The sequence below is a fragment of the Aptenodytes patagonicus genome, chromosome 3, assembly GCF_965638725.1.
Source record: "Aptenodytes patagonicus chromosome 3, bAptPat1.pri.cur, whole genome shotgun sequence".
NCBI classification, from domain to species: Eukaryota; Metazoa; Chordata; class Aves; order Sphenisciformes; family Spheniscidae; genus Aptenodytes; species Aptenodytes patagonicus.
This window is the reverse complement of record NC_134951.1, coordinates 91,391,129-91,461,554: the sequence shown is the minus strand read 5'-3', so window position 1 is coordinate 91,461,554 and position 70,426 is coordinate 91,391,129. Positions and strand designations below refer to the sequence as shown.

Below are 70,426 nucleotides of genomic sequence, written 5' to 3'. Positions count from 1 at the left end.
ATGCCATCCTTGACATTTTGGTAACTGAATCTCAAGTTTCTAGCTGCTAACCTGGTGAGTAGCCACCTTTGTGGGAGCTTCTGATTTGCCCAATAACTGAGTAGTAGCTGCTTCCCATTATTGTTATTTGTAGTAGAAAGTTTTGTTACTGGACAAACTTTGTGATTTAGTTCAAAGTGTTGACAGACTGCTTGGAGATCAGAATCAAACATAGCTTTAAGACTGAATTGTGTAACAACTTGGCGCTGTCTTTTCTGGACCATAATGATCCAGACATATAAGAGGTTTAGCACTCTTAAGGGCTTTTTATTACCTGTGTCTTACAAGGAAACTGTAACTTCAGATTCTGTTCTCATTTGTTGTTGTAAAAGTAACCTACACAGGTGGGTCTCTTCTGTGTGATTTTTATCTGGTTTTCATGCAGCAAATAAAAGTTAGAAGTACTAATGAGAAAACACTTGGATCACAAATATTGTAGTTGCAACTGCAGATGGCTTTATGTGAACAGAACAAGATCTCATGCATGAGAGTTACCAGTAATACAGGGAAGACTGCATTTTAGTGTACTTGGGCAGCGTGCAGATTTTATACCAGGGCAGAAGAACTCACTGCTTGCTAATTTTGCTCCTTTCTTGTAACTGTCAAATAGGTTTGGAGTTTCTTCAATGGATTCCTTGCTCTGGGGAATTCAAGTGCTATATCGTGCACCTCATGTTACTGTTTTGCATTGTCTTTTTGAAACCTACTAGAAGATTAATTTGAAACTTCCTGGTGCTGCAGCTATGAAGATGTCTGTAAAACAAAGGTTCCACTTAAGTTCTTAGTGATAGGTGAATTCATAGTGCAGATCGTGTTACTTAGGTGAAGTAAGTTCTCTTACCACATTCTGCGTGCTTAACCCATCTGCATTTGACTTAACTGACTTTATTTTAATTGGCTTAATCTAATTGGACTTGCTAAATGACTATATTAACCAAAGATGGTACTACTTTCAGTACTTAAACATACTTGTGTTTCTATTTACTTCTCAGCTGCCCTTAGGTTTGGGCACGAGGGGTAAGAAGACTTCAAAAAAGGTATCTAACAATAATGCAAAGAGCACGATGCATATATGCATCGATTGTTCTATATTGAGGGAAATACCTCAGGTAACTAACCAAAAAGGTTCAAATAGATGAGATGAAATTCAGGTTTTTAAGCAGATGGAAAAAACAGAGGCAATTTGGTGACAGAAGTGAAGACGGCACCTTGAAAATTATTCTTGTTAGCTAGCTTTTCGTAAGACTTTTGGCTGAGCTTCAGCCTGCAGCTCTATCTAGGCATGTGTTCAGTTGCTTTCCTGAAAGATGCTGAGCACTTACTGGCAGTTTGTCTTGAAAATCACCTTTGAAAGCTGAAATGACCTTGAATGCATAAAATTGGACAGCTGTACTTTATTTTGTAATAAGAGTAAACAGAATGATTTTTTTTATGTTAACAGATAACTGTGACCTGCATTTTAAAATCTCAAGAGACCGGTTTAGCGCTTCCTCTCTGACCATGGAAAGCTTTGCTTTCCTTTGGGCTGGAGGGAGAGCCTCCTATGGAGTTTCTAAAGGCAAAGTCTGCTTTGAGATGAAGGTGAGTTAAACTGATGTTTTATGGGAGACTGTTTTGCATGCTTAAATATAATGTTTATACTAGTCAGGTTTTTGTGCTTAGTTGAAACTAATTCAGGTGAACAGAACTTTCAGAAGGCCTTCTCTTAGGAGCCTGTGCAATGGTTCTTGATAAAAGATGGCTCAATTTGCAAAACTGCTTCCTCTTTTGTAAGAACTTCCATTTAACAAAAAAAAAGCAGCTTGCATTTGCCCTGAACGTGTAACTTCTGGTCTCATTTTTGAACCAAGAATTTTATTTGGCACTTAATGCATGAACACTTGAAGAATTTTGATACTCACTAGTCAGAAGTTTGCTTGTACTTTCTGAAGATTACAGAAAGCTTGGCTTTTTTTAAAAAGGGATATAAATTATTGCAGCAGCCCTTTTTTCTGTTCCTGCTTAGTCTTTGAGTTTGACCTGGTCTAAGCAGGGATTTGGCCTAGATGACCTCCAGAGGTCCCTTTCAACCTGAGTAATTCTGACTTGTGTATGCAGTGAATGTAAGTATTTAGTGTAGGTACTTGAATTTTGAGAGCAAGAGTTCTCCTAAAGGGTAAGAATGGCAAAGAGCAATCAGCCTTGTAATAAACAGATTTCTCCAACTTGTTGACGAAAGAATAACAGGAGGCACAAAGCTTGATTTTTTTTTTTTTTTTTTAACTTAGTGATGTTAAAGCCTTCTTTGCATATGATGTGCCTGTGTATATGAATGCTTACTCTGTTCTTTTCCTCTAGTACTTTCAAATCTAACCACTGCCACGAGGAGTGGGTAGTGATCTCATTCTCCATGCTCTTGCATTGAGTGATTTCTGTGTCTGTTGGTACCTATAACTTTGGTAGGCCAATGGAGTGAAATTGATGTCAGTATTTATTGCCCTGTTCACTTTCAAATCAGTTTCACCTTGGTCACCTGACTCGAATAGCTGTGGAAACTGGTAGGATACTGATCAGTTTTTCACTTTAGTTTGGTGAAATTTGTAAAGGCAGTTTCAAAATAGCTGGTTGCCTACAGATTCCAGTGCTTTTAGGTGGTTTTGGGTTTTTTTTTGAATCTGGTTATGTTGTTTGGAAGCTGGCAACTTGCCCAGGAAGTCTGCTTACTGTGGAAAGGGATGAGTGTAATATTTTCCCCAGTCTATGTAAAGCAATTTTTTTATCCATTACCACATTTTATTGGCAAAGTAATTTAATGTTAATCCCAACTTTATGGCAATTATTTTTTAAAAACACGTATACATCTTGTTTGTAACTTTAATACAGTATCAAAAGGATTAAGGCTTTTGGCCACTGAGAGGGACTGCTATGACTAAGTGCTTTGAAGGTATAGGGTATCTTGCATCTTCATTGCTCAGTCAGGAGGTGTAACTATTTAGTGATTGGCTTGTGATTTCACATACTTAAGCATGTTTCATTTTTGCAGAAGGTGATTACTCAGACTTAGCAAAGATTTGGATTGTAAAGTTTAAAGATTCCAGATGTTACTTTTGTGTTTCCATCTTGTTAGTGTCTAATAAATACTACATACCTTTTAATGAATAATTTAAAAATAGGTTACAGAAAAGATTCCTGTTAAACACCTGTATACAAAAGACATTGACATACATGAAGTGCGAGTTGGCTGGTCACTGAACACAAGTGGAATGTTGCTTGGTAAGACTTAAACATTTGATTACTTTTGTGTACGTGGTTGAAGTTTTAAGTCCTTTTTTCTTAAGCAGGTGGGAGAAGCTTAGTGATGGTAGTCCATGTGTTCTGAAAAGTGGTCTTAGCTTGAACCGTTCACCAGATATGGTGTAAAAAAGTTTATTGCTGGGACCAAATAAAGTAATTAAGTATTCATGCCTATAAGGATTACATGATTTGAGAGTTAATTCTTTCAGTGGTCAAGTATGGGTTGTGGAGAACATTCGTGAAGACCTGACAAGATTAAGGATTTCTCCTTTTCATGTAGTGTCATAAATAGGAAGAGGGTTGTTGTTTTGTTTTGTTTTTAAAGGGTGGGGCATGGTATAAGATTTAACCAGTGAAGAAAAATTCCTGGATAACTACATTATCATTCTTTTGGCTTGGGGGGAGAATCCTCATTTCTGAAAGTAGCTAGGAAGAAAGAAGTACAACTTCATTAGATACATGGGAACTAATCATAATGGTATTTATAACTAATACCTGCTGCTGAGACACATCTTTGTGGGAAATGTATTTGAATTGATATGTTTTGAGATCAGCAGCAGCTTTCTAGTTAAGTTCCACCTGAGGCCTTGTGTTTGATGCTTCCTGTTAGCTTGTTCCTTGCAGCTTCATTCTCAGCTGTTGCATAGGCTGAATGTCTGCTACACTCCCTTTAAAATGGGGAGGGGTAAGTGCTACTGGAGACTAAATTCAGAAAGCCTTTCTGACTAACTACGTTATAGGTATACTGGTGCATAATCAGGTCTTCAGAGTTTAAAAATACTTGGGCTTGTCTTTATCCTGCAGTTCAGCTTTATGTCAACATGAGTCTGGAACTAGCAGCATAAGGCTCTTAAAACTGGGATGGGGGAAATACTGCTCTTCCATCTCAAGCGAGTGTTGAGTTCTTGAATACAGGAACGAGCTGTAGCTGTTTGGGGGTCATAGCTTGTTTTGGCATTACTAAAAACATTCTGAACAGCAGCTTACTTAAGTAGCAGTAAAGTGATTGTATTTCTAACGGGTTAGGTGAAAATGCCTGGTTTTAGTAAGTTTAAATTATTTCTTCAGGTGAAGAAGAATTTTCTTATGGGTATTCTCTAAAAGGAATAAAGACATGCAATTGTGAGACTGAAGACTTTGGTGAGAAGTTTGATGAAAATGATGTGATTGGATGTTTTGCTGTAAGTTTTCACTTATATTTTCTCCTGAGGAAAAACATGCTTGAATTGTTAGACTGCTTTGATGTGAAAAGCAGTAAACCAAATACAGAAAAAACTTGGAGCAAGACAAGTTGTTTAACATAGGGAGGAGGCAGAAATAGCAGGTATTATCAACAGTGACTGCTGTGAACATGTTATGATTCCATATTCACAGACTAATATCTTTAAACCCTTTTAAAAAAAAGATCTTAAATGAGATTATCATTGACAGTAACTCATTTTAAGAGAAAGCTTTAAGTAGTGTCTTTATGATAAAAGTGTTACAGCAGTTGAGTGAATATAGCCAATATAGTGAAATTACTAATATAACTTTATAGAGCGAGGTGAGTAATTTTATCCAAACTAATGCTTTGTTTGAAAACCAGAATTTTGATGGTGATGAAGTGGAACTCTCATATTCCAAGAATGGACAAGAGCTTGGTGTTGCATTCAAAATAAGTAAGGAAGTTCTTGATGGGCGGCCACTCTTCCCACATGTTCTCTGCCATAACTGTGCAGTTGAGTTCAACTTTGGTCAGAAGGAGGAACCTTACTTTCCTGTACCTGAAGAGTATACCTTCATCCAGAAGGTCCCCCTGGAGGATAGGGTCCGAGGACCAAAGGGACCTGAGCAAAAGAAAGATTGTGAGGTAGGTTTCTTGTTGATAATCTCAAAGTTGTTGAGAATAGATGAACAGAAGTGGTGGAGTTTAAGCAGAGTGTTATACAACACTCTGACCTTTTTGTCTGGGGGCTTTAATACTTGGTATCCCATGATTCTTCACCCACCCCCCTGACACCCCCACGCCCCCCACTCAGTTTCCATTAGACTTGCTGGTCTAAGTTGCATGTTGAAGAAAATCGTTGAACTAGTATCTCAAGTATAGAACCTGTTGTCTTAGGTGGTGATGATGATTGGCTTGCCTGGAGCTGGCAAGACTACATGGGTTACCAAACATGCAGCAGCAAATCCTGGGAAATACAACATTCTTGGGACAAATACTATTATGGACAAAATGATGGTAAGTGATAATATGACATTTTATTTGTTGATATGTTAAAGACTTTCTGTGAATCCAGGTCTTTGGCTGCCATGGGGTTCTTTTGTATCAAAGAAATCTAAGAAACTGGCTACCGGTTAACTAGTGACCATTAAAGATTTTTATCTTGCTGAGCTGCTACTCATACATGGCACAGCAGGATTCTGAAGATGTTTGTGGTACTATATAAGAAATAGTTGACTGTTGTTGACTATTTAAGTATTTCTATTTCTTTTTATATCACTGTCCTCAGAATAGAACATTTAGCTTTGGATTAGTAATGTGATGAGTATACCTTAGATTCAGCTGTATTGATTCACCTAGATTCTTTGTTTATAAAGCCCTATGTTTTATGGAGGCTTCGGGAATTTCAGTTCTGAGTTTGTAGCCGTGGCCTTAACTTGAACAATCCTTGAAGTGAGGTGAAGAGCATTTAGCAAAGAAAAATGTCAGCCATGTGTTATCAGGGCTGCTTTAACTCTGGGAAGTGTCTCTGCAGGTTGCAGGTTTTAAGCGGCAGATGGCGGACACTGGAAAACTTAACACACTGTTGCAGAGAGCTCCACAGTGTCTTGGAAAGTTCATTGAGATTGCAGCTCGTAAGAAGCGGAATTTCATTTTGGATCAGGTAGAAGCTTCAGTGAAAAATGGTTAAAGAAATGTGTTTATAGGCTGTAGTGCAGTAATTAAATGGGATTAAAGTTACATTGTAATAGCAGTTGTTTCACTTACTGACTTACTACTCATTCAGGGGACGCAAAGTTGAGATATTACTACAAATGCTTGTCTGAACTTCTCTGGATTTATGGGATGTGGGAGGAATAGTGTTTTAACACATGGATATGAGCTCGTAACTTTGCATTATGCAGCATCTTTATGTCCAGTTATTTGTAAACTTCATTGCAAGCTCTTGTAGAGGTGAAGTCTATACACCATAAGTTGACTTCCTTAACTCTTACAATGACAGCTACGTGTAGTAAGTTACTGCATTTTTTTCAGACAAATGTGTCTGCAGCTGCGCAGAGGAGAAAAATGTGCCTGTTTGCAGGCTTCCAGCGCAAAGCAGTTGTTGTTTGCCCAAAAGATGAAGACTACAAGCAAAGAACACAAAAGAAGGCAGAGGTGGAGGGAAAAGATCTTCCAGAGCATGCAGTTCTCAAAATGAAAGGCATGGAACATAATCCTATACTGTGTTTTAGGATGCTGAGTATCTGTTTAAAGGATTAAGTAAACGTAAAGTCTAAAAAAATCACTTTATCTTAAACAGTTGTACTTAAACAAAACTGGAAGACTATTGTAACTTGTAGGACAACACTATATTGTGTTCCCTCTGCTGCAGTCCTTAACACTACTCAGTTATGCTGATATGCTTCATGCAGATGCACAAAGCTGTCTTGGCATAAAGTGCCCTATATAAGTGACGTATTTGGCAGAAACTGGTATTCTGAGTGGAGGCTTATAAAAGAAAAAAAAGATATAGGCAGAATGTTTTCAAGGTTTGGAACAGTACTGGCAACTCCATGAAGACCTGTTCATTTCTTTTGTCACTGTTACATTTCTTAAATGCTCAAATTACGTAATTTTGTCCCTATGCTGAGGGAATGCAGGGGGTGGGAGGAAGAATGGGAGAAAGGTGGTTAAATTACGGCTTTGATTGCAGCTGAATGTAGATGCTGAATACTCAGTGTTTTTGCAATTATAGGGAACTTCACACTGCCAGAGGTAGCAGAATGTTTTGATGAAATAATCTATGTAGAGTTGCAAAAAGAAGAAGCTCAGAAGCTTTTGGAACAATACAAAGAAGAAAGTAAGAAATCTCTTCCGCCGGAAAAGAAACAGAACACTGGCTCAAAGAAGAACAAGAAGAGCAATAAAAATCAATTTAATAGGGGTCAGAGAGGTCGTGGAGGATTCAACATGCGGGGCAACTTCAGAGGAGGAGGTGAGCCTAGAAATGAGCCTGGAGATTGTGGAGGTTGCTGCTGCAGGGGAAGAAGAAAAAAGTTTGTAGTACTTGCATCGCAATTATTATGTAGTGGGGAACCTTGATTTCAACTTAGTAAGTTTGATGTATTAGTGCAAAGTTAATTGACTTTAAAAGTGAGGCTTGCCAAGATCCTGGATTACACTGTTCATGCGGTTTGAGGCACAGCTTTGAGTTTTTATGTTGGGTTTGGTGTTCGCTTGTGTACCAGGCTGCATTGAGGGGGTAGTGTGCAGTTAAATTGCCGTTTTTCACTATGACTAGATGACTTAATCTTTGCATTGAAATTTTTGCACTGAATTTGGACATCTTACTTCTATACCATCATCATTTTGAACAATAATCTTCACGTAAGAATTACTTAAGACCTAACAATTACTTGATTGAAGTAACTCTCTTCCTGCAGTCCCTGGCAATCGAGGTGGATACAACAGGAGGGGAGGCAACATGCCTCAGCGAGGTGGTGGAGGTGGCGGTGGTGGCGGTGGCAGCAGCGGTGCAATTGGCTACCCATATCCTCGTGGCCCTGTCTTTCCAAGCAGAGGTGGCTACTCAAACAGAGGAAACTATAACAGAGGTGGAATGCCCAACAGGGGAAACTACAACCAGGTGATGCTTTGGGGGGATTTATTAGTTAAACTACAGTACTTTGGATGATGTCGTTTGAAAGGTTTGGTGGCCACAAATACCCACAAACTTGGTTGTGCTACCGCGCCTAATTCCACACTAAAAGGCCTAGCTTTCTAGTTTGGTGTATGTGCCCAGAGCTCTGAACGTTGCGCAAGTTCTGATGCTGACATGGGGGTTCCATGTGAAGACTGTACCTCTGTCCTGTTAAAGATGAAGATTTTTAGGACGTGTGTGAAGGCCTGTGTTTGATTTTTCTTTTTTAGGGTTTGTTTTTTTTTTTTTTCCCCCTCCAAATAGTAGTAACTGTTGTTTGGGCTTAGGGTCAAGGTGTATCTTTATCAAGTGTTTAGGGAACTTTCGGCAAATAGCTCTGGAGAGAGTCTTTGTTTTGGTGTCTGGTATCAAACACAACACATAAAGGCATACTAGCCTAGGTCTTACCTGGTGGACTATCAGTGGAAGTATTTGAAAACATAATTTGGATTACTGAAGAGCCAGCAGATGGAGCCCAAGCTAGTAAACATGGCTCAGGTTTGTCTCATACTGACAAACAGGGGAAATGCAATATTTTATCTACTAGTATCCATGTCCCTTTTCTTTCTACCATAACTTTTATTTGAAGTTTTGTGGACTAGCTCTTCTATTTTCAGTTGTATGACCCATATCCTTTTGTCTGATCAGATAACACATCCTTGTCGCAACTACAGCCTTTCCTAACTAAAAATAGGCAAGCTCTTGTATTTTTAGTTGTCCTGGTGCAGTTTAGCACCTGGAAATAGGGTGAGTCAAAACTGGATTATCCAGCTTTCCAGACCACTGGCAACAACAGTTTGAACTGGCTTATTGATTCTGAGGTTCTTGCCCCATTTTTAAGAAGCAGTTGCTCGGAGGGGGGGAGGCTTTTGGTATTCTAGTGTTTTTCAGGGAGGCTTTTTGGTTGGTTGGTTTTTAACCTAGGCTTGATACCTTGTATTTGAAAGATTCTATATGGCATGTGATGTTTTGGTGGCAATAGAAAGATTGGTATTAGTACACTTCTGAAAAATCCATATAGATGAAGTAGTTAAAAACTGTTGTCCTCTTGCAGAACTTCAGAGGAAGGGGAAATAATCGTGGCTACAAAAACCAATCTCAGGGCTACAACCAGTGGCAGCAGGGTGTAAGTAGTCATAACTTTTACCTTTGATTGTTAACTCAAATGTTTCAAAATGCTGTCTGAAATAATTAGATGTGTAATCAAAACTGGATAGCAAAATCTTTTAATGCCAGGTAATGCTACTATAAATAGTTTTCTGTGCAAAACTTAATCTGGCTTGATGGTCTTGATATATCAAGTATCAGCTATGGCTTACCGGTCTTAATGGTATGTAGTATTTGGCTTCACGTTACTACTGTGAAGTGAACTTGCTGCTATTTGAGAGGACTTTAATCTTCTCAAGTTCCAGGAGAACTAGATGTTTGTTAAACACCTTTTTTTTTTTTCCTGTAAGAAATGTAACCATTACATGATTACAGGTTAAAATTAACTGTTTATCCATTTATTGCAGCAATTCTGGGGTCAGAAGCCATGGAGTCAGCATTATCACCAAGGATATTATTGAATACCCAAATAAATGAACTGATACATATTTCTCCAAAACCTTCACAAGAAGTCGACTGTTTTCTTTAGTAGGCTAACTTTTTAAACATTCCACAAGAGGAAGTGCCTGCGGGTTCCTTTTTTAGAAGCTTTGTGGGTTGATTTTTTCTTTTCTTTTTTTTGTACATTTTTAATTGCAGTTTTAAAGTGATTCGTAAGAGAACCTCAGCATTGTGCACGATAAGAGAATGTGTCAGTATTTCAGGGTTCTACATTTTATCTGTAAAATGTGACTTTTTTTTTACCACAACAAAAGTAAAACGTTGCTTTGTACCTGGTGTCTTTTTATTAAAGAATTTTCTCCTTTTTCCCCATCCCCCAATTTCTAAGAAACAGTCGTGAGTCATGTCACAATACGATAGAAATGTTAGCAACCAGATTCGTACGGGGGCTCCTTAGCAGCCCTCGTGAATATCATGAGATCATGTAAAGCTCCATATTACACTCCATCCTCTCTACAAAGCTTCTGGGTGGGGAGGGGAGGAGGGGGAGGTAAAAGTTTCTGGCAATAACTAGGACTTTTTTGTAACATTTGGAACTCAATAAGATGTTGGGGGCAAAGAGGAAACCTGGGGCTAAATAGTGAAGGTGGAGTGTATGTAGAAGCTCTTAAAGTTGTAAAACTTGGTTGCATTATTTGTGGAGGCTCAAACTTGTGAAGGTACAACACCATAATTTCTTTTCCATCTGTTCTGCATTTTGATTCTGAAAAGAAGCTGGCTTTGCCCATTTCTTATTAAACAAAACTTGTTGTAAATCCAGTTGTCTAATGGGATCTATATGAAGTTAGCTGTGTGTCTGTATAACTCTTTCCCCACAAAATACTGTATACCTAGTGTGCTTGTAGTAGTTACTCCACCGTTTTGTAAGCTAATGAAACTGTGAGTCACCCATTTTATATCTAATTTTTAATCATGTCAATTCTCAAATGGGTGTATCTCCTTAGCCTGCTGATTCCTTTTCTCTTAAAGAAAGTGGGTGGAGAAATTTAACTCTAGACGTTTGTTTGCAATAAAATAAATTCATTTTACTCTTGTTTTGGGATTGTCGCCATCAAGGTCTAAAATCCCTTTAAGGCTATGAAGAGGAAGAGAATGTACGAAAGCGATGATGATGGACAGTTTTAAACTCATTACTGTGTACATGCTGAAATACTTGTGTTTCTTTAAAAATCTGAACTGGTGGTTGCTCTGTTAGAGATCTCTCACGTGTATAATCTCACAATTTAACATGGTTATATGTATAGGGCAAAAGCCTTTTGAGTTGCGCTTGCATCATGTAAATCCACTTAACCTATTTATTGTAAAATAGTCGTTAGGGAAGGAGCGGGGGAAGAAACTGGACAGGAGGGAATAGGACAGAAGGAGGGTTGTCGTAGAGAATGCATCCTGGAGTTAAACAGAGCGCTTCACTTTGTTTTAACCGCTATTTTGTTCAGATTTACGCTTCTGTAAAATTGTAGTGGCGATGTTAGCTAATAATTTCCTTGCATTTTAATGCCGTAAGACAGGGGAGAGACGTAACCGTCGTAAGTCGGACTCGTGATATGCGTGTGAAAACACATGCCACTGCCGGCACCTGGGCGTTGGGATTCGCCTGCCGAGCTCCTCGTGGCAGTGTACAGACTAGCAGAGGCTTCTTGCCAGCAGCACAGACCTGGAGCTGGTGTAGCGTGCTTGAAACTTTTCTCAAATGTTAGTCGATTTCTAATAGTCTTCAGAAGTAACGATGAAGTTGTGTTGCTCTTCTAGCCTTTATAGCAGATGACATTGCATATTGACATTAAACATTAACAGCACCACCTCCTTGTTAATATTGCTTTAAGTCATCCCTTTACTTTGAATGAGAAAAATGTAAATCGTCTTTAAAGAAACACTATTTAATGAACTAGAAATGTGGGGAACCTACACCCAAACCTGTTTTGCTGAAATGGAATTTTCTTTAGACTTGCAAAGAAAGTTTAGTGTAATTAAAGTCCATCTCCCTTCTACCCTCCTCACAAGAACTAACACTTTGTATGGAGTGCTGATCCTTTGCTTATTTTGGTACTCTATAAAATTATATAGTCTTAAACCGAAATATAAGAGCCTACACTTACTACATGGTTGTAAAGCTTGTATTTTAATTCAAAAGTCTGGGGTGTTTTGTTTTAAATTCTTCAATGTATGGTGTTTAAAAAAAAAAAAAGCCACACGAGAGGAAGTGCCTCAATTGTCTTACACTTGAAAGAGGAGTATCTGTTTCTACTAAAAATACTCCTATATGAAAAAAGCTGGTTTGATAAGTTCAGCACTACCTGCTGTCTGTGTTCTGAGGTACGGAATTCAAAAACGCTGCAGCACAAGTGCCCCTCAGGCATGTGTAGTTCAGAAAGGTGATACGGAAGTCTAAATACTGCCCCCCTCCAGAGACCACCGCTTGCATGAGGCTGTATGTTCATTCAGCCTGGGTCTACCCGCAAAGGAGAGACAATCCCTCGATTTATCTTGGCTCTGATAATTTGTGGAAAAGGGATTTATTTTCCCCATGTGAAAACGGCTTGTATAGAAAAGTTGTGACCTAGAAAATCACTAAAACACTTAAATTTGCAGTTTGTGTTTAAGAAAGGCAGGAGGAAACTTAGCTGATGGCTACAGAAAGGTGAGGAAAGCAGAGCTCTATGTTACCAAAATGGGAGGGCTGAGCCATCTGTCATGTTGAGTAACTTCTCGCAGACTTGTTTACATGAGGAGAAACGCCTGTACTACAGCAGCTGCGCTGCTGGCGGTGGTGGTGCAGATGCTAGTGACAACATGGGTTTTGGGTTCGTGTTTGGGTTTTTTTCCTAAGGCAGTACGAACTGGGTTTGTTTTCTTCCAACTGAGGTGCGTTTTGTGTTTGGTTTTTTTTTTCTAATGGGAGTGCAAAGCTGGACAGCCTTGGAGCTGGTTCGGTAGCAGCAGAAACGTGGCATGTGATGCCTGGGCAGCTATTGGCAGCAGTAGCAGTAACGTTGCTGCTGGTGGTACTCCTTGCAGCCCTGTTGTCTGAAGCTGCTTGCAGCTCGTCTTGCAACAGGTTGCAGCCTCCCTGCATTGCATGATGGTGCCATGTGTGCCTAGCTGCAGACTGAAGGCAGGTCTGTGCTGGATGTCTCGGGAGGAAGTTCCCACTTACAAACAAAACAAAAAAATGCTCCAGTTGTATTTCTGCCTTTGCTGGTAACAGTCGCTAGGATACACACAGCGTAAATGGAGGTGCTTCCCTGACGCACTGTGGTATCGGCAAGGGGCTGTGTCCTGGGCGCTCTGGGAGTAAATGGACTTTGTGAATAGACTCTTACCTCTGGGACATCAGGGCCTGGCTTTTGTTCTGGGGTGCCTTACGGGATCCCTGTCCCCAAACCCCGGCTCTGCTGTCACGAGCTGGCCCTTCTAGCGCACTGCACTGCTCCTGTGCTGCATGGGGAGTACTCAGCGGTGCTGTCGTGCGTGTGTAGGAGCTCGGTGTAAGTGGCACCTGTACACAAGTTCCTTTCAGTGCCTACTGCAGAATAATTCTTGATCGGTAAAGACATTTTTAGAAATTCTGCCCAATTTTTCTGATAGCGGAATAAATTAAACCCGTGTTCCAGCAATGCCATGTGCAGTCCATGCCACTTGCATAAAAAAAATTTCTTCTTCATGGTGTAAGCCACTAGGTTTTTTTTTTAAATCTCTTGCAACGCTCTTGACCAATGTTTTTAATAAAAATAGGTGATGAAGTCATCTTTTAAGATTCAGAGGTTTCCTTGTTCATGACCTTTTGGAAAACTAGGCCAGTGCTTTCTAAAAGTGCAACCTCAGACTAAGCCACAAGAAATCAAACTGAGTTACAGAGAGACGTGAGGTACTTCACTGCTTCTGCAGATGTTTTAACTGCCAGAGGTTGGACTCTCCCAAGCAAAGAAGTGTGCATGTGCTGTAGTTGTGAACTAGTAAGGCAGGAGTAAGTATGGCTGGAGCCGTCTCAGCCTGAAGCGCTGTGGAGGATGGGGAGAGCTCCAGGATGTCAGAAAAAGCCGCTGAGAGGAAAGCGGAAATTCAGAAGAGCAGCTCTGTAACTCCGGTGTTAACAAGCCGGCTGTGGTGGAGGTCGAGCAGCGCCTCTCTCTGTCATGCACAGTTCACCTCATCCTAGACAAAGCCACCCCATGTAGGTGGAGGGGGCAAGGAGGCCTCTCTTTATTTTAATAGCAGATTAGCGATTTGTTTCGTGCAGCTTTTCTCCTTCGCTCGGTGACTGAGGCACGAGCTGTCTCCTCCAGTGCAGCGGGCCTCTCTAGAGCTAGCTGTTGCAGGGAATCGGCTGAAGTCGGGACTTGGCCAGTAATTGGTCTGGATGTGGCTATTGCCTGAAGTTTTGTCTTTCTGCCAGTACTGGGAGCGGCAGGAAGATTCGGCAATGGATCAGTTGCTTCGTACACTCAGCTGTAGCTTAAAAGAGATGCTAAATGCTTAACACATTGTCAACGTCAGAAGAGAAAAAACAAAGGCAAATGTAAAAAACCTTGTAATATAATTACTCATGTGGGTGACGATATGCAAGTGTTATTTTATGGCAAGTTTTTTTCTTCTCTTTTCTGGTTTAGTAGACAATCTCTGATCTGCAGAGTAATTTTGGTCCTAAAAGTTACTGAAATCGAAAGTACGGGTAAGACAGCTCAGCCAATTTTTCCCTCAAACTTTTTCATGCTCAAAAAATTTTTATGACTTGGTAGTCAAGGGCAGATGCAATTTACACTAAATAGTGATTCAGGGATCTGCTGCCTGGTTAGCGCACAAGGATTGAGAGGGCCCTCGTTTTTCTCAGTGTTACTTCTCCCTTAGGTAGGATCAGACGGCTGCTTACTAGGACACCTCTGATAACTAATGTGGCATAAAAATGCAGGTATGTGTTTTCTGGTCTGAGTGTGGCCCTCGTTTATGTCACATCAGCCTAGGTTAACTCTTCTGCCACTCTGTGCTCTGGAGGTTTCCCCCCAGGTTCTAACAAGAACTGGTTTGCCTTAGGCATGGGGAGGTCTGTGCTGGCGAGGAGCACTGATGGACCACAAGTTCTGAAATGGTGCTGATGCCCAAGAGAGTTGTAAAATAAAAAGGCCCAGAATAGTGCTGAAGATCTCCCTGGACGTAAATGCATGCTTAAAATACCAGTGATTGATTGTTTACAAGGTGAGAGACACACGAAAGGCTCGATTCTCTTCTTTAGTCTCCATGTAACCTATTCAGACACAGAGCTAGAGCTACGTTGGGGCTCTGCTGAACTTTCAGCTTTGTGGGGCTGTTGAGCAAGTAGATAAGATTAGCCCTTGCATTATAAAAGGACTTTTGTCTTTTATAATGAGGGAGATTAAGAGATGGGGAAGAGGAAATGAGTAAGCCTCGTTGGAGGGATTTAGTGTAATATTTTTTTCTGAAAGAAATTTCACTTGGGGTTTGCTCGCATCATGCTGAGAAACAAGATTCGGAAATAGTTGAGCTAGCAGAGGCGGGTCCACATGCAGCATCACATGCAGGTTGCGAGCAGCCCAAAGCCTGGCAGCTCTGCGTTATGCACACTTTGTCTTCTCTGCTTTGTGCTCCCTGCTGCTGTCAGAGCACCTGGGGTGCTGTGGGGCCTCCAGCCCAGCCTGGGAGCACTGCATCGGAGGGAATGAATTCCTGAAAGCAAAATGGGACGCTACTGTGTGGGTGGTCCTCTGCACCACACTGGGCTTTTTCTGCCACAGGTTTTGCAGATTCTCCATCTCTCAGTATGTCGCAGAATCGCAGAAATGTTTTCACAAGGCCCTCTGGAGATGCAGTCCAGCCTCCCGCTTGCAGCAGGACTGGCACCAGCACTCAGGTCAGCCGGGGCTTGTCTAGCTGAAGCTCAAAAACCTGCAAGGGTGGAAATTACACAACCTCTCTGGGCAACCTATTCCAGTGCTGCACTGCCCTCATAGTAAAACAGTTTGTCCTGCTGCCTGGTCAGAAGCTCCCAAACTCGAGTTTGTGGCCATTGCCCCTGCCACATCATCTGCAACTATCAAGAGGCATTTGGCTCCATCTTTGTAACTGCCCTGCAGATAATATTAGGCGTTTATTAGGTCACCCACAGCCTGTTCCTCCTCAGACTAAGTCCAACTCCTTCCACTGTTTTTCCAGAGGACATGCGCTTGAGCTCCCTGAACACCTTGGGAGCCCTTCACTGGAGCCTCTGCGGTTTTTCGACATCCTTGTTGACCGAGAGGCCCAAAGCTGGACAGCAATATTGGACGCACTGCCTGAGCAGTGTCACGTATCAAGGGAAAAGTGCGTCCCTCGATTTGTTGGCCACACACTTCCTGATGGAGCCCAGACTGTGGTTCGCCTTATTTGCAATGAGAACACTCTCTTGGCCCACGTTCAACTTGGCATCCACTGTAAGTCCTATCCTTTTCAGCAGGACGGCTATTCAGATAGCTGCTTCCCAGCCTCTAGTGTACACTCTATTATGCAAGCAGCTGCCCTGTAATAATAATAATAATAATAATTTAAAAAAAATACTGTTTATTAAATTGTTAAATAGTAAGCCAAGCATCTCAAAAAGAAATATTAGACATAAATTACTTGTGCAAGTTAAATGTCTTGTGTATTCCCTCTGTTTGCTCTGAGAGACCTCGGAGAAAGCATCTGTGATAGCACAGTAAGAACTATTTCAGTACTTACATATCAGAGAATGCAACACGTAAATGTCACAAAGCGCATTCGGTTTCCAGACCTAAGACATTCCTTCAGTCATAGCTTTTGTATGAACTTGCCTGCCCCTTTTTACAAAGAGAAGGGAAGTATCTCCTGCGTGGAGCAGGGGCCACTGAGCGCCACGTCGGCTGCCGGCGCTCGAGCCGACTGGCTGGCTCCCATACGTGGCTGCGGTAGGAGCTGCTTGCTCCACAAGAAAGGAGGAGGTGGAAGGAATCGCTGTGATCCAGCGCGCCGGTCCACAGGGCAGTGCGCTGAGCCAAGCTCTGCCTAGCGTTGAGGAAACTCCACGGTCTGCTCAGCAGCGGCGAAGAAGGTGGAGGCCAGGAGATGCTTCCAAAAAAACAAGTGTCTCCCCAGCTGCTGCCGGACATTCTCGGGAAGGGGCTGCTGCTACTGCTTTGGCAACCGCGTTGGCACAGCCCCAGGATATTTATGTGCCTCCATGACTTGGCAGCTGGCCAGTCCTTTTTTATTTTTTTTCCTTTAAGGAAACACCCACGGAAGGGAAACGAGAGACTCCAACGGTTTATTTCAGCAGATCCTAGCGTAGAAAACGAAGAGGAGAGAAGTTTTCAGGAATGAGCTTGCTTTTATAGATACTTTCTGCCTTGAAAGGTGTATTATCCAGCAAGTACCAAGTATAGGTATCCTTCTCTAGTTCCAGAACAAACCAGTGAAAATTACACTGCTGAAAGCAACCGGAAGGCTGGTGGGGGAAGGGAGGGAGTGCATGGTTCCTCCTTGAACAGTGGCTGAACCTGAAGCGTTCCAATTAGTGTGGATCCCACTGGAGGTCACCAGCAGATGGACGGTGTTGCTGATGTATCAGTAACTGAACTCTGAATTTTGTCAGGTTTGCCGCCATACCAGGAGTATGCAATTTAACACAGGGCTGTGGTTTGTGGCATCGCACAGCCTTGCGGTTCTCAGAGCATTCCTGAAGTGCGAGGAGTGTGGCTGCATGCGTGTGTTCACGTACGTGTGTGCACACGGGGTCATCCTTCACTCTGCTTGAACCGAACGTTATTCTGAGGGAGCAGCTTGCTGGCCGTGTGGTAGGTGGTCACTCTGCGACCCACTTTTAGATGTTCTCAAGATGCGTGTCAGATGATCTCGCGAGCGCACATGTGGATGATCGAGGTGTACAAACCAAGGTATGGCATCTCCAATAGAAGGATGAATGGAGATATAGAAAATGGTGAGTAGAAATGGTGAATGGTGACTGGCTTTTGGGATGGGGAGGATCATCGTGCTCATTAGCGGGGCTAAGAAGCCCTCTGCAGCAGTGGTTCAAGGGGACTTTGTGAGGCTTAGGAAGAAAGGGCTGAGCTCTTTTTATCCATCTGGGAGTCTGAGTAGCCTGAGTTACTGAAGAACATGGCACTTCGATACTATCAGAGCTAAGAAACCGAGTCAAACAAGTTCTGTCACAGCCTCCCAATGCTGCCTCAGCGTGACCCTCAAGAGCTTTAACTGTTGGATGAATGCATTATAAGCACAGCATGTGATAATCACTGGTAGTTCCAGATTTCTTTGTGGGGCCTGCAGAGAGTATCATCCCCTCTATTTTGAGGAACAGGCTGTTGAAAATTTTTTTTCCTCTATGTTTGCTCTGTGAAGGACTCCTGCAACAGCCATTTGTGATAACGTATCTGCCCAATAATAAATCAGTTACTGGCTTTACATCCTCAGTGATGTTGCTACTATCTCATCCAGAGCCTGAATGTTTCCTGACAGGGAAGGGGATGTTAGCTTCCCTTGAATCGCTTAAGTAACATATCCTAAATGTTCCGTTGGTAGGAATCGTGGGCACCCTGGCTGCGAATTTGCTCAGAAGCAGCGGCCACGGGCAAATGGGCTGGATGGATCTCTCATCCCATTTGCGCAGCATCTGTGCAAAGTGTCACAGTGAGGAGGTGGTGGAGAAAGCTCTCACTGGGTTTGGCCACCCGGCAAAGGTAAAGGTGGTAAGAACTCTTGTCCTGGATGGTGGAAAGCATGAGTATCAGCCAGAGTTGTAAAGCTTGCAGGTGAACTCTGAAAACCTGTCATGCATGTATACGCGGGCTTGAAGGCCAAGTCGTCTCATAGATAAATGCGCCCCGAGACCACCAGAACTGATCACAAGCCATTTGCCATCAATAGGCGAGATGAGGATCTGTTGTTTGGGGAGAGCAGCCACGCTGGCTGAGAGTGCATCTGCTGCTCTCCGTCACAGCATTTGACAAAATAAACAAGGAGTTTAAAAAATAAGCAAAGCACATGTTTCATTCTCTTCAGAGCATGAAGGCAGAGAGGGGGAATCTTTGGTTCTGTTAAATAGATCACCACAGTGTACAGGCTGGGTAGTTTTGGAGCTGTGGCCAGTCTGAAGAGAAAGAGCCCCGCAGTGGTAATCGTCTGCTCCCATGGTACATTTTACGTACTGCCGGTGGGCTCCTGGTGCGTTCAGGAAAGTTGAGGGCTGTGACGCAGTCTTGCTCATGACAGGTGACAGAAGCTGGAAGGATTAAAATACCCTCCTCAGAGCAAACTGCTCTTAATCTTTAAAACAAGCAGATACAGGGATGCTGTGACCTATTCCCGCAGGAACAGGCAACCCCACTGCTGGATGGCTCTCGGGCAAACTGTGAGCCCGTGCAGAAAAAAATAGAGCGCACATGAAAACGTGGGGGCCTACAGTCTCAGTCAGGGTTTTGGCAGCCATGAATAAAAGTCTGTGTTTTGCTTACGTTGTCTCATCCAAGGCTTCACTTTCTCTTCTCTTCATCAGCCCGCCGCCCCGCCCCCATTTGAGGGTTTAACAGCCATACTTGCGTAGTGTACTATTTTCATTTTAAGCGTAAGAAGGATGTATGTTCCAAGGCCTTGAGTCACATTAGCTAAAACTCACCTCCACTTCTGACATTTAATCAGTTCTTGGTTCTTCAAATTAAAAAAAAAAAACATCAAAAGATCATCTTCTTGATCACATGGACATATTGTAAACACTTTGTTTTGATCAGTTTTTCAAGGCAATATTTGTTTCAAACTTTAAATGGAGCAGACCAAACAGCTTTCACTGGTAACCACCGAGCTCTTGAGCTAAACGCCCGGATAGAGGAATGAGAGAAGTATGGGAATTAGTCTACTAAGCTGGAAAAAATCTTTCACTTGGGAGCTCATTACAACCAAGTTCACATAGTACATCATTGTTACCTGGGTTGCTTACACCAGAAATAACAAATGTACCCCCCCACACCCCAAATCACCCTACCAAAAGCCAGACTCATTTGTTAATGACAGGAGGTGACCTTTCCTTTGCAGCACTCGAGGACTTGGAGCGAGTGGTGGCGACACACAAAATAGCCTGGAAGCCTGCAAAATGCAGCGAGAAGGTAATGCCAACGTCTCCCAAAAATCTCTGGGTAAAGACGTAAATGACGAGCGTGGGATGACAGTTGTAATTGCCTCTGCTGTCAACTTCAAAGAAGTCCTTGGGTTTTGAATCCGTCGCAGTCGTCGATGGCTGAAGCATTACATTTGCTTTAGTGAAAGGCTGCTACTGAAGAGCAGAGGCGACCTGATCACGCACACCTCTCGTAACAGAGCTGGCAATAAACCTTTGGTTGCCGCGTTTCTGCCTCTTGTTTTGACAGCGACTCTCCTTCCCGAAAGGCTTGGAGGACGTGCGCCCTTGCGTGGTGCGCTCTGGTCGCTGCTGGGAGCCCCGCGTGTGCGCTCCTGCCGGCGGGGCCCGGCAAACACCTTTTCCCAGGAGTGTCGCTACTGCGGGGAGCAGGAAGAGTAAGGTGTGGGGGAGCGAAGGGGGCCATAAGCCCATCTATTTATTTTGGTGGTGTTTCAGATTGCTTTAAGGGAGGATTTTACTAACTTCAGCGATAAAAACTAAGCATGCTTGTCAGTCACTGTTTAGTGACCAAGTAACATAACTGTCAGTAAAATAAACAAGATTTTAGCAACTTTATAGCTTAAAGTTGCTATACTTCATTCTTTCCTCTTTAAGGCTCATTCAGAGGGCTGAATACCAAACACCTTCCAAATTACTATTTCTCCTCCTTTCTAGTAACTGCCTGGTACGTTTTAATTTGAGGACTATTTTGAACCTCGATAAGGCAAGAACTATCACATCTGTCATTAGCAGCAATACTTAAAATAAAGATATCAAGACCAATAATAAAATACAGATGCATGCTATGCGTTTCCAACAATGACTAAAACAATCAGCATTAATTAAATTTAAAAAATTAGCATTAATAGGGATACAGCTCACTAATTTAAAAAATGGTTAAGAAATTGTTTTCAAATGTTAAAATTATTTCTATTAAGTTACTACAATTTTTATTTTCTTGTGAATGTAACCTAATTTATGACAACTAATAGCTTTGAGATTTTGGGTTTTTTGTCCTGTCCCTCACCCTTTCAACAGGGGTTTGTAACCCAGCAGTCACTTCCAACCCGCTTTCCGTAGCTGGCGCAGGAGCTGCTGCGGCCAGCGCTTCGAGGAATTATGTCAGACGTTTTCCTCTGCGTGTTTAACCATGAGCATTCTTCCCTCCGCTATTGCAGACCCTCCCCTTTCACGCCAACCGAATCCTGCTCACAGCTTCCTTGTCTTATTCCCCCCGCCCCCTTCAGCAAAGGCTCCGACTTTTGGTTAGCTCAATTCCACCTCAACTTTTACTACATAATGAAGCTCAAACGTGTCGGCCAGCCTGCCTGCATATTGCCTCTTCCCCCATTTTCCTGTTAACATCTGGCATACTCGTTTTACATTTTGCACAGTGAGGCAGAAGTATTAGATGAGTTATCTACGCAATGCAGATCCATCTAGAGTTTCATAGTTACTGGCCAGAATTGCAAATGCTGTAGTTAAACTGCTATTGAGCTAATGTCCTTAAATACAGTCGCTTAAGCCAACATCAGCTAACACCAGAGAGGATCTAATACTGCAGTTTTCCCCAGACTTTTTAGTTTACACAGTATCATGAGGCTTCTGCTTTTTTTCCCGATGTAGTCGCAGTACTTGTGCATTTTGAAGGATGCCATTATGCGCACGCTAACTTCTTTCCTATCAGTACAAAACAGCACTCTCCTCTTTCTCTACAACTGCTCTTTGCCAAAGAGTAAATTTTCATCTGCATGCTTTTGTTTCCTAACTCCCCAGCTGAACTATGACCTCGAAGCCAAAAGACCCCCTGCTTAGGCTGCAGTTCCTTTTCTTCGGTGAGATAGGAAAGAACTCAACCATGTATTAAAATAGGAGCTTGCTAAGTCCCTGTTCATGGCTCGCTCAGTTTCCCACTGCCGCTCCAAGGGCTTTACGAGGCAACACCTCCTACCCCATCCAAAGGGAAGGAGCCTCCCTCCCCCTCAGCACAGAACCAGGGGAAACATTTTTCTTTTCTGAAATAGAGTTAGCTACCAGTTAACTTCTGAGTTTAGATTTTGCAGCGAGGACAGAAAGTGTTTCATTGCGCTAACTCAAGTTTTCTGGAGACTTTTTATATAAAACTATTGAACTGAATGTCCTCCATAAAATTTCTCTTTTTTGCTTCCTCCAGAAGAAACAGGAGGAATAGAGGGAAAAAAAGGAACCAGAGTATACAGGTTTGTTTTCTTCTTGTAAGAGGCTAATCCACAGAGGGTAAAAATTTAATTATCATCGTGTAAATAGCATGTTTGTTTAGTGCTTTCATGTATATTTCCAAATTAAATAAAGTAGAGCAATGCTGCTGTTTACAACTGGATTCCCAAACCTCCCCACACCTACTTGAGTTAACAACAGATTGCAAACTCTCTCAGACTAAGTATAAGGTGGGGGGGAAAGGACTATTTTTGCTCAGTGAATGCCTTTAGACCAAAAAGTGCTTACAGCACAACATACTCTAAATCATTTCGTGAAAAAAGTAAATACATTGTGTCACTGGTGTAGACAGAAGCAAGCAAGGAATATTATGCCATCATTCATCTTTTTACCAATATGGAATTAGATCTAACACTGTATTTCCAAATAAGATGGCTTCCTTGAAATTATAGTGATATTTAACTGAAAATGTACAGCAAAATATACAAGTAGAACATGCCTTTTTTTTAAAAAAACTACTGACCATTGCTACTTGCAAATGTGAATTATTATTCCACCAGTTGTAATGAAATGTCTTAAATAGAAGAGCAAGGTTTTTAATCAAGTAAAAACATTAGTTACTTACATAGCTTAGACTGCTTCTGAAGTGTGATTTTATTCTTAGTTTCGCACAGACAGAACAAAAATGGAAATCCTTCAACTTCACAGTGTATATAAATTATCTGAAGTTATTCTGCAGCTGAAATCTTACAAAGGCTACTGATATCACCCACCTGATACAAGCAAAGCCTTCACCTACTGTTTAAATATTCCTGTTTTACAAACAGCACGATTAACAGCAGTACCGAAGGATACATTTACTCAGAGAACAGCCGATGAAAATATTTTCCTGTATTTAAATGAGGTGCAATTACAACTTTGCTAAAACAAACCATTCTGTTTATAATGGAAGTTAAAGCGGTCCCAAAACACTGTCATTAATCCTCTGAGACCCTGTAACAGAACACAGCAGCTCCCAGATGTTTAACAGGAGGTCATTCCTAACTGTGTACACAGTCATATACAGACATACATATACGAAACAAAGAAAGGCTTGTATACTGACTTAACAGATTCGCTATGAATTTCTTGCTCGGATTTGCTAGGAAAACCAGCGTGATTTATCAGTTTTGGGCACCTCACACATTTACAGGGAAGACTGCCATTTTTGGACCACCTTCTCCCAAAGCTGTATTAGACCATGGATTCCTCTATAGCAGACTATGAATCACTTCTTTCATTGCCAGTTTGTTTTCTTTCTGGATCAAGAGAACTGCCTTCAAATAAAATTTTGTTTCTCATTCCTTCTTTAAGCATTCTTTGCCGGATCCTGTGTTGGGCCAAATTGTACCTGCAGTAAAACCTAGAGGAGGGGATAAAAAGAAAACACAGTTCCCTGCTTTATAAGGGTGACAGTATCAAATCAGAGTTATTCAGCCAGTTGAAAAGTCGAAACCACATATAATAATGCTAGTACAATTCATTATGAAGTGATGCATAATGAAAATACTAGGGTAACTGCTATTTCTTTAAGGCAAACATTATGCAGCCGCTGAGGAGCAGGATTTACAAGTCCAATGGAAAATGCTAATTTCTATCATTTGGGTCTTAACTTCATGACCATTTAGTATGCTGCCTTTATAATTAGGACAGAAGGATGGCATATGTGAAGGAAGAAAAAGAAAGAATTAAGAAAGACAGAAATAACTGGGTGGTTTGATCTCTTAGGATTCAAGAAACAATAGCAAGTTTTTTTTAAAAAATATTAACATAAAAATTCAAAGGCACTGAATTCTTTTCCTTTAAAAAAAGAAATATTTCAGGGAGAAGGAAGAGGACGCTTTGCTAGGCAAGTTTTTTATGGAGTTTCAAAAACAGTGTGAAAGGTCATATGAGGATCACATTGTACAAAGCAGCCAACATAGGTCTGTCAAAATTCAAGAACCGTTTTACATACCAGTATCCTAACATTGTGCAAATAAAGCCACCGACTGCAAAGTCACAAGATCTTCTAACTCTACCTGAAAGAAAAACAAAAATCCTCCAAAAAATTAGAGAAGAAAAACTTGGATGACTTCCCATTATTAATAAAACCTAACAGTAAATATGAATTAATTTTTCCTTGCAAATAAATATAAAAAACCCAGAAGGAATAAGTACTTACTAGTTGCTACAAAATGTCCAAGACCCACAACTAAAGATCCCAGGGAGCCATAGAGCACTGATTCTCGTGCACATGGAACACTTTTAACATCAAGAAATCCTAGGAGTTTAAAGGACTGTAAGAAAAAAAAAACAAAACAACAAAAACCACACACCATAAATTTAAAAAATTACTTTCGTAAATGTCTATGATGCCAACTCCATTGTAAAACTGACTTGTTATCTTAGTAGTCAGAAATAAACACTTGAGGATTTCCTACTTCCAGGGTTATATCTGAGCAAAAGTGAACATGCACAGCTGCACAAGGAATGGTTTCAGAAGAGTTAACTATTGATATAGGCGACATCATTTCGTACAAACCTGTTGATCCATCCTTTCTATTGAATATTATACAAGAACTATTTCATTTTTTCCTTTACATTCCCCAAAAAAGGAAGGGAGAAAACCCTTAAGAAGCCAGGGTCTTTGTTCAAAACCAACATACATCACAACAAACAGGTAAGGTTACAATCAATTATGCAGTTAGTTATGCCACGTAATTTTAATAGCTGAAAAGGCAGATGCACTTAAAAAAGTGAAATTATTGGAGAATGGGCATGTAGTAGAGAACCTTATACTGAACATTGAATAAAAACATTTATAAACCAGTAATTTTTAACCTAATCCTATGTATAGGCAGGGGCTGTGCACAGAAATTCTTCTATATACAAGTTTTTAAATGAACCTACTGGTAAAAATTATTCATATTATTTCATACTCTGCTTCACATTTATAACGTACTCTAGCTTTTCTCTATCAGTTTTCTATTGAATTTTCAAATGGTAATTACATGTGGCATTCATAAAACCAACTGTGAACTGACACGGTTTTCATCTCAGAGATGCCTACATTGGCTTCTGCATAACCCAAGTCTTCTAACTTGAATACAACTTGTATTTCCCACCTGACAAACATCCTTGCAAATGCATGTTGGCGCCATGAGCAGGAGTGAGAAACTACATACAAAAAGGCCTCAAGATGACATGGGTCAGAACTAAGGTGGCTGTACCGTAATAACATGTGCACATCTTTCTGCTATTAATTCTTTTGTGAGGGATGGTGTGAGGATTCATCTTCATTCTATGGTGTTTAAATCCTTAGACCATTAAATATCACATGTGCACCTGTATCAACTAGAATCTTGAAAGATTATTTTTAAATGGTTTTAATTTTTTGTAAAGCTGTTCTACCTGGACAAAGTAGATTTTGAAGGTGTACTGCAGTCAGCTATTTGTGGAGGGCTGACAACTCTGTGGGACAAGTCATTGTGAAACACATGGCACACGTGCCACATGACTGTGGCAATAGGGATAGCAAGCATCTGACAACAGCTGGATTTGTATGCAAGTACGGAAATCCCCATCAATAATTTTATCTGCGTTCCCTATGGACAACCATCAGCTGTTTCCACATAATCCCTGTGTACAAATGAGACAAAAAGGATTTGGTCTATGTTGGTCTAGTCTCTTAATGAGTAATTTCAAGTACTCTCATATGGAAGAAATCACTTGGTACGTTGCTGTTGTTGGCTAAGAAGGTATCCCTGCTACATCCATGCAGCATGATGCATCCTTTTAAAATAGTATTTCACCTGTTGCTATACTTGCAATCACTTGATATGACTCTAACCATTGCTAACTACTGGCGTTATGAAGACTCAAGTGTCACGACAGTGTTTCACCCACAAAGAGAAAGCCCCGTAGAGGGGTCCGTGGAAGAACAAACACAACACCCCACCCCACCCACTTGGCCCTATTGAGCCCCAGTTCTGCCACCGGTTTCCATGTATTGTTCCCTAATTATTCCCTCTGGAGCAAAACCAGCGGGGTTTCACAACCGGTTTGCGATAGCCTCTCGTGTCCCCAGCGCAGGGCTCCCCCTCTGCTTTCGCGGGCACTGACGCGCGTGGGCGCGGGGAGCCGGGCGGCCATACAGCTCCTCCTCATCCTCCTCATCCTCCTGCTCCCAGGGCCCGGCTGCGCTTCAGCGGGGCGGGCGGTGAAACGTTAAAACGTGTAAAAGGCTCCACGCGCCGCCGGCCTCCCGCGTCTGTGGGGATTACAGACCCAGCCCGGCCCGGCCCTGCCACTCACCGGGGACGCCGCTCCGGGGGTCTCCCCGCAGCGCGAAGCCAGGCCAGGCGAGGCGGGACCGTACGGGCACGGCTCCCTCAACCGCCCGCCTCACGCCGGGGGGGGGGAAGGGAGGGAAGAGGGGGGTAGCGCCCCGCGCCCTCCGGTGAGGGGCAGCGGGCTGCGGCCGCGCGCGCAGGGCGCGAAGGGCCCCTCGCCGCCCCCCCATCCTCCATTACCTTCCTCGGCTCAGAGTCGCCCTCATCCGCCATGACGCGACAGCGCCTTCCCCGGCCCGAGCCCCCTCCCCCGCCGCGCACCAGCGAGGCCGGACTACGGCCGCGTAGAGAAGGCACGAGGAGGGGCCGCTCTATGCGCCCCGACCCGCCCCATCTCTATGGTGCCCGCGGGGGGCGGGGGCGGGCGAGCGCGCCGGCGCCATTTTAGGTCTAGCGCTGAGATTCCAGCAAAATCCTTTGTTCGGTGAAATGGGTCACGGAGCAGGGCGCGCGCACGCACGCACGCGGGGGGAGGGGGAGGGGGAGGGGGAGGGAGCGCGGCCCTGGCGCTCAGCCCGCTTCCTCCCCACCCCCCCCGCCCCGCTCCAGGCGCGCGCCTCCGCCGGGCGCGGGCGGCGGCGGCTGTGGCGCGCGGCGGCCCGTCCCCCGCGGTGCGCAGGGACGGCGGGCGGCGGCGGCCCAGCCGGCGAGGCTGCCTGGGGCTCGCCGCCGCCCGCGGCAGTGATTGCCGGCAGCGGCCCGAGGGCCCAGCGCCACGCAGGCTGTGGGCCAGGGCAGGCCGGCCCCTCCCTGCCTGTGCCGCCCGCCTCCCGCCGCCGCTCCGCTGGGGGTTTCACCTCGCTCTTCTGAGAGAGGCAGCTCGGGCACCCTCACGGGCCGGTGCCATGTCACTCGTGTCCTCGGCCCTTTACGCAAGGGGAGGGTGACACACGTCCTCCATACGCCTCCCTGTTGGGTTCTGGGTCGCGGCGCGCCTTGCCACAGAACGACGTGTTGCGCACGGGTTTAAAAACAGCTCTGCTCAGTGGTGTGCCATAAATCCCCGGAGAGAGGCCTTGCCTCAGTCTAGTGGCCTGATGGCCTAGGACCCAGCCTGGCTGAGCTGAGTTATTAAAAGCTAAAAGAGTAGTAACAGGACTAGGAGGCGTAAACACGCTCAGTCAGTAGCACCTAGTGGGAGAAGGAGGTTATGGGAGCCTTCACGGGGTGTAGATAGCCTGAACGATACCGGCATCGCGGATGGGGGGAGAGGTGGTTTTTAGCGTCCGCAGGAAACGGCCCAGAGTGCTGGAATGCGGTGAGGAAGGGGTGACGTGCAACTGGGAGAAAAGTACCCTGGTGGCAGGGGGAAGGAGGTGGAGGAAGAATTGTTTCTTTTAGGAAGAGTTGTTTCAAAAGAAGTGCTCTTGAAAATGAAAATGATCTCGTGTGAGACATGCACAACTAAATTAGACAACACACTAGTGGCTTCAGTAGGGCTAAGTTCTGTGCTAAATCAGGTAGACATACTGGAAATGATGCCTTAGGTATATAATTGTACCTGTAGTAATATCTGAAGAGGTAAATAGTGCTCAGTAATGTAGAGTTTTGTAGTTCTGCAAGATACCGTAAAAATACATTTTGCAGCAAGAAAACAAGTCTCTACCTGCTAAGTAGTGAATGACAGGGTAGGCTCGGTTTAGGATCTTTTCCGTCTTAGTAATGAAGTATAACAAGGATGAGAGATGTGTAGTATTGCTTTTTGATTTAAAAAGTAGTGTGTCTTGAAACATTATTAGGAGGAATGAGAGATCTTCAGACCTTGTTTAATATTATTTTTGATGTGTTTTTTTTAATCCTGTGCTGAATAAAAATGTCTTTTTCACACACTGAAATTTAAGCCAATTTGAGTTTTCTGTTATTACGTGTTTTCAGGATTTTGGAAACAATGTACTTTTACACATAATCAATTTTCATGTATCACTAGTTGAAAAGTGCTATCGTACATTTGCATAAACTATTTTAAATTTCTGATGGATTAGAAACAAAGTCTCAATCCTTCCCAGCAGTCCCAAATCTATCATTGTTTTATCATCTTTGTAGACTTTGCAGGCAATGCTGCAGGATTGCTGCAGGATTGCAGCAGGATTGCATCCAAATGCAGGATTCATGGAACACACTGATTCAATACATTTACTCTCCGTTTTAAAAAGAACAGTAAATGTAGCTTGAATTGCAAGTAGTTTAGCCTTTTTAGCCTTTAAAGCTGATGTATATTATGTACGTAGTGCTGCAAACGTAGAACATTTGCTACAATACGTGAAAAATATTGGCATAATCCCTCCTTGGACGAGTTTGTAATGTATGTTTTTATCTTAGTTGGTTTAAAAAATGTGATTGCATTTTACTAAGCAATGACAAACATTGAGGAATACAGTAAGAAATCACAAAAGCATGCTAATATATCTGAGATTAACAAGGCCACAATGGTGAAAAATAGACGCTGCTTTTACTGCCCATGAGGTGGCCTGGCCTGCAGAAGTTCATATTTTGAAGGAGAAGAATGGAAGGATCTTTCTTGTTTTGAAACAGGAAATCTGTTTTAGAATTAAGGTGCTGGAGAGCAGAGTACACAAACACGGCATCTTCTGTCTGATAGTCAAGAACAGGCTAAGGAGAAGTGTGGTTTTCCCTTTAGTGCTGCATGTAACTTGTCCCTTTTCCAAATATCCAAATCACACAAATTAATATCCATTGGCAATAAACATAACATTCTAATTTTTTTCCCTATCTTTGGTACTCGGTCATTAATCTGCTTTACTGCTGCACATCACAGTTCTGCCTCATGTTTTAGAAGTTGCTATAAAATTAGTAACTATTACCCTTTGTGGAGTTAAAAGTACACAGAGGGCTGCTTGCCAGTGCTTGGGATCAGTGAAGACACTTGAGGTGGAGCCTCCTTAGCTTAAAAGCGGAGGGACCGCTGACATGACGCTTTGGGATAGCCCCGAGCATGTGGCTCGCTTTCCTTTGTGGCCCATAGGGACCTGAGACATCGGGGAGTGCGGGGGTGCAGGGCAGTGTCCTCCGGGCTCTCGAGGAGGGCAGGGCTCTTGAAGCACGGGCTTCATACTTCTGCTGCTTTTCTCCTGACGTGTTTTGAAAGCTCTGGAAGTAGGATGTTCTTTTTCACATCCTGGATTCAAATAAAAATGCGGGTAACTTGTTCTAGCTAGCTAAAATGCAGGTTTTGGCCTGTTAGTTGATAAAGTGGGGTGAGGCTGTGTGGGCATGCGGTACTGTTAAGTTTATGAGGGTGATAGTAACAGGGAGTGTGAGAGCTGCTGAAACACGCCTGCTGCCTTGCCAACACGGTTTGCTACAAGGGCTGGACCGACCGTGGATTAAACCCTTGGTACGTCTGGCCCAGCAGAGGTACCTCCCAGAGTATCTTCCGTTGTATCCTGCCAGCGTGTCCTGCCAGGAAGGTGGTTGAGCAAGAAGCCCTGGCTTACACGCCTTCCTCCATTGACAGGGACACCACGCTGTTTCTGGAAGCCGGGCACCTTGTGTATACGTTTGGGATTGCTGCCTTGGCTTTCTGACCCTAAAGGACATGACTGATACAGAAAGATACTTCTTTCCTTAATGACGTGATCTGGAGCTGGAGACCCTTGTCGGAAGCTGCCTATGCATGCTGGATTTTATCCATCATAGAGTGCTGGCTGGCATTCGTTCTTAGCAGTTTGAACTTTTCCTATGTAGTCCTTATTTCATGCAGTTCTTATTTTTATTAGTGTTGATCAATAAGGTGTAGCATCCTTTGCTGTGAAGCTGCATGCCTGTCCGCTCCACCCTGAAATTGCCAGCTTGGGAATGGTTTGGATTGGTCTTTGGCAGCAATCCTTCTTGTGTCCCACCACCCTTCACCTCTGCGTTTAAAGGTCAGGCCAGGCAAAACTCTTGTCAGTCCAGCAGTGGGAAAGAGGCCACCGTGTACACGATGCGGGGCAGTGGACCAAAGGCACTCATGTCACACAGTGCAGACAGGAACCTGGCTTAGTGACTTTTCCAGTACTTACTTCCTTCATCATATGGAGCACTTTCTTGAGGGGTCTGAACCTACATACAAGGATCTCGTCACTTCTGAAACAATTTGGGCTGTACTCCCTAGAAGAAGGAAGCCATCACACAAATGTGGAATTTCCTACCTTTAGCACCTCTTGGTCATGTAAGTTATTCCTACACCATAAGCTGTTTATGTAGCCTTGTGGAGAAGCAAGCACCTGCAAAAGATGTGACAGCCTGTCCTAAGAAATACATTTAATAGGCGGTATGAATGGTAACCACTTTAGGTTGATGGCTACCATAGACCTTTCAGATAACTAATCTTCATTGAGATGAATTCAGCATCTCCCTAAGGGTTGCACGCTCTGCCCAGGTATTTTGTGAAGGCTTTCCTCCTGGTCTGTCCGTAGCAGTTGTTACTGGCAAGTGGGGGCTGCTCTGCCTGTTGGTATCAAACCACTCTCTGCTTTGCTGTTCAGCTCCACACATAGCTTAAACTGTTCCAAGGCGGGCTGCTGACACCAGAGGTGGTCCAGGCCTTCCTCTTCTTTGCTGTGCAATCCTGTCCTTTGTACCACCAGCTCTGCCACCTGATGCAGCTGAAAATTAACACTACACGAAAAGCTGATCCTGGCCATTGTTAGGGGAGAAACACGCTGGTCTGAGAGCAGTGCAGATTTAGATCAAGTGCCTCAAGAAGTCACTCTGTTGCGGATGTTGTTTGGTAGGTAGCAGGCCATCAGGTTCCTGGGCTAGTAGTTGAGGCATGCCTCAAGACAAATTTTGGAGATGTCTAGCGGGACTTTTTATCTGTCTTCATGGTCACCCTGAGGCTACTTAAATAGCAGTCAAGCAATAGCAATCGTGGTGACCACGTGCCATTTCGTAAGCCGTGAAAGCAAGAGGTACTTAGAATTGCCAGAAGTCTGGAAGAAGATGGTTATTCCACTCATGTCCTCAGTTGTCATGAGGGTGTTTGTCCTTCAGGAGGAGGACAGTATGTTATTGGATGCTAGTGTGTAGGAGTTACGTAGTTTGATAGCTTTTTGATGGTAAATATTTATTATGACGGCTGTAGAGATACTGTGCAGTAGGTTATGTCGGAGTAACCACCCGTGTGGGGACAGGGCAGGCACAAAGAGTGTGTGTGTGCAGGCTGCTGTTGCCAAGGCAGTCAGCAACGACGCTCATGTAATTGAATAAAGAAAATTACTTTTTTTCCCCCAAACATTAATGCTAATGCAAATCAAATTTCATCTGCAAGACAGTTTTATTCTGGGTTGGCTTTGCTGATTGCTTCTGTAGGTTGACTTTGCCTAGCTTATTCCTAACTGTCTGTACAAATGATCTTTTCAGCTGCAACACATAAGAGATATTAATTCAACGTACTCCTCTAAAAGCCAGGGAAACAAGGGCAGGCTTCTAATGGCTTTATTTCTTCTGCTGGATCTTTTAATCTGTTTATCTTATTCAGGCACCTGATTCAAAAAGAAAGAGGGGTTTACATTAAAAAAGAAGGCTTATATAAACCACAATGGTTATAATTGCAGCTATACTGTTAGATGTAGAGCTACATGTAGAATTTCCTGACTTATTAGTAGCCACTGGACTTAAGGATGCTTCTGGCTAAAAATAGGACAGAGTTTTTCTTAATGTTGTGGTTTAACCACAGTTGGCAACTGAGCACCACACAGCCACTCGCTCACTCCCCTGAAAGTGGGATGAGGGAGAGAATCGGAACAGTAAAAGTGAGAAAACTCGTGGGTTGAGATAAAAACAGTTTAATAATTGAAATATAATAATAATAATAATTTAAAAAAAAAGAATACCCAAAGCAAGTGATGCCCAATGCAATTGCTCACCACCTGCCGACTGATGCCCAGCCAGTCCCCGAGCAGCAGCCCCCCCCTGGCCAGCTTTCCCCCAGTTGATGTACTGAGCATGACGTCACATGGTATGGAATGTCCCTGTGGCCAGTTTGGGTCAGCTGTCCTGGCTGTGCCCCCTCCCAGCTCCTTGTGCACCTCCAGCCTTCTCAGTCAGTAGAGTGCGGGAAGCCGAAAAGTCCTTGACTGGTGTGAGCACTACCTAGCAACAACTAACACATAGCTGTGTTATCAACATTGTTCTCACCCTAAATCCAAACCACAGCACTGTACCAGCTACTAGGAAGAAAATTAACTCTATCCCAGCCAAAACCAGGACACAACCAGAATTTTTCATGTAATGTAAATGACTTTTATTTTGTCTGTAAAGCATGTCTTAAATATATTAGTGGCAAATACTGACAGACACCAAGCTTTCTTGTATGTCACTGTAACCTCTTGAAGCAGATGATGGTAGTATTTATTTCTGCCATTTTTTGGTCCATTTTTTTAAGTTGCAACTTTGTAAGATGTAGAACTTGTTTTCTGAAATTGAAGACATTAGGAGATATATGCTATTTCTGAAACAAATCTGAATAATAATGACCTAGTAACCATAGAGTTATAGAAAAAGGAGTGTGGAAGGGAACTCTTCTCTTACCTTAGAGCTACTTCACTTAGGCCCATTTCATTCCTGACATGTTTATCTAACTTTGTTTTAAAACTTCCCCTTCCATTTCATGTCTTAATTTTTCAAAACACAGTAGCAGTCCTGAGGCTTCTATCATGAACAGTGTGGAGGGGGGTTATTATGAACTCTGAGCCTCGTGTTCCACGTCTGTCATATGAATGTGTCAGGCTTAATCTTTATTAATTCCTGAGGGAGAACTGGAGACTAGAACTAATAAGGTATTTGTATGGTAATTGTTTCTTTTGGGATGTGGTTTCTGAGAATTCATAACAAACTGAAGAGGGTTGTGCCAGCAAGTAATTTATTTAGAAATAAGCTATTTAAACAGCACAACAGAACTAGAATATTTTTCGGGGGGGGGGAACTATTGAAGGCTATTAAATGCTCAGGCACCCTCTCAGGCATAAGAATTCCCTGAGCACAAGTCGCTTGAGGCTGCAAGGGTATTCTGAGGAAGTATGGTGTGCTTCTCCTGTCCTTACACTTTTCCCGATATATCCAACACTAGTTAAATTAACTTTTTGCATTACTCACTGTGGGTCCTGCATTTTTGCCAAGATTAGGTTAAAGCCCAGAGAAGGGAAAGAACCTTCTTACTGTTAATGTACTATGGTCTGGACAACTGGTTCATTTTTAACACAGACAGTGCTATAATATAATGATATCACTGAACTGAAGGGTAAGAGAGGAGAGAAGTGGTGTGCCAGGAGCCACTTTGATGATGTGTTTTGCATACAATGTGCCGTTAAAGTAGATGTATAATTAGCAGCATACAGGGAAAGAGGACTCACATTCAAGGAACAGAGCATATCAAAGTAGATACTCGAATCAGACAACTGGGAAGGATGTCCAGAAACGGTGCCATGTATCACCTAGGAAAAAAAAAAAGGTGCATCAGGTAGATCTCATTATATCTTTTTTTCTTCTTTTTTTTTTCTTTTTTTTTTTTGCTGGGGCAGGTAAGGGGTTTGGGTTTCTGATTTTAGTTTTGTAACCAAGTACCGAACATTTTAGAGTAGGTTTCACTGACTTATCCCCACATCATCTTGTCTGGTGATGTGACTGTCTGCAAGTACCCTGCCAGATACAAGGTGTTTTGTTCCACTGGAACTAACAGTATACTCCTAAGACAGCCGCCAACCAAAATACAGCGAGAGATTCAGAGAAGTCAGGGTATGTTTTTTCGTCATGCTACGGCAGGATCTCCTATACAAAATAGCACACCTTTGGCAAGGGGCAAAGGAAGGAAAGCTTACGGCTTCAGAAGGATCTTGTAAGAAACAGCCAGTCTGCAAGGCTGAGATTTGAGAGATCAAAGTCAAGCACAACGTATTATTTCCAAACAGTTGTTCCAGATTTGCAGGCACCTCAGGTGTCCTGCTATGGTGTCCAGGTTCCCTGGCAAGAATTCAAGGTTTTTCTCATTCAGTGACAGGAATGATTTCATGTCTTGCACACTGAGAGTGTTAATTTAGCATATAAATATTTCTGTATCTGATGCGGTTTCTGTTGCTTTCTGAGAAGGATCCGAGATTAAAAATACTTCACATCTTGTTGCTACTCTTTTCAGATCCAGTATTTTTTGCTCTTTTCCTGATGCCATGCTGTGACCTGGCCTCAAGGCTGAGTCAGTCTGTTGGTGACTGGCTACCGAGGGCTGCGACCTTCTGTCGGATTTTGATTTTAGAGGATCCTAGTTTCCTGTATAAAGCAGGTGCTGGGCTAAAGCCACTTATATCTATGAATTAACTCTACAGAGCACCTGATGCAAGACAGCCAGCAGAATTTGGTGGGGGACAGAAGCTGTGCTCTGAGGTTTTGGAAAATAGTAGGGCAACTGGAGCTCTTTGGGTGGCCTGGGGGGATTCGTGTGCACCCTCTGCACAGAGCTGTTAGTTGTCATTCCCCTGCATGTGCACAGTGGTACTGATGGGGAAGCCTTCAGGCGTTTCCCTAACCTTAGTGTAGGGCCCAGTGCCGTTATCCTCACCAGTGAAATAGCTAGCTGCCCCCTAAATTCAGTTGCAGACCTCCTGGGCGTGGGCATCTATTCAGTGGCTACTGATCTATGCAAAAGGTTTTCTTTATTTATGCTGGTAGTTTTATTTTCCCATACATTTTCCCATGCTGATAGTTTTATTTTCCCAGCATGTCAGACTGGTGCCTTCTCAGTACGTCTGCAGGAATGAGAGCAGAAGCTAAACATGCGCTTAATTACCTCACTTACAAGCTGTTTAAAATTCTTAGAGAGATGGATATGATTGATGTCTAATAGATTAGTTTTTCTGGTCTGCTAAAGCTAAAATAGCCTAACAGCAGCCAGAGGTAGCTGGTGAGTTATTCTTCCAGTCCTGGGGAAGTCTGTGTTGGCAGGAAGCTTCAACAACAAGCTTCACCAAACCCTGTGCTTCAGAGAGGGGCTGTTTCTAAGGTGAGGAAGGAAAAGGAGTTCTTATTTTGATGAATGGTCCTTCAGAGTGCTAACTTGGGCTTGTGATAGTATAATTCTGAATAATAGTGTCGGTTCCATCCGATTCCCACCTCGTCCTCACGCTTGGGAGTGATACGTACGTTCCTGTATTTTATGGTTTCCTTTTTACATTTGTTCACCTCCTGTGAGGGTACTTTAAACTCGTTGATCAAGATGATCATTGCGATACAGCAGTTTGTCTTAAATCCCCCATCTTTTTTCAAATGCCTGTAGTGAATACTAAAAAACTAGTGCTGTTCAATATGTTCTGGGTTTTGTTTTTTTTTTTTTTGACCTAACTACAGGCAAGCCTCAGATTTATTTGGAACATATTAGAGGTCTCTTTAAAATCTTATCTGTAACTGGCATAATTATCTGCTCAGACGAGTTGTGGTGAAAGACCAATCCCTAAGAAAAACTTCAGGCATTATGCTGTTATTTTTAAGTCAAATCATGGAACAGTCCCCAGACCCTCACCATTTAATTTATTAGGTCTTTCTCAAAAAAATGCAGAGCTGCTATGGACTCAGAGGAGTAGAATTTAAGCATTTTGATTTTATTTAAACCTCAGTAACCATCAGTTCCTTGGTTACTAGGGGTGTGTCTGCTAAGAACAATCTGTCACCTGTCACTGGGCTTTTAAGTGACTGTGATTTCAGAGCCAGAGCTAAGACAGGTAATTAACGAAATAGTGCAGACTTCCGTTGAGAAAAGTGCTCATTTTTTATATTATCGTTATCCACAAGAGTGCTGCTTTTTCAGTTAATTTCACATTCTTATACAATTTCAGTCTATAGTTATGAAGAATGACATATGGACTGATTTTAGCTCATTTGTAAAGGTGTATCAGCTACAAACTGTCCAGAATCTGCGAATTTATATAAATGCTGGTTAAACCTAATTTTTTCATAATTAATACAGCTCAGCTTCTGGAAAGTTTCTAGAATCCATTTTAACACACATACACTGATACTTCATCAAAATACTAAGCTTCCCAAATCCTTAAAGCTTACTGATAACTTAAAATTTATTGAGGTTATTGGTATGATTTTGGGGGAAACAAGAGGTCAGAGTACAGACACTGAATTTTGACAAGTGCTAAACCATCATGTAGTCAGTGAAGAATAGCATCATTAAATAAAACAATAAAACCTGTTTTCTTGTCCAGAAAGATAAGAAATCGTTATTGGGCCTCTATCCCACTAACAATGAAGTTACCATATTTAATGGCACTATGAACTCAGGAGAAATAGGGCTGGAAGGGATCCCAAGATGTCATTCTGTCCAAAATTGTGTAGGAAGTATGGAATAGACAAAAACCGCACACAAATCCTTTCTGCTTCTAGCATCCTTCTTGCATATGTACACTTTCAAGTCATCATTACAAATGAATGCTTCCACAAAATACTGATGTGAAAGGAACATTGAATTTAATTTATTTAATTCTTAGTACCAATATATTATCCTGTTGGTGCAGCCTGCTTTCACATCCAGCTAACATGTCTGATCAGAGTAAATCAAACACCTGGGAAAGCTGTGATTTGGAGGGCAGGTAGTGTACTTTGTGTGTCTTCGGTTGTGAGTCAGGCTGCTCGGGGCTGCCCGCATGGAGCAGGAACCTGAGCAGTTCGAGGAGGATAGCTGGAGGAACCCCAAGAAGTGGGGTCTGTTTTGTTTTGTAGATCCACAGAAGAGCAACTGTAACTGTGTTCCCTTCTGTCACGGAGAGCTGCTGCTGGCTGCTTTGTCGGTCTCCCCTCCACCTTCCAAGCCCAGTATTTGCTACTGCTTTGCTTATTCCTGGGGATCTTTGTGCTAGTGGGGCTGTGTCTGTATTAGAAAGTAATTCAGTGCAACGGGACTGGATCAGTACGTTGAAGTATCTGATGTTCGGGTGATTCACTTCATATGAATTATGAAACACAATAGGCTTCACTAGAAGAATTCACGACTTTCACATCTTCCTTAACTCCAGCCGTGAACCAACGAGGACACAAGCACCATGTCTGCAAGCAGGGGCTGGATCATTTGTGGTGTCTGGGTGCCCCTTTACATCACGGAAGATGCCACACACCACTTTGTGTCCCTGGGTCACAGAACCATGTCCCTGTACACAGTAAAAAAAGTCTATGCTGTGTTTACCTCTGGCCTTACCACATGCAGTGTGGAAGCTGAACATGTATGTAGCTGTCTCCCTGCGAAAGGGTGGACTCTGGACAACAAGCAGAGTGCCAGTCTTCCCGACAGCCTCTGAATTGCTGATGATTGCTGTGCCCTGCGTGACCTTGGTGAGGAAGCAAGATGCTTCCCTGTTTGGCTTGCGACCCACCATCCCATCCTCACTGGCTGGCTGTGTCCTTTTTGACTTTCGTTGTGTCACCAACTGGCTGGGGGCTTTGACAATCATCTTGAGAGCCCTGAGGAACCATCCCACGTTTCTCCAGAGCTCTGGGTAACCTGCCCTCACTAGCCTTGAGCGTACTGGCCTGTTAGAGAGGAGGTAGCCACGAAGGCTCGTGTATTCTGCCTTGTCGAAAGCAGTGGTGGAAGACTGCTTTTATGCTGCTTTGTGAAGAGCTGACAGGAAAGGGAAAGGAGCTGGTGCGTGGTTTGCTTAAATGCTCCTTTAAAAGGAGTTGGTGGGAAATGGGGTGGTTGGAGGGAAACTTGATAAAGGCTCTGCAAGCAACAGCCACAGATGACAACTTTGGTAAAGGTTAGAGAGGTTGGAGGTGGAGCTGGTGGCTCCTGCCCTGGAGGGTTTGAAGGAACCTTCTCAGCAAATAAACTTCCTCCTCCCCCTCCATGATCAAAAGCTGTCTCTCTCCTTGCCCCATTTCGGCTCTCAGGAGAGATTGTCTATCCTTCCACTGACAGCTTCACAACCATACATGCCCAGTGCTCCCTCCCCAGTAGGGTCCTGATAGGCAGACCTCTTCTCTCCCAAAACTTTGCCTCCTGCAAGGAAAAACCACTGAGGCATGCAGATATCTTTACCTCTATCTTCCGCAGGAAGATTCTGGACAGCTGTTCATCCAGGGTCAGGAGAGGCCATCAGCAACCCTTGGGCCGTGTTCTCTGCCCTCTTCCAGGTCCCCCAAAGAATACAAATACAAATACTAGGAAAGTGTATTTTTTGCTCTAGGCAAAGATCAGACATGTAGTTACAGAAGTGGGTCAGCGAAAGCATCCAAACACCATGAAGACTTCTTGGTACCACCATACCATTCTCACTCCATCCCAGCAGTGCTGAGCCCCTCCTACAGATCTCGTTGTTGATCTTCCATGGTTAGAAGGTAACACACTTAGTCCAGGCTTAGTTGATCAGTTCAGAAATACTCAATTTCACTGCTTTTTTGAAGATCCCTTCCTGCTTCAGAAACTATTTTAAAAACGTATTCGAAATTCCCCAGGCTGCATGCCAGCAGTTCCTGACCAAGGAAATTCTGTCTGGGGGAAAATTCTTCCAGTTGCTCGAAGCGAAGTTGTTCTCACCTATGTGTTGCCCTCAGACAGAGGAAGTGAATGCATGAGTCAGATTAAAAAAAATAAAATGCCTCTATTGTTTTATCACTCATCAGGATACATGGATTTCATGTGTCATTTGCTCGACTCGCCTGCGGCAGTTCTGGGTGTAAATCTGCCAGCCCCAGTTTCTTCTCACATTGCTGAGGAGACTCAGGTCTTACTGCTATAGGACAGCGGCTGCACGGCAGCATCGGTGAACTGAAAGGACACCTCGGTGTTGCAAGAGGAAGCTATGGAGAAAATGTTCAGTGCCACTATCAGAAGGCCCTGCTATTGTGATTCAGGATAGAGTTCAGTTATCAGTGTGATCAAATTGGATTTGTCAATGTCTCAGACAATTTTCAGTTAACAAGTTGCACAAGATGCTCTTTACAATCCTGATGGGTGATTTTGCTGTACTTTGTGTGCTGCTATTGAAAGGAACACTGGGAACCAATTTTGAAACTCAATCTCCACTCCCATAGAGACCGTGGGTCAAGCAAATTCTAGACTGAAAATTGGTTTGAAAGTTGATGTGTTTGGCTGAACAGAGGTAAGCAAGACCAGCTGAACAATCTGGGAGTCAGACATGAGCATTCATATCCTGATCTGAGGGTTTGACTGTCTCAGGGGCAACTAGAGGCTTTGACAGCAAAGAAGAACGTAAGGACTCGCATCCCTGAGCAGCCAGTATTGCTGCCTGTGCTGGGATGAGTCAGTCAGCACGCTGAGCTGACCTTACCCTGCTATTCTGCACTTCTCCTCACATGGCTGTCCAAGGCTGTTTTATTAGAATAGAAAAGCAACTAAGTCTGACAACAGAACTCTCTAAACTACATTGTAAGACAGAATAAAGAAGATTTTGAAAACAAATCTATCCTCTACTCAGTGGGTCCTTACAGGGCAGATAGCCTTTTCTCTAGGGTTTCCTTGAGTCCCTCTCGTCTTCTGTCCAGGCTCCTGCCTTGTCTTCTCAACATAAGCTTAACTTCTGACCAAGCTTCCTCGCTAAATCTTTGATTTGATGCAAAGCTTGGCTTCTCTGATTGCTGTCCAAGACCTTTATTTACTATGGGACCCATCTCCTGACTCTGTTCTGGCCCTAACCATTTAGGCAACACCCAGGCGCTAGCAGCTGGTGAGACCTAGCAGCTCCTGAGTGCTAAGCCATGGCTGGACCAGCTGGAGCATGAAGCCATGCACTTTGCAAGCTCTAACTGAGCTGTTCTCTCAGGGAATGCCACCCATGTGGGTGAGAGGGTTTCAGAGGAGGTGGAGTACTTTGAGACAAATTGCTCATCCAGGAAGAAAGGTAGTAGGCTGGAAAGCTGATTCCCTCAAGGCTCCAAAGAGCATCTGAGCCTCTTCTGACGTGAGCTGGGAGGAAGGTTCAGAAGGAAATCTGGGAAAGGCTACATGATGGAGAGCTTGCTTAATCCTGCAAATCCTGTCCATGCCAAACAAGTTCCTTTCAAGTATGTGTGAGTTTCGTTACTCCCATGACAGTAATAAATCAGCTGGAAAAGTACCTTACGTTTGGCTGGCTAAACCAAGAGGGACCCAATGCCAGTATGTAGGCAACAGAATTGTGTCCTGACGGTCCGGCAGCTTGAGTCTGAAGAACCCAAGCCACAGCTCCCCTCTCTGTACATTTAATCACTGCCTTACACGTCGTATAATGCATTCTTCTTTTGCTGTCCTCATCCGTGGAGTGACCATCATGTTCTTTTCAGCTAATTAATCACTTTATTGATAGGCTAAGCATACATGTAAAAATCAAGTCATTGGCAATACCACATGTCTGTTCACGCTGTATATCTTCAAATGCCAGTTAGACTTCGGAGCTACACGTTTCTTCCATAAAATACCACATCTGTCTTCTGAGGGGCTTTGTTCCTCCTTTGATGGACTATAGACCATCACATTCTGCTTCTTAATTTAGCACCTAATTGCTTATTAGTCGTACTGTAAAGTTCTTTATGGCTTCAGTTACGTGGCTACAGTAATTAGTGTTTATATTCCCGAGGCCTGTGTAGCAGTGCTTTAACACTGCATAAGGACATGAAACACTCCGCAACAGAGTATAAATTGCTCCCAGGATTTCTAATTTTACATCCTCAAGTTTTGTAGAGCCTTGCTATGGGAGTCTCTCCAGAAACGGGGTCATGGGTAATCTGGTGTAGTCACTTTGAGTGGATTTTGCAGCAGAGATGCAGAAAAATATTTACGGGAAGCTTCCAAGATCATGCAGCTTCCACTGCACCGAGAAACACGCGGACTTTTCAATCATGAACACTTGTTTCTTAGTGCTATGATCAGCTGTCATTTGCGGGACTTGAACAAAAATATTTGATGTCTGATTTGGCTGCCTTCAGCATTTCTGTATTCTTGACTACATTTTTGTAAAATGTTGGAGCAACTTTGAGAAACATCAAAATTCACGCTAAAAATGAATTCCACCCTGCTAACATCTGTTTCCAGAGGTTTTGTCTGATTTGCCTGATTTTTGTCGATTAGGAAGGCTGTTCTTCCCCTGAAGTGATTACCTGCAGGTGCTACCACTGCATTAAGTTGAGCAGGCACAGGGCACGGTCCACATGTCTCTTCTGCCGCCTTTCACAGGAGGTACGAGTCCCTGTTGTGGTGATGGGCACAGCTTGTCTTCACACCACTGGTTCTGAGCATTAACCACAGGCCTCCGCCGTGCTACCTAACCTGGGCTGTGGCATTTCTCTTGTTAGGCTAAATGCCTCTTTATATTTTCATGGACTCTTTCCAAATGAAACTTGATCGAGTAATTAATAATATGTAGGGAGAGTTAAGCTTTTTAAGTTTTGCATGTTTTTCTGCCAATTATTCCATCAAAGACTGGCTCGCTTGGTTGCTACGGAGCTTCTCTGTGAGGCATGACTTTGGTTTATTCAATAATACATGTATTTCTGAGAGCAACTTACATAAGAGTTGGCCTATCCAAACTTCGTCTTCATACAAGACTGATTTTTGACCACTCAGTGGCCATGTCAAATATGAAAGCAGACACTGAAGAAAGTGTCCCCTGTTCAGTATTTGGGTAAGAGGGACAGCCAGCCTTGCAGTAGCTGCACTTGTGTCTAACCCACTGTTGCTGCCTTCACCCCTTCCACTCAAGGTGCTGCAGCATAGTCTCCTTGCAGCCTCTTGGAGATCTCGCCACGCAGTCATACATTGCTGCTGCTTCTGCTGGCTTGGCTTTTGCAGGGCAAACAAGATTTCAGCCCTCAGAGATGGCAATAGCGCTGCCTCTTGTACTGGTGTGAGCTGTACCCACCTGCAAGGAGCTAATGGGACCTGGAAGTCCCTGCTCCTTCCTCCTCCTCCTCCTCTCCCCTGCCTGGGGTTTGTGGCTGCGCCGGCTCTCAGTGACATGGGGCAGGTGATGCAGTGCTCGCAGCCAGCAAGTTGTCTCGGGGGTACCTGCATCTTCTCTGAAACCATTTTTATGCCACACGCAGGGCAATACAGTGATGAGTCCCTCTACTCTTGTTAGAGCAAAGCAAACCTGTTAGCTTTAATCTTGGAAGTAATTTTCATAGTATCATTCTGCAGCAGCTGGTTTCCATGGAAACCAAGAAATGACTCGCAGTGCGTACAGGAAAGAAGACCGATGACCTGCTTGTCCTTCCCCGGCCCGTGCCGCTGGGCTTTCCTCCATTTGCACATGCACATGCATTGCTCATTGCCATAAGGTGGGCGAGCCCAGGCCCAAAAGCTTCAGCTTGTTCCACCGGCAGCAGCCTGAGTGCAGCGCCTCTCCCGGCTGCCACCCGTCCTCCTCATCCCGCCCCATCCTGCCTCTCTGGGCAGCTTGTCCTGCAGCCAGGGGAGGAGGGCAGGGGGAGGAAGGGTCTCGAGATGTCTTCACCCCCCCTTCCCACCGCTGTGGCACTCCCAGGCCCCAGCAGAGATGGGAGGATTTGTGGTTAAGGTTGTGTTACCTACTTCTCTAAATGGCTACAGGGCACTCGGTGCAAAACACACCGTTGTGCCTTTTGAGGCCAGCTTTGAAGAGTGAAGCTGTATGAGCAGCGTTAGCATCAGTCTGTGCCTGTGCTGTGTCCTCACTGAGTCCTCCTGCCTGGAAAGTGCTCTCTTCCAGCCACAAACCTTGAAGGGATTGGCAAGAAGAGGGAGCAGAGAGCTGCTGTCTTGTGGGGGTGATGCCCGAGTGTCCCGGCACAAAACGCGGTGGTGCCGGGCAAATGCTTGCTTGGGACCAACCACATTTGGATGTCTTGTAGCATTTCCATAATCAAGACTTGTATCAAGACAATTAGTGCCTGGCACCAGGTGACATTTTTTTAATTAGAGCTTGAGCTTTCAGCAACTGTGATGAGACGCTCTTTCTCTGGGTGCTTTTTGGACTTAAACTAGCCTTGAAGGTGAGCTCTTCCAGCCAGCAGAGAGAAGCGTGTCTGCATTCTCCTGAGCCCAATCTCTGTGCTCACGGGAGGAAGGAGTGACTTGAGTCTGTCCTTTAGCCCCATGGCAGCAGAGCTGTTTGGTCCCCACAGCCAGGAGTTTACCACAGAAAAAGCAGTTTCCACCTTTACTCTTGTTCCAAGCCTCATATAAGCATGGCGAGGCGAGCGGAACCCCAGCTTTTTGTTTAAATGGGAATATTGTGTTACACAAACATTAGAAAAGCCCTTTCCTCACAAAATATAAAAGCCAGGCTGTTTATTTCTTTGCTGCTTGTCCAAGTGAACCAGGTTATTGACTGAGTGCCTTAAGCATGTCCCTGTACTAAAACCTGCAGTAGAGCCTTACCCATCCTACCCCATCCTCTGCGTGGGACTGTGTTACAGGAGCCAGGCTTGCTGCGCAGTTTGGTGGGACAGCATTTCATTCCCCGTTCAGTTTTAGAGTCCAGCTTTGTTATTTTTCAGGCTTGCTTATCAGTCTCGCAGCACAGGAATGGAGGGGAGCCCCCCTGAAGGCAGGCAGTTCCTACGCCTGCTGCCAGGGAGGTGGGAGAGAGTGGGGTGTTCGCCCCCCTGCCCGCTGCCTGGGCAATAAGGGCAGTGCCAGGACGGACCCTTCCCTCCCGTGGCCTTGCCCCCATGGGGAGGGACAGAGCTGCTGGAGAAGACTCCAGGAGCGCTTGTGCCTAGTGTTTCTGTCGCCACGTGGCCCTGCGGGTGGGACGCTGTCACCAGGGATTGCAGAGCGGAGCGATGGCTGGGCTTTTTCAAGCCTCCCTCAGTCCGTCTCCCTCCCAAGGCAGGTGGTGTTTCTTAAGGAGCCACAAACCCACATCACGCTCTTCCATAACTAGAAGTTTTTGTCCTGCGTTTGGGTAGAGAGAGGAGACTTCTTTGACCCAGGCTCAGCTGCAGCTTTTGGATGCATTCCTTCAAACACTGCAGGCACCAGCATGGAGTGCATTACTTAAAAACACGGTTTCAAATTTAAAAGCAGCTTTAGCCCTTGGGTCTGAGTGGCAACCCTCCCTCGTGCTGAAAGGTCACTTAACGCTAGAACAATTGTGCCGGGGGCTTCTTCTGAAGTAAGAGTAAGGTGATGCTATGGGGAGGGGGGAACCGAGATGGAGCCCTTGAAATCTCTTGCTGGGTCTCCGAGAGTCCATCCTGCTCGTCTGAGCAGCGCGGCGCGGCGCTGGCTTGGGTCCCCTCGCAGGGCATGCTCTGCACCCGCTGCAGCGCCCCAACGGCTGAGATTTAACCTTGCGGACGGTCCATCCCCGTGGCTCTTGTCCCAAAAGCAAGTTGCTGTTGGGAAAGGAGCGCCAAGAGAGCTTTTGTGGGCTGCTCAGATGGGAGGGCAAAGGTTTCTTTATTCTGAGGTCATCATGGAAGGATGATGTCACCAGCACAGGCTTCCACAGTTGAAAAACTAGAAGAGCTGTTAATTGAGTACTTTGGCCTCTCCAGCTGCCTATGGACATGGGGTTTCTAGTGTTTCTCGAAGACAAGCTTCTCAAAATCAAGCTGACAGTCACTAGAAGTGCACTTTTAGGGTGTGGGGTTTTTTCTCCTATAAAACTGAAAGATTAAAATTTAGGAAGGTGATCAGCTGAAAAGTAACCTACTTCAGCACTTTTGTCCAGCTTGCAGACACGGCTTAGAGGCAACAGCTGGCTCGGAAAGATAGCAGAAAGTCACCTTGGACTCTGCAAGGAGGGACAGAATTGAGCTTTTCCAGGCTACCAGGTATACACTGCAAAGGCCACCTCTGGTGGACGTTAAACAAGAGCCCGTTTCTGGTGGGGGTTGCTGCTACTTGAAGACATTCTCAGTAAACCTCCCCAGAAGATAAGGAAGAAGTATAGATTAGCTCGTGACACAGTCAGGGAAGAGTGTCATGACCTATAGGGTTACCTGGTCTGCAGGTAAAAGGCAAGTCCTCAGAGACCATTTAGGAAGTTGAAGATCCGTAGAGGACAGAGTGAGGGAGAAAAAGATGACTCTGAGGAGCTGATTGCTCTGGATGTGCTACATATAGGTTATGCTACAGGCTAGGACTGGGAAGGTGTGTAGTCTAGCTCTGAACAGATTCCTGCCTGTACTTGGTTTAATTCTGCAGTATTAGTACATTATCAATAAATAATTACATATCAGTATATTTAGTATGAAAGCCTTTTTCTTCTCATTTGAAGACAACTTCCGCAATATTAGCACCAACCATTACACCTTTGAAGCTCAGTGCGACCTGGAGAGGTGCTAGAGGCTGCCTGTCTCTCTGAAGGATGCATTGCTGGTTCCCACGCCATGCTCATCCCCTACTCTCCAAAAGCATGGGGCGAGCGTGGCATCCTTGTGTGTGTGCCGCGGCGTGGCTGTTTCACCGGAGGAGCGTTTGTGCGGGGAGCCATGGGGCAGAGGCAGTGGTCTGAGCCACGGAGACTGTCCTTCCTTTAAACCCCTTAACGCACATAGGAGCCATAAGGCTCCTGGAAGAGCAAAGCAGCTTAACAAAAGCAATTGCAGAGGTGAGAGCATCCTCAAAAGCCAGGGAACTCCCTGAGGCGTTTCTCTGCCCTGGGCTCCAGAGTGCTGGAGGTAAGAGCTAGTCTGAGCAGCCTCCGCTCAGCTGGTCACCCTGACTATCGTCGGTTCTCGTTCAGTGCTTTTACTGAACTTTCCAAGTCTCTCTGACATAAAAAATAATTGACCTTTACAGTTGCGTTTGAGTCAGCTACATTGCCATCAGCTCTTGCTAGTCCTCACTACTCAGATCATATTTGCTTAATGGCATGTGAATTAATTTGTTGGAAGCTGACACTTCACCGCAGGATTAGTTAGTGACTTTAACATGGGGCTGGTGCATGAAATTTAAGATGCAGAGCATCTTTTGGGGAAAAAAAAAAAAGGGGGAAAATTCTAGTGCTCTTGGAAATCCTCACTTTTAGGATGCTATGACTGGGGCAATGAATGAGCTGAAGTGCAGAAGAAAAATAAACTCAATTCCAGCTATTTAAAGGCTCAGCAATTCCTTCCAGGCAAAAAACAAGCAGCTATTGTGTGCTTGAGCTGGGAGGACTGGGGGGAGGCAGTGTTTCCCACAGGCAAATTAGGAATGGGAAAACCAGAACAAAACTCGCAACCCTCAGAAGCCGGAGTAGGGGACACAAGCCATTTTCTGTTCGACATGATTGGTGTTGTCATTAGGTGGGTTTAATGGGGCTTTTTTCTTATTCTGGGAGGAAAGCCCTGGCTTTGCTTGAGCTAACAGTAATGACTGTTCAGACCTGGGAAACGTGAGGGAGGCCAGCCGAAACCACATTTGCCGTGTCACTCAGGCACGCACTGGGAACAGAGGGTCTCCTCGTCCCCCCTGTCCTTTGCTGGCCGTGGAGGTTGGCCACGTTTTGCTAAAGCCCGATAGAAACTTGCCTGTGCCCTGTTTGGCAGGGGGTGGTCCGATTCACATCATTTATCTCACTGTAAAGGAAGACCCATATGGACTGTGCCAGCAGCCACGCTGGGACCAGACCCAAACCCCACAAAAGGCGCGTTTGAACCCCCCACGCTGCTGCCCCGCAGTCACCTGGGGCAGAGGACGAGGCTGGCGTCACGGCTGCAGGAAAGGCTTTTCTCATCTGAGATGGCTTGAACCCCTTCCTAACCCTCTTCCCAAGCTATGGTGAGCCCTTGCAGGAACGGTTCAGCAACACAGCCATGGCTTCTTGGAAGTCCAGTATTTGGGTGCCTTGTTTCAGGCTGCGTAAAGGTGAAAGGGAGGTAAAAAAAAGGCTCCCTGAAAAGAAATCTTAAGAGTTGAAACCCATGGGCTTAGTTTGAACAGCCCCCATGGGGCACACGTGAAACCCCTCTCTCACCTTCGTTGGCTTCATTCAGAAGATGCTAACAGTGATTTCTCTCCTTTCACACAACCGCACGGGCTAGAAGCAGCACAGCAGGTAATCGGCAAGCGCAGCAGGCTTTCTGCTTTGAGGATTACAGGACTGACACACCACTTTGAAAAGACTACGAGAACTGCTGGCCACCCATCTTCCACCTGCGGAAGGAATGGTGCTACCTTAGCTCTGCTTGCCCTGGGCTGCTGCTCAGAGATGGACAGGGATGGAGAGCCGGCCTGGTGTGAACAACGTCCCTCTCTAAGGAGACCCGGAGATACACGTAGCCCTCTACCATCCCCAAAGGAAGCTAAAACTGCACCAGCGCAGGAATCTTGCATTTCTTTATGGCTAGATCCTGGTTTAGTGTGCGATATGCTAGTTTTAGTGGACCAGATCATGTGAGAAATGTGTGATTGCTACCCCAGCCCAGTAGGAATCAGAGTTACTGGTGGAGTATAGCTGCTTTCTCAGAGCAACGCCATGGGCTTCCCTGACAAATTGTTACATTGACAAGTTTGTTGAAGTTTTATTATGATCTGATTTAGATCAAACCAAAGGGTATCAGAGAAAGTCAGCTACTGTCCAATAACCATTTTCATTGCCTTATATGGAGCACTGTGAAAGAAAACATTTATTTTGGGGGAGCGATACGACTACGGTGCCTTTAGCTGTAAAAAGCTTTGCCTATTGAGAAGCTGTTCTGATGACAAATTTGCAACTTAAACCGTGAATGCCTGAGGAAACCGTTTAAGAAAATGAAATTTCATTTGAAACATTTCTGTTTTCTTCAGGAACAGTTCAGTTAAACTCAGCTACTCACCCATTAACAAACAATGCAATATATATTTTTTGTGTATTGATTGCCTTCCTAGAAGTGGATAGGCACGCTTGGCCATTGGATGCCACACGTGAATTTATCCGGAATTCAGTTTTAAGCTGATGAACTCTGTCAAAGTTGCCAAGTTTCCTTTCAACAGGTTACGAGTTCCTCAAACTCTCTTGCAGCTTTGCTAGTGATTAGGGTCCAGCAGCAGTCGGAAAAGGGAACACACCTGTACCTTGGCAGCTTCTACAGCAAGTCCTGTCCTAGCCACTCTTCGTTAGCAGTGCACAGGGAGATGCCAGGCTGGGCACACAAAGCAGGGCAAAACACATCCCCTTCCCAGCTGTGAGGCGAGAGGGGCAGGGCAGCACTGGCTTTGACAGCCACAGGACAGTGCTCCAATTTATCAGTGCCCGGATGTGCAGAGAAGTATCTATCCTGTTAAAACACGTGCACCCATCTGCATTTTGCAGATGAGTCCAGAGCCAGCACCACTGGGTGCTGGCAGAGCCCATCCCCAAGGGCTGCTGCCAGCTCTGTGCCTGAGCTTGGGACGTTTGGGGAACTCGCTTTGCCGGCTGGCTCACCGTGCAGCTGCCCCATGGGACCCCACAGCCAGCGCGGCTGCGAGGAACAGCCAGCTCTGCTGACCAGAGCAACCACAGCTTTGAGCAGAGGTGCCACCACCCCACAGAACTGTGCAGGCGGTCAGGCTGCAACCCAACTGCTGAACCGCCCTGACCAGAAAATAGCTTGGCAACCTTTTAATTAGACAGCCAGGGGGGTTTCTCCAGTCTGGGCCAGCGCTGGGCCGTGCCACCAGCGGCGCTGCCACTGCAGGAGCGGGCGTAGCACAGGTAGCAGCGGCTTCGGCTGGTGTTGCCCTTGGTAGTCTACCGTAGTCTGGGTCCTTCTGCTCTGCTCGAAGGAGTGGGCAAGGCGCAGACATTACAGACCCCACGTGCCTTGTGGCTGCTTAGTCTGGTGCAAATCCAGACTAGAGAGCTGGGCTTTTGAGCAAATTTGTAGAATATGGCACATAATATCTGCAACATACACCTAGCATATCCTAAGCGGTTTATACCCCAATAGCTGTAGTTAGCACACCAAATCTGAAACCATTTTGAATTTAGTCTATTAAAAACTAGTGGCTCTCAATAATGCCTCAGACAAACCAGACTGCAGCTCCTGCTGCCCTTGCCAGAATATAGCCTATAGCTTAACTATAGGAAACCCTCGGATAGTTTTACCAACCTTTGAAAGCATCTTTCAAAACCAAAGATCAGCTTGGGTGGCACTGACAAAATAAGCTGTAGGTACCAGGGGAATAACACACACAGCCAACTGCCTTTTTTTTATAAAAGTATTTTTAATAAACTGATGGATTTAAGTTTAAGATGCTAGACAACTTGTTGCCATGTACAGGTAACAAAAGTCAAAATTCTTTGAATTTTATACAAATACTATGTAGTACAGTAAACTTGAAAACAAGTTTACAAAAAATGCATCAGTGAATATTCAGCTTGTAACCAACTTCCAACAGTGAAAATTATCATGTATCAACAGTGATCAGAATTGCATTGCAAATTTTAGAAGTAATGCAACTATGTTTTTACCAAGCGACTCTGAAGTTACTGGTGCACACTGACAGTACATTGGATTTTTTTGGCTTGCTGAACAGAAAATGGCATTTAAATAAAATGACTTTGAGTTAAAGAATATAATATGTATCAAAAGTACTATCTTACAGAAAATCAAACAAGAATGAGAAAGTAAACAGAGCAGAACCCTGAAGTAGTGATATTTTTCTACCCGTTTTGATGGAAAAGACTCCACAGGTGTCCAGCTTTCTCACAGCATTTTGGAGTGTTCTAGTCCTAGCACAGTGTGGTCATTAGTAGACTCAAGTAATCCCTGCTTGGCAGTAATGCTGGTGAAAGGTAACTTGCTCTATTGCTAACAAATTGGAGTAACCACTGGCAGGGTGACTTCTTGGAGGCATCCAGTGGAGGCTGAGTTGACAGCACGCGATCGAAGTTACAGTACCGCTTGCTTTGATACAATACCCAACGGCCTTCAGGGTTCAGGTGTCAGTTCCTCACAGGATTTACAAATGCATGGTTTAGAAACAAAAAAAACAACAAAAAAAACCCCCAAACCAAAGGAGCGTAAGACAGTATTTTCACCTGTACAGCTACCAATAAAATGAATGTTTTTGTTACAAACTTTCCAGTCTGCTTTATAAAAAATAGTCTTAGTTTTACTTCCAAATAAAAACTGTGCTGTGATCTGTCATGTTCTTGCATTGTACATGCTGTAGTTGTGTGTGTTAATGAAGGTGTGGAGATTTGTGACCTAGAGCTCTGGATATATCAGAAGCCTAAAAAGCTGATTTTGGTACATAAAAGTTAGGTAGCAATGAAAATTCATTCTATTTATTTTTCCTAAAACCTAGGAAAAGCTACAGTACATTGCTAGATCAGTGGCCTCAACCCTGAGCTGAATAAAGGACCTGCCTTGGCCAAGAGACTTAGTCACATTACTACCACAGCTGCACAGCAGAGACAAAATAACCTGTCTGTTGTCTTAGCTGTAAGTAGCGTGAGATTCAGTTCTGTAACGCTTGAGAGTTGACTGGAGACCACCATATTCATTTTCACTACAGGAAAAAAAGAAAGGAGAACTCAAATTCAGACATTCAAGTGAAAAAGCACTCAACAGGGACAGTCAGTACGTCCAGCTTCTGGAGACCAGAGAACGCGGTTAGTGGTAGACCTGTCAGTCGTAAGCGCTTCCCACTTGGTAGAAGAGATCATGAAACCACATACCAAACTACAGTTAAAGAGACTTCTGCTATTATCCCACTTTCCGGCAAGAGTCTCACTTGATTCCCCCCCCCCCCCCAGAACTGAGTCTCTCTCTCTCTCTCTCTGTACCTACACTGCATCACAGAAGATGAGCGAAAACTTAAAGACTGTCTGACAAAGGATTCAACCCAACCGCTAGCAGAAAAACTTCCACTCTTTTCTAACGTGAGTCGGAGATGGCAATCATGAAAGTTCTTACTACGATACAGCCTACTGCACCTTCCTGTAGGGTTCAATGGCACCGACTACCCATGGCTAGGAGCATTCGTAACGTGGAGCATTCTTGCCTCCCGAGAGGATTTTTTTTCCTTGTAAACAGCAGAAACTGTAGAGTCAGTATTTCACTTAATGGAAAAACTAAACCCAGCAAGACTGAAAATAAAGCTTGTAAGAATCATTTATACTTCCAGTAATGCGCACTTCTTTGTGAGCTGATCAGTTTACGGATGGTATGGTTTTTTGTTAGTTTAAGGCAGCAAGTCTTTCAAAATACACAAGCTCACCTCCCTCATGTTTGTGCTACTGTATCTTATGTGCACAAGAGAACCTCACTAATTCACACTAATGACTGGAAGAACCATTAATTCTCTTGGTAAGTGAACAAGAATAAGGCATTCCATTATATATTCTGATCACTAATTATAATTTAGCTCTAATTATAATCTACCAGCAAACATACTTCTGTGTTTTAGAAAATAATATCTCTTACCTTCAGATATAATCATGTGTGCAGATTAGTGGGTTCTGCTGTGTAAACACGCAGGTGCGTAAGCAATTTTCAGGTTTTTCTTCATTACATCTGACAAGAAAGTTAATGCCACAGACAGATACTGTGGGAAAATAAATTAGGATTTCTCTATAATTTGTGCGGATATGCACATCTGGGCAGTAATTTATAGCTCAAAAAAAAAGGACACGAATGTTTACAAACTCAAATGAAGCAAAATCAGCAGCTGAAAGCAAGGCCATTCCCCACCCATAAATGGCTTGTATTACACTATTCCAAACTATATGAAACAAAAAAAGAATACAAGTACTAACTTTTATATACAAGTTGGAAATCAAGTAAAGCAAATGTGAAAAATTGGTTGATGCTTCTAACAGATGATCTGCACGTGTCTAAATCCTGGTTGAAGTAGACTGTAAATACAGACAGAAGATAGGATGCAAACTACATGGCATTTTTTTTAAAAAAAACAAAAACCCAAAAGGGATCAATGTGCATTGTAATGAGATAGAAATTCCCCTTCTTATGTGCAAAAATCCACAGTTTCATTAATGTAGAGGTCATACTTCTAGTAACAGATCTCGGACAAAACCAGTCTCCCTACATCCTGGAATCTACCTGTTTACATCAGCCACTTTAAGTGCACAGTACCCTGTTCACATATATAGTATTCAGCAGTTTCTGGCATTTCTCAGAAATTTAACGTTTACCTGCCTTAAATCTTGAAAACAAAGGGGAGAGTTCATCCAGGGCATCATACCACTACTTTTGAGTTATAACAACAGTTGAATCAAACTCAAATTCTCTCTTCTTCCATGGTGGCAGGAGTCCTTACAGGACTTGTAAACAGCAGTACACAATACTGTAAACAAATAATTTAAGTTCTGCTTTATACAAGATGTTAAGTTAACCCAGGTCTACCATACAGGTGAAAATGAAAAGGGTGGCTTCACACAAAATCCTTCCCTTTTCTCCCAGCAATTCTTTTCTCTACATAAATAATCCTGAGCTGAAACAGGGGTTGATGAGAGCCTTTTTTGCATATAAAAACAATGTTCTAGAGTCAGCTCTCATGTTCTGTCAGGAAGTCAATTGCTGGAGAGATTAAAATGAAGTATTTCAAACCGTTTGTTACTCTGAAGGAGGACTTATAATTTGGTGTGGCGTCCAGTTCTAGACCCAGATGCTGAGCTTGCCAGGGAAGCTGATGCTGCTGCATCCTCAGCTTCCTCCAGCTCATCGTGTAGCTCCTGGCTAACACTAGACTGGAGGGCTGCAGGAGTTAGCCACTCCTTCGGCAGACAGCTCTGGAGAAACGGTATACAAGAGCTGAAGTAGGCAAGGCGATTCACCCATCGTGGAATCTCTTTTCCACACAGAATCTAGGGGGGAAGGGAAAAGAAAGGATTAATTTGTCTTTTGGATTCAGCAGTAACAAAACTACAGTATTGTAAATAAAGAGCAAAGGCTGCAGCAGCCTTACGATTTACGTATCACAAACGCCAGTCAAGAAGCACTCAAGTTAGCTGCACTGACAACTTTCTCCATCAGTAAAAGCAGCATCCCAACTCACACAAGGGGACTTGTTTTCCACTGTGAGAGTTTGACACGTGGTTCTACACTTTTTTTTAGAAGTCCTGAAAAGCCTAACCACCTCGCTCTTTTTGAGTAACTTCTATAAAAGGCACAGAAATGAGTTAAGGTGTGCTTTCTATTCACCGCTAATTCCTCAGAAACAGAAATTGCAGGAGAAATCTCACTATTACAAAAAAGCACCCTGAAATCAAGCGGTCAAAAAGACAGTGTCAATACTACAGTTATGTGGAGTTACGCATACAGCTGAGGCTATTCACTGCGACGGCCTCTGATGACTTTGCACAAGATGTCACTATCTTACAGCACACAGGCCAAGCACACACACTTAGGTTCACTGGAACAAGAGAAGCTACGCAATGCAAAGCTGGTTTCAACTCCTCAAAAATATATAAAGCTGCATTAAATACTTGTTTTTACTGTCCATCAGTCATTAAATGGTTTCATTGCCACTATTGAAGGAGTGAGCTATTTTACTTAACTACCTCCATACTCACTTCTGGTATTACTTACTCCAGTGCAAATCTGGAGAAAATCATAGCGAATGGGAACATTACTCTGCTGTAACTAAGCACCATTTAACTTGTAATTATATCCCTGTTTTTATAGTCAATTTGAACACTAAATAGGACAAGACATAAAATAGAAACAACACGATCATGCGGTTGAAGAGTATGGCAAAAACCTGGCCATATAGGCCAGACTTCATGCCAACTGCAGCTTTGCCAGTGTCTCACCCTACTCACTTGTACCAGCGTTGCACATGAATCATCGTTTCAATAAAATTTTCCAGTACCACTGGAAGATCAAACGGTCTATGCAAAACACAGGCTATACAATAAGTGTGCCATTAACTATTTTGAAAAAAAGAACAATTAAATTTTATGGAAGTTCACCACAGAAAAAATAGCCATCCCTTTTTTGGAGTGCTTCAATGAAACATTAGAATAAATTCTGACAAGCACAGATTGCTAACTACCAATAAAAATCGCAACTGCCATTCCCCTCTTTGTCCTGGGTTACTTGTTCCTGACCCTTTGCCTTGTGTTGATACACAGGCGAGTGATCAGGCATTCAATCATATTGGCAAACTGATCATGTTAAAATAAAGCTGAGGGGAAAAAGCAAAGCCCATTCAACTCCACAGTCAGATACTTTGCACGACCACTCAGGTATCTACATGACCAGGGCACAGGTGCTGGCAGAGCAATGAACTTGACAAAAGCCTCTCAAGCAGAAGATTAACATTGTCTGTGAAACTTCAATGCCTTTGTAGGCATTGAAGTACTGCCTTTAACAGTAGGTCATAACTTTAAAAATTATTTTCAGTGTGATGGCTCTGTGGGGAAATACTGATAAAAATAACACGTGGTTCTATCTTCAGTAGTGGTCTCTGAAGCACCTGAAATGATTTTGAGATCCTGTTAATACTTTATTTACTAGGTCTCTCAGTTAGGAATGCACCCCTGCTCAAACACAAACTGTGTATGACAACAACATTCAGCATTTTTGGCAGGAAAATCTTGTGCTTTGGACATAAGCACAAATAAAACCTGAAAAATGGTGACATTTGCCCAAGGTCACAGAGATAGGAAGTTGCAAATTAGGCCAAACATTCCAAAGGACAGGAAGGAGAGGACACTCTGTAGCCTCCTGGGAAGCACCTTTCTGTAGACCTTCATGTTTGTTTACCTCAGATAAAGCTGAAGAAAAGTGATTGCAGTTTTTGTGCATTAGGTGATAAGCATTTCCTTTGAATTCTTTTCCAAGCTCTTCTACTATTTTTTCTATGTCATCTTCCATAAAGTCAGTACTGCCTAGGACCACAGCCTCTCTAGAAGAGAAACACAGTAGAAGGTGATCAGGCTTCCATGATATAGGTGGATTACTGTTCATACATTGCTCAAAAATCACCCCACTGGGGGTGGTGAGATCTTTCTGCTCTCCTAGAATAACGTAAGATTCTCTCTATTCCATTTTACAGCACCACTTTCATCTTTATCACGAGAGATTATTTCCCTGCCGATTGTCCACCTGTAGCTCACTTCAGTTCTTTGCAACTTAACTCTGACAAACACTGGATGCAATTTTCGCCTCATCTCCAAAGGATATTGTTTCTAAGAGGCAGCTGAGAACAGATAAGAGCTTGTAATGCAGGGAAGGGTCAAAGCAATAACACTGAGACAGTGGAGAAGAGACATGGGGAAACCTTGAAGAGCAACATTTTTGAGCTTTTTCTTCAAATAAAAATTTCACTACCTTGAAAAAGTGACCCCTTTGTATATACTGTATGAATAGCAAACGCTAGCCACAAGTCCACATAATTTACATATTTAAGGGATGTAATGGTATGCTAAAAGTAATGTTCTTTGCTGTAGACGCCTGACTGTCTCATCACCTCTGTCCATCTTTCATTTCTAAGTAAAGAAAACACACTAATTTCTCAGAAAGTCAGAAATCCTGTAGCATCATTCAACACATATCCTCAAAAATAAACGCAACAAGTTGTCTTTTTAATACGCCTTCTCAAAAGCAAGAAAATAGGTATCTTTCTTACTTAAATTTAAATGTTTCTCCTAGCTCAGAAGCATTTCCTGGTGAAATTTCAAATACTCCAGAAAAAGGGTATGGATGACCACCATAGGCAAATTCTGAAAGAGAAAGCTCAGATTTAACAAAAACGGCATACAACGACAGTAAAGAACAGCAGACCTCACTGACTGGAAGATCACTTCACAAGGATCTAAAGCTGGAAACCAAACATCTTATTTACATGGGTAACAGATGCAAGGAGCTGGAAATGAATAGTTTTGTTAGCTACTAGTCAACCTAAGTAAAAACTGTCAGAAAATTTCCTACATCAGTGTACAGGTTTAACTTGAATAGCTTTACAGTAAGTATATATTGTTTTCATTGTGTAAGTGAGGATTTACAAGTTAAATTGTAAATCCTACCAATGTTCTTTATACATGCTTGTCTTTAAAAGTCCACTTACATATTTATAGATTAGGGATTTAAAGTACTGCATCCTCAAAGGTCTGATGGCGCTTCTATTCAGTGCGCACTACAGCTGTAAGCGTGGCAGTGAGTACTGGCCTAATAGGTTTTTTAATGTCTTGATTTGCAAGAGTTCAACCGTCCCGAGTTCTTTACTATAACAAGAAAGTAAACCAGTGCATGCATCTGAAGTCTGCACGTAGCATCTGCTGGCATAAGCACTTAGAGTACATGAAAATATCATGGTGTGCTTTAGCTTCCTTCTGTGTCTGTAAGATAACACAGCATGCCACACCCAGAGTGCAATAAAAAGCTTTAAGCGTGACTTCACGCTTCCTTTCCTCAAAACTCCTAACACATCATCCAAGTCCAGCATTCAGTTTTGTGGATAATCTTTTTTACAACAGGTTAATAAATAAAGTTTGATGTACTTTGAAAAATGCAAGTCATTGTTCTAGCAGGCATATGACCTGCTATATGAGAACACTGTTACAATCTGAACAGGAAGGGAGGCACATGTATTTGGCACAGCTCAAGAACTGGGTTTCAGTCACAGCGCTATTAAGAGTCAGGTCTTTCTCGTTTGGATTAAAAGAAATCCAAAAAAGTTTTAACAATAAGCAGTGTATTTTGTCAATTCGTTGCTTTGATAACACTTGCAAACCCAGTTACAATGTGACCATTATAGTAGCTGAAACATCTATAGTTTAAGATAACTTTGCGCAATGTGGTCTTTGGATCGCATGCCACACCTTTTGCTGCTTCCCCTCGCCTCCAAACACATTCCAAAAAAAGAACCGAAGTAGATTTTTCTTCTTTAAATAGACTACTTTTAGCAACACCATCACCTCAGAGCGTCATTATACTGCTAGGCAGGAACACCTCAGACCTGAGCTTGTGCTACAGCATGCTCAGAAACACCTTCTGGCAGCAATGGGGATTCAAAGCGGCCTGAACAGATCAGGAAGCTGCATCCCCAAAGTACAACCTATTTAGCAAAATTGGAATGTACTGCTGTATTTATCACAAGCGTATCTTTTGTCAACGGTATGCACGAGATGCCTTTTGAAGAAACTGTCTCTTTAAAATAAACCAACCTACCAATAAGGAATAGACAGTTCTTCCTAGGCATCATGCACTTCTAGGTGCCTATCTGCAACAGACTATTGTTTCTGTAGCTAAACATTAACTCCTTGCACTAAGTGCTGGCAGAATACTGAGGAAACATGATTCAACCATGCTGACATGAAGCATACATTTGTTTTAACAATAGGTATTTCAAATCCTAAAATAAAGATTTCTATGCCTAGCTGAATAAATTGCACACTTTTTCATAGTTGCATAGCTTTATACAAGAATGCAAGATGACTACCGGATTATTCGTATCCAAGGTGTTTTCCAGAGGCAGAAGAGATGAGAACTTTAAGAGAAAACTGATGAACAGGTTTCAGGAGCCAGACTTCCCTCACTACCTGAAAAATGTTTTTTATGTAACAGCATTACCAAAACAAAGAGTAAGTTATGTTTTTCTTGTACGTACCTCGGCCATACACCTCTATACCTGAATGGAACACTCCAATTCCAAGCGAAGAAGTATATTCATTCATCCAATACTAAAAGGAAAGAAGAAAACAAAAAAGACTCTAGTTAGTTTCCAATACAGATTTGTCTTCTGATAGCAGACTGACATGTATTTGTCGCCCACACCAAAAGCATAAAACCCTACCAACAAAGCGAAACTGCACAACCCGTTTAATGGGAACAAAACATGCCGGTACAATTCCCCAACTGTACACAGTGAATTAATTCCATTAGGTTCTACTTCAGTGTTTTACTGCTGTCAAGGTCTGTCAACCAAGGAGACTGTACCTGGGAGAAATCCAGATCAACTTTTGATTTGTCAACAAGTTACAGGTTGTAAAGTTTTCCACTAGGTGGAATACATTCTAGAATCGACTGCAGTAATTTTGCAGGAGCACTTTGTTTTTTTTTAAAATAACATCAGAATGTAGGACTGTAATATACACACACCAACTGTCATTTATAGCAATGACCACACTTTTGCTTATGACCAGATGAGCATGAGACATACTCAGAGACATGTAAGACGGACTGAAATTACCTTAGTATATTTTGTCTTCGAATGCTCAATTAATGGTCACCATACAGGAGACTAAGCTCTCTCCAGACTCCTGATGTATGTGTCTCCATACATCAGGTGTAAGTCTCTTGCATAGGTCTAACACCTGTTTCAAATATATCACTTCTATTGTACCCAGCAGATAATAGCTGCATTTCAAAAGGAAACCAGGAAGTGATAATTTTAAAATAAAATAAAAAAAAAAAAGGAAAGAAAAAACCCTTCCCTTAGTGCTTTCTCTTTTCTTTTTCAAAAGCAGCAGCAGCGAGTGCCTATCAGGAGCTAACTATTACCCTCAAGACCTTAAAGATGCACAGAGTTCTGGAAAGGGAAAACCTCAAAATTACTGTCTTTCCTTGGCTACATCACCACCCTCAAACTATCAGTCTCCAAGCAGCAAAAATTTTCAAGTGACACATAATTTAAAAAGGAAGCTCAAACAAAGGCTAAAAAAAAAAAGCGCCTCAGCTGCGTCCTTAAAACTGAAGTTGGCTAGCAAGAGAAACCTCTCAAAAATACAAGGAAAACATTATTTTCTCAATTACTCCAGTAGTGGGATTTTTCCTCCCAGGTCATCTGGTCCCAAAGGGCACCCCTGCGAGCTTCTACAAAGCAGACTTCAAAAAGCCAGCTGGCAGGCAGGATACAGACTGAGGTAGTAGCCCCAACAAATTAGTATTTGTTTAGCAAATAGGAGGAAAAAGAAGCTATGTTCTTTACACAACCTGTTGACATAATAAGTGCTTTCTGATGTGAAGTCACTATTAAAACAGCACAACTGATGATAAAAATGTAAAAGGTTACAGGTGTCACACTTTGTTAAGATGTGCTAGCTGGAGTTAGTACATAATTTACAGGGCCATTACAAACATTATGGCATATAACGTGCATTTCTGAAAGCCATTTTCTCCTAGTAAAAATTATATACTAAACTTTGGGCTGAGAAGCTATTTATGAAAATCAAAACAAGTTAAATGACAAAAAGAGCAAGTCGGGCAAAAAGTTACAAATTTTCAGGCACTAGATATGTATGTACTTGGCTTTTACAGTCATCCTTATTCTAAGTATCATCAAACCTAAAATAAATGGTCCCTCAAATTCAGTGACTAGCAGTTGCCAAACATCAGCACATCACTTTTCCAGCCAAAAATTCACAATTGTGCTAGCAGACACAGAACACGAATGACTATCTGGATAACAAGATGCTGAGGATTTGATGTTCTCTTCTTTAGACAAGCCAGTTGTTGGAAATTTTGTCAACATGAATAAACAGAAGACAGATTTTGCTCCTTATATTTATTTAAAGCTAAGGATCACTGAGATCTGTGGAAAAATTCTGCCCAAGACTAAACTTTACACTTTGCTTTCATTTCTGGCTTTGTTAATGCATTGCCATGTTAGCTAGCGGGGTATGGACGATTATACTAAATCATCACCTTAGTCTCTTTAAAGGTCTATTTAAAGTTCTTTCCTTCCTCCCCACAGAAGAGAGCAGAGCTAGTCCGTATGTGTCTAACCAGACTTTTCAGATCAAGCTACATCCAGAAATATACCGGGTTAGATTTAGTCTGTATAGGAAGACATAGAACAGGAAGAAAACAAGAAGAGTGGAAGAAAGGAGAACGATGTTAAGACTACCCAGCTAACTTAATGGGTTTGTGAGCATAAAAAAAAATGGATTCTGCTCATTAAAGTGAAATCAAAGCCCCCGGGAAAATGGAAGAGCTACTTAAAACCTGTTTCAGTTCCGAAGCCAGTCCTATCCCACACTTTACCAGCTGACCATTTCAAAATAGTTTTAGGTTTATATTTATAGTCAAAATCGTAGGCACATTCAACATACAGTTTGTCAGCGCAGGAAGAGAGTACGTTTGCCTAATGAGAAGGTGTATCCAAATGAACCTAATCTAGAACTGAGCTAGACAGGGTCCCTGGCGCTCCAGCCTTTCCTCTCCTGGACACCCATTCTGCCAGAAAACTCTGGGTCCAGCTTCTGAATTTCAAATAACCTACACACCGCATACGCATCAGATCTGTTAATGCCAAGCAAGGTTATCGCTGCTCTCTGAAAATGGAAAAGTTACACAAGATATCCCATAAGCAGTGGAAGTAATAAAGCCTAGTTTGTCACTAGGCAGAAAAAGAGAAAAATTATTCATGCTCCTCCCCTCCCACAACCCTGTGAAACCTAATGCAAGGTATAGGGAGAGGACAGAAAAGCAGGTCACCAACCCTTCCCATCGATCCGTACGGAAGCAGACGAACGGGATGGAAAGCTGCTCTAACACGGTGTTCAGCAAGTCCAGTGCTATTCAAGTACGCCACCTTGGTACTTAGGTGGTGCCACCTAAATACATGGGGCTCACTAGATGACAAAAACTGAGCAGTGGTGGCAAATTAAACAAATGTTAGCAGCTTTGGAAGAAGCGCCTAAAGCAAGCTGGCACTTCACTTAGTATTTCAAGTAAGAACAGAGTAGGTTAATTGAAGATAGAAGAATTTCAATAAGGCAGAATTACTTTCCCCCTAGGAACAGTAATTATATCTAATTATTACTTAATCTGGATCAGCTATTGGAAGGTTGGTCACATCTTCTCATTGAACAAAATGCCTTATCTCACTGAAGAAAGAAATACAGGACAAATGCAACTTAAAGTACACTGAATCTGGCTACAGCTGAAATGATTATATACAACTTACAAAATAAAGATTGTAAATTAAGTCACACACACACACATATATATATATAGCTCACTGGTTTAGTAACATGCTGTAAGTTCTGAAATCCCAAACTGATCCCAAAAGCTACATCCTTACTTCCATTTCACAAACTGGATTCCCTTCATTTACTCTGATATGAATTTTGCCATAGTAGAATGTATAGAAGAAGCATAATCCCATATCCTCAATATTTTGCAATAAGTCAGTCTTATAAAACAGGAATTCACGTTTAATGCAACTATCAGAACAAAAATATTAGGAAAGTATTTTTCTATGCGCACAATGAATTCATGTCACCGAAATGAAAGAAAACCACTAATCCCAGTGCTTCAAAAATATCTTCATTACTTTCTTCAAAGCTTTCATTTATGTTAATACTTTAGATTGTCATAGCCTTATTTGACAAGGGAAAAAACAGGATGCTACTTTGGGCACAAGAAAGCCAGACTCCTAAAAATAGCAGTTAGTTAAAATGAAACTATAAAGTACTCCGGTTCTCAAAACACAATGTATCCAAGTCTTCACCCTACCCTTTTAATGATCATAAAAGATTGTCAAAGGCATGAACTGCAGCACATAAATATGCCCTTAAGCTTCTCTCCCTCCAGAAAGTTACCAGTACTTGAAAGTCCATCTTCTTGTGCAACACGCGCACCCCTCCTCACCCTTTGGTTTTATCAAAGATTTTTGCTTTTTCAAGTGCTAAGGACAATGGAAGGGTATATGCTCCAAAACCAGCCGACTCAGTCCTGCAAGGAGTTTCAGCAGTAGCAAGGTCACCTAGTATTCCCCTGCATACCTAAGCAGCTGTCTGGGAAATGAAGCTACAGTTAGCACTCAGGTTAAAATAAAGCTGTTCATACGACTATTGCAATTATAGTAGTGTTGATTCTGTCAACCAGGTGACTAACAGTGGTCTCTGGTTCCAAAAGAGAAACAGAAAACCCTAATCACAAACCTAAACCACAAAAAACCCCAAATCCACCTCCAAGTGACATGAAATGTCAGAAGCAAACAGTAAACCTGCTAGTGCCTCAATACACAGTTGGCAGGATTTCATGAATAAACAGAACTTCAAAATAGCTATTACAAAAGACTCTTCCCTTCTCCCTCCTACTCTCAGTGCCCCCAAACAACGCAGTATCATTGATTTCAGCAGGCTGTCTACATGCAGTAATGTAACTGCTATGCAACATGAAAGTGAGACTTTAGTGTAAGCACCTGCTTCAAACAAGTTTAAAATGGACTGAGAGATCGTTTAGCGAAAGAGGTTGAAGCAAGATGTACATTGACAGTGTCTTTCAGACACCGTGGGAACCTTAGTTTTTCTTTCCAGTTTAAAGAAAATCTGTTTCTCTAATGGTCAAATAATGTAGATATCGTTACAAAGCAACAAACACAGCTGAAGTAGCAGAAATATTCTGCTTAGTGGTCTCAGCTTACACTATGTATAATTTGTGGTGATGTACAGCTTCAACAAATACCCCAACTGCAGACCAACGCACAAAAAGCCACCCCTACATGTGATCAAACATCTGCAAATAAATGTGCTTGCTTGCTTCTTTTGGAGAATAAGTTCCTTCCACAGATGGTTGCTTTAGAGATTACGCTGCTTCCTGACGTAGGCAGAGCCCCACTAATCGCAACAGGACAACCATCAGTCCCCAACATGTCCTCAGGAAAAGTATGACACTGGTTTTTATGAGCACAGCCTTCCTGTTGCTTTTTTTTCCCCTTCCCTCCTGTCAACTGTCAGCCTTCCTAGGATGGCTGGAGCAAAACTGATCACAGCAATTCAACTCTGGAGGAAAGAGAAAGGAGGATATGGGTTGCAGCGAAGAAATCTAAGGAGTAAGAGATGAAGGAGAACCATGTGAATGAAAGAGTAGACTATCACAAGAGGAAAAGAAAAGGCATGCTGAAGTCACACCCCACCAATGCTACCATCACAGCGAGAATGGAGTTTCTCACCGAGGCCATGGCATTACTTTCCAGGCAGGCACTTACACAGGAGACAGTCCATTCTGTTCAGTTTTCACAGCCTGCCTGTGAACTGGGCCCAGGCGACACTTCGCACAGCTAAGCAAGTCTTTGTGAGAACAGAGTCTTCCATCTTAGCGAGTCAGAAGTACGTCAAGCCTTGACTTCAAAGATACTATCTTATGTAAGAGTCCTGAAACTGAAGTCCTACTTCTTTCTCTGTACCAATATTTATAGTTAATATATGTAAAACCATCTCTTTTCATGCTAGAAGAGCTTCTCCAATGTATATTTTTTAACTGTAGTCCAGAGAAGTCATACACATGCATGCGACAGAGCCCCCTTCACTCCTTAAGTCTAGTATAAATAAGGCACACTGACGTTTTGCCACATCAGCATCACGTATGAGCTCAACCAGGTGAGCAAAAACCCCATTTTTTTTTTTTTCCCCTCTCTCAGAAAAATCACAGTGAATAGACCACTCCTCTCTCCAGTCTCTCCTCATTCTCTGCAGTGAGGAAACAGACAGAACAGACACAGAACTCGGACACAGGGGGGTGGGGAAGAAATCCTTTGACAAGGACATTGATTTCTACGATAAGTATTAGGGTGAAAGAAAATAATGACAGGAATCAGGCTAGTTCATATAACCTCATATATAATTTTAATTTCAAGCCAGATAGCTTCCTACTGATTGCTATTAAATATTCTAGCATTTAAGCTTGAGTATTCCCAAGCAAACAAGCTGCATTTTCTCTCTGCCAGCAGTCACTGACTCTACACCTTCACCCTTTTAAAAACCCAAAAGTTTACTTTAAAATAATGGTGGTGGTGGTAGGAAAGCCTATCCAAAATAACCTAAGTAACGCAAACACAGTTACCCGAAACTAGTTGTCAATCTTACTGTCCCTCTATCAGTAGACTCAAAACGTGGTCAGAGAACTAGTGCTACTTGTTCTAATTTCCAGCGATTGAAACGCATTAACGGATAATATTTTCTTAATATTACTTATCCGCACCTCCTGTTCTATGCAGGTACTTACACCTCATTTGTTACCATGGCATTTGAGCAGCTTCCAGCTGAACATAAGACAATACAACAATTGCTGTAGGTGTCACAGAAAGATTACCCAGAAGGGAGGGAAAGTGAGCTCATAGGACTGCAAATCAAGCTGCAGCAATTCCCTTAGTTCTACCAAGTTGCAGCCGTACCAAAACTGTTCAAAAATTCTGGTCTAGAAAAAAAAACATTACTGGCACAGCGCGAAAAAACTCTTATCCCTACAGAGGCAGTGGTTATCCCCAACGACTATCCTGCTGGAAGATCAGCCACTTTTACGATTTTCAGGAGCAGGAAAGGCAGCCCCCCCCCCGCTGAGCCCCGGGGGCGATAGCAGAGGAAGAACAACAGCTCGGGGACATTCACGTTTCGCCACTTATTCACGGCAGGGGAGGAGTTTCTCCTGCGACAGGGAGCGGATAAACCTGTCGCTGACAAGACCCGGCCCGGCACCACAGCAAACTTTTGTTGCAGGTCACAAGAGATCGGTGGAAATTGACAGACCTCTCAAACTATCGCCCCCCGCCCCGGGTTCGTTATTCTCCTGCTCCAGCGCCCCCAGGGGCGGGAGCCCACGGAGCCCACTCACGCGGGGACAGGCAGGGGAAGGGCAGGAAAAGTTTCCCCGCTGCCCTCGCCCCCCGCCCCCCCCCCCCCCCCCCCCCCGCAGGCCGCTCCGCACCGTAGGCCGCCGCGGCCCTCCCGGGAGGGGGGCCGGGATCCCCGCCCGCGCCCGCCGCCACAGGTGTGGGGCCGCGCTGCCTCCAACGGCCCCGGGCCGGGCCTGGCCGCCGCGGCGGGCCCCCGGCGCCGGGCCGGGCGCTCACCATATCGTAGACGTTGAGAATCACCAGCTGGTTCGCCATCGCCGGCGGCCCGCGGGCGCCCCCCGCCCGCACGGTCGCTCCCGCGGCGGCGGCGCTGCTCAGGCCGGCGGCGGGGCGGTGGTGACCCCCGGGGGCCGCTTCCTCCTCGTCCTGCCTGTTGCTGCGGGGCGGGGGGGGGCGGCGGGCACCATGGAGCCGCCGCCGCGTCGCCCCCGGGAGTCGCGCTCAGCCCGCGGCCGGCGGCGGGGGCCGGGCGGCGCGGGGGGGAGCGGGCGCGGGCCCCACCCCGGTGGCGATGGCGGCGGCAGGGGAGAGGAGGAAAGGGAGGGAGGAGGCGAGGCGCGGCGCGGCGGTCAGGGCGCGGACGGGGGAGAGGCGCAGGCAGCAGCTCGCGCCGTGCCTGGCGCTGGCGCCGCCGCCGGGACCGCGGGACGGCCTGGCATCCCCTCCAATGGGCGCAAAATGGAGCCGCTCGAGCCCGCCCCCATCTTCCGCGAGGAGCGGGCCGGCGGAGACTACAGCTCCCGGCGCGCAGCGCGGCGGGGAGGACTACGGCTCCCAGCGTGCCAAGCGCCGCTCCGCCGCAGGGTGCGCGCGGCCCTCGGGCGCCGGGTGGGGCTTGTCTCGTCCCCGGCCCACCTCCCACCGGCAGAGGCAGCCGCCGCGCGGGAGGGGGCGAGGCTCCCGTGCCCGTGCGGTGGGCGCTTCGCCGTGCCTTTTGCCGTCTCCGTCCTGGGGAGGTGTCTGGGGCGGGTGAGGTGGCCGGAGAGTCCCGCTGTGGGCTGCCGACCCGGCGGCTGGGGCCCGTCGGGCGGGCCCTGCGCACGCCTCGCGGGGCCGGGGCCGGGGCCGGGGCCGGGGCCGGGGCCGGGGCCGGGGCCGGGGCAAGGATCCCGCCGCGCTTTCACACCTCCTGGGCTGTGGCAGGCTGCCCTGTTCTATGTCGAACATACCACACGCGTACGTTAAGGCTCTTAGTTTCCAGTGGCAGGAAGGTCTGTGTTCGGGCCGAGTGGGGAGCGTCCCCCAGCGCCGCCATTTTATGTTTCTGTTCAGTGAAGAATGGGGGTTTGAGCTAGCTTTACAGAAGTAACGTTTGAGCCTTTTGGACCTGCAGATAACCCACATGTGGATACTGGTGAATGCACGGCCATTTCCAGGGCTGCAAACACCTTCGATAGTAACCTTGTCATATAACCTGGTGGCAAGGTAACCTTACGTATAACCTTGTCAAGCAATAGCAAAACAAAATTCCAGTTGGTAAAAGCGTCAACAGGAGTAAAGATGCTTTCTCTCTTCCAGCAGATTCAATTTTAGAAAGACAACCACTGCCCCTTTATAGCATTTTAAAAAAGATGCAGTTCAGAACAGGCTGGGGATGCGCCCGTGAGATGAAGGTGCTGCAGGAAGGAGGATGTACCATCCCAGGGGTATTCTGGCTTCAGCTGTCATTTCTGGCTGCAGATGTTTAGATGTTTAGCCCCTCTTTCTCAGCTAAAACTCCTCTTGGCTGCTGAGCTCTGCACCCTGGGCTCCATTTTGCATGCAGAACAGCTCCGTCCCTCCAGTACTACAGCACAGCTGATGCAGACGGTTAAAAAAGCATCAGTTTATTTCCTGCTTTCGGGAGTGATCTTTGGTTAGAAGAAACTAGTATTGTTGCAAAAACTTACCAGAGGTTTGGCTACTGCTTGTCAGAATATGAAATTCAAATGCCTGAGAGACTGGTGTATGAACCTGTGGTTCATCTTAGCCATCTGACGACTGTTGGCACTACTTTGCCAGTGAAACAGTAAAGCTGTGGACAGGATGTCTGTAACTCCTTTGGGTCATGTCCTTCATCTGCCTCTCTGGCTGGCAGCTAGGAAACAAGCTGGTCATTATTAAACCAAAAAGTTTAGTGGGAAGAAGTTGCTTCTACATCAGGGAATACCGAGGAAAATACGATCGTATCTTAAAAACTGCAGGGGTCAAAAACCTTATCTGAAAATGAAGGGACTCCATTTCCAACTAACAGTATGCATTAGCTGGAAGAGAGAAGTGCCGAGTGCTGGAATGACTTCTAGTGAACCACTTAGTCTTCATTCTCTCCTGTTCGTTGCCTGTCTACAAGATGCGCTGTGAAGAAAAAGGAGAGGAAAACATAACTTCTAGCCTGTAGTGACAGGAGAGAGAGATAAAATTCATATTCTATGAGTAAAGCCCCAAAGTGTCATTTATTTGACTTAAAAATTGAATTTTGGCATTTAAATATTAGACTTACTACATAGACTAGTAACACAATACTAGTGATAAAGTTTATCTTTTCTTGCAGTTATCTGCAAAAGACAGGAGAATCCTTTTGAGCAAAAAGACTCTGATTAGCTAGGTGTCAGAAGCAGTGTTAAGCATGTGTGAATACTGCAGAAAGTTATGCCTTATATGGTATGGTTTACAGCAGTTTGCATTTATCCAAGTAGTTTGGAGAGCGAGAAAGTATGGTATGGGGATACTTCAAGATACTAAGATCAGTTTGGCAATTTGGTAAAGGGGCAGTGATCAGTAGTGGGCACTGTTACCACAAAAGAAGTATGATGTGTGAACCCAGGGACTTCTGCCGTGTAAAACTGAAAGCCAAGCTGCTTGAGCCCTTAATAGGAACACAAAATCTCCTCGGAGAAGAACACAAACCAAAATCATTGTCTACCAATCTGTAGTACATTTACTTTATGCCATGACATTTTCCTATCCTTGTATGGGAGAAATACGCTTAAAGAGCAGCCTGGTTTCTTGTCTTTATAGAAAATGCCATTGTCTCTTTAGTTTTCAAAGGTGTAGAAATAGTCAAGATTAGAGGAGCCCCAATCTTTAGCCATAAAAGAGAATTGAGAGAAGACTAAGGCACCTCAGATTCATGGAGAGATGCGGAGCACCCCACACAGATGTTGCTACACAACTCCTGTGTGTCTTACGCATTTGCGTACGTGCAGCTAAGGTGGAACGCAGATGTGCAAATGCTCCAGAAGGAACTGGAGGGCTCTCACCTATGCTTCAGCCCATGGGACCATCCTCTCTTAAGGGAAGACCGACTTAATGTTCAGTAGGAAGAAGCTGTTTTCACTGGAGGTGAAATTTCAAAGTTGATTTCTGATTTTTTCTGATTTCTGTCTTGGTACAAACTGTACTGAAATAGATGGGATATGAATCATGCAAAATGAATCAGTAACATGATTAAAAATGCTCATGTATTCATTGTGCCAGATTTCTACAGCTTTTATAATCTTTATGAAAATTTTCATAAACTTGTGAATATCAGATAAAGTGATTATGAGAAGTTCAACCATTTATTTACCTGTGGAGCTTTATTAAACTTACTTTAGGACAAACAGAACAATTGCCATTAATAGTATAAGCTTTACAAGGTATCTTAACTTGCCAATAAGAAAATCCTGGCTAGAAGTGTAAAAACGTCTTCAGCTGGAATGAAAAAATAGATTCAAATAAGACACTTAACTATTATAACAAGTATTGTAACCCTTACATTTATATATTGAAGGAGAGAATAAGCTTGAGAGGATATATACTCCAAATATGTACTTTAAAGATAGAATTAACATTTGTTAAACAAGAAGTAAAACATATAGTATCAAAAAAATGTCTTCAGGAGCATACAATATTCCCTCTATGGACTCTGCTGCTCATTATGGGAACTGAATTGGCTGCAGCCCCTTGGATAGAGTGGAAAATTTTGCATGCATTTTTCTATCGGATTTCACACGGAAAAGATATGCTAATAGCTTAGGCAAGTCAGCGAAAGTCGTCAGAAGGTGAGGCTAACCTAAGCATGAGGCTCACAACTGTAGCTTAACTTAGTGCGGCTTGAACTGTTAAAAGCTATTAGCCACCTGACCTAGACTCACAAACCGGTTAAATTTGTATTCTATAGCATGTCCTTTATATTTGAAACTAAATACATTAAATGATATTATAGAGATATAAAAAGTGCTTATAAAATCATTAATAATTTCAGCTGTCTAAAATGACACCATATTTTGACAATTTGTTTCACGGGCTGTCGTTAGTGTGACAGTAAGATACTGGTCTTTAAGTCTTGCTCTAGCTCTCTTGAAAGCTGAGTAATGTTTGTATATTAGTAGTAGTGTATTTGTAGTTGATGATGAGGACAACCAAAAAGATGAAGACCGTGATGACTGAATAGAGCATAATTCTAGGTGTATCTGACCTGAAATGCAAATGAAATAGGATTAAATACAATTACTTTCTGGATTTCTGCCTTAATTAGACAAGAATATCTCAGATTTCATACTAGCAGTATATTCACTCGGTACACTAACTCACGACAATATTTATTTGGTTAATTATTAGGGATTTCTTTTAATCTGTATGGTCATAACGATTCAGAATCCAATAGGAATACCTAAATTACTTGCTTTTTCAGTCAACGGCAAGTGGCTTGTTCAGTCAATGGCAATTCCTTTGATTAGGGAACAAGAATAAAGCCTTTTCCTAATAAGAGGTGACTGTACTAGGGTCCTTGGAAGTTCATTTGGTTTAAAAAGCTTTCCAATGCCAGGTATCTTTTGTACAGAACACAGAAAATAAAATACCACAGAAGTTGGAATGAGAAGCAGGTAGTATCCGCTGGTTTACCAGGCTGAGGCCTGCAGGTTGGGATCTGAGTAATATCTCTGAACACTTTTCACCTAGTCAAATAAATTGTAAGCCTGGCTAAAGGAATTCTCTGAAGTTTCTGGGTATGTTGGAGAAGTGTTAATGGATAATGTTAAATTTTTTTTTATTCCCATCCACGCAAATCCTGTATTTTTACCAGGAGGCTGCGGAAACATTATTTCTGCAAGACTAATATTAATGGCTAGAAACAAGTCTAAGCAGTTGCAAGGGATGTGTCTAGCTTTGTGGATCTTGTAAGAGCACTTGTATTACAGCAAGCGCGGTTTGACAGGCTGGCAAACTTCCTGTTTGCTTTCAAATGGAGATCCTGGAGAAACTACATCATTAAAAACGTGTGGATAAATTCTTCTGCCTTTATCTGTGAGTCTTCTGCACAGAACAAGAACATGGTATCTTGTCTTTATGCTTTCGTAATATCAAGTTTATTTCACACAAATATTAATAATAGAATAAGACTGTAAGAATAATTTAATATATTAAATAACAATACTATTTAGAAACGTCTACTAGCTGTTACCTTTCAATTACACCGTATATATGGACTGCAAAGAATGCTTTTAGATCACAAAAACTGAAACACATAAAAAAG

General features: G+C 43.6%; 3 protein-coding genes and 1 long non-coding RNA gene across 6 annotated transcripts in view; 2 read left to right on the top strand and 2 right to left on the bottom strand.

Annotated features, from left to right (window-relative positions):
- The window catches only part of HNRNPU (heterogeneous nuclear ribonucleoprotein U), a 14,108-nt gene extending 3,274 nt beyond the window's left edge, over positions 1–10,834 (top strand). The window contains exons 4-14 of the mRNA XM_076334226.1: positions 1,481–1,620; positions 3,192–3,291; positions 4,381–4,493; positions 4,898–5,161; positions 5,414–5,533; positions 6,051–6,179; positions 6,551–6,719; positions 7,254–7,493; positions 7,942–8,144; positions 9,253–9,324; positions 9,713–10,834. Of these exons, the coding sequence (XP_076190341.1) occupies positions 1,481–1,620; positions 3,192–3,291; positions 4,381–4,493; positions 4,898–5,161; positions 5,414–5,533; positions 6,051–6,179; positions 6,551–6,719; positions 7,254–7,493; positions 7,942–8,144; positions 9,253–9,324; positions 9,713–9,766 (1,604 nt within the window). The 3' untranslated portion in view covers positions 9,767–10,834. The remainder of the gene's footprint in view (positions 1–1,480; positions 1,621–3,191; positions 3,292–4,380; positions 4,494–4,897; positions 5,162–5,413; positions 5,534–6,050; positions 6,180–6,550; positions 6,720–7,253; positions 7,494–7,941; positions 8,145–9,252; positions 9,325–9,712) is intronic.
- Positions 10,835–17,060: 6,226 nt separating this feature from the next.
- Positions 17,061–20,168, top strand: LOC143158368 (uncharacterized). Its single transcript, XR_012994975.1, has 3 exons — positions 17,061–17,748; positions 18,351–18,508; positions 19,857–20,168. It is a non-coding gene; the product is annotated as an uncharacterized LOC143158368 (long non-coding RNA).
- A 2,599-nt stretch (positions 20,169–22,767) lies between these two features.
- COX20 (cytochrome c oxidase assembly factor COX20) lies at positions 22,768–26,908 on the bottom strand. The gene is made up of 4 exons (XM_076334225.1): positions 26,691–26,908; positions 24,341–24,455; positions 24,134–24,197; positions 22,768–23,539 (listed from the first exon to the last, which is right to left on the bottom strand). The coding sequence occupies exons 1-4, from the start codon at positions 26,721–26,723 to the stop codon at positions 23,398–23,400; spliced, it is 354 nt and encodes a 117-aa protein (XP_076190340.1). The 5' UTR covers positions 26,724–26,908; the 3' UTR covers positions 22,768–23,397.
- A 22,677-nt stretch (positions 26,909–49,585) lies between these two features.
- DESI2 (desumoylating isopeptidase 2) lies at positions 49,586–65,312 on the bottom strand. 3 transcript variants are annotated; one of them, XR_012994973.1, is made up of 6 exons: positions 65,146–65,312; positions 57,958–58,030; positions 55,978–56,071; positions 55,113–55,254; positions 51,810–53,209; positions 49,586–50,892 (listed from the first exon to the last, which is right to left on the bottom strand). XR_012994973.1 is itself a non-coding variant. In XM_076334223.1 (5 exons), the coding sequence occupies exons 1-5, from the start codon at positions 65,182–65,184 to the stop codon at positions 52,976–52,978; spliced, it is 582 nt and encodes a 193-aa protein (XP_076190338.1). In that variant the 5' UTR covers positions 65,185–65,312; the 3' UTR covers positions 49,586–52,975. The 3 variants fall into 3 exon arrangements, 1 of the variants encoding a protein (XP_076190338.1); XR_012994974.1 differs by having other exon boundaries at positions 49,586–51,930; positions 52,142–53,209; XM_076334223.1 differs by having other exon boundaries at positions 49,586–53,209.
- Positions 65,313–70,426: the final 5,114 nt, after the last annotated feature.

Bases quoted from the DNA above. Each gene is read 5' to 3' on its own strand.
- COX20 (XM_076334225.1), bottom strand. From the start codon at position 26,723: ATGGCGGATGAGGGCGACTCTGAGCCGAGGAAG. The intron at 24,456-26,690 runs GTAATGGAGGAT...TTTTTCTTACAG, and splicing joins GCGACTCTGAGCCGAGGAAG to TCCTTTAAACTCCTAGGATT. The intron at 23,540-24,133 runs GTATGTAAAACG...CCCCTCCTCTAG, and splicing joins TGCACAATGTTAGGATACTG to GTTTTACTGCAGGTACAATT.
- DESI2 (XM_076334223.1), bottom strand. From the start codon at position 65,184: ATGGCGAACCAGCTGGTGATTCTCAACGTCTACGATATG. The intron at 56,072-57,957 runs GTACGTACAAGA...TTTCTCTTTCAG, and splicing joins TATAGAGGTGTATGGCCGAG to AATTTGCCTATGGTGGTCAT. The intron at 53,210-55,112 runs GTAAACAAACAT...CTTCCCCCCTAG, and splicing joins TTTCTTCAGCTTTATCTGAG to ATTCTGTGTGGAAAAGAGAT.